We start from the raw sequence: 72089 nt of genomic DNA, 5'->3' as shown, positions 1-72089 counted from the left end.
CGGAAGTGCGAGTATGTAAATTCCAGCCACTGGAGTCAAGTGAGTTGTAAGGACACTTGTCAGTTTGGGATTGGTGTTCCACTGACTACAGGGGCGAGGCTTTGCATACTAAAGGAAACGTGCTGCTGTGTTCGGGGTTGGTCCTAAAAAGCATAGGCGGGGTGAATGGGCAGGAGGGAGAGAGGAAGCATTGGCTGGTGGTAGTTTTTGTGTTTGCTATCACAGGGCGGAAAATTCATTAACCTTTTCTTTTTTCTGTTTTACCCCTTTAAGTCCAGGGATTTTGTGAAGAGGAATAAGGAGTTTCCGTACCCTTCGTTTTATCGTTATTCCAGCACCCCCCTCCCTCACGCCATTCTTTGTTTTTTTTTATTTTTTTTTTTAATCGTGTAACAAATATTAAAAATGTATTTTGGTTGCACGTAAATTACTGCCTGGACAATCCATTATTACTCACACGCCTCACAAGGAGGCAGTGGATATGAAGAGCTTTTTAGTGTTTACATTTGTCACACAGACACATATATACATATACATCCCCATTTTGACTGTGTGACTCCCCCCCTGCACACCACGCGGCCGTGCCTTTACCAGGGGGACCCTCAAGGACCCCTGTGCTCCCCTGACTGTGACTCCCCCCTGCACACCACGCGGCCGTGCCTTTACCAGGGGACCCTCAAGGACCCCTGTGCTCCCCTGACTGTGTGACTCCCCCCTGCACACTACGCGGCCATGCCTTTACCAGGGGAGACCCTCGGGGACCCCTGTGCTCCCCTGACTGTGGGACTACCCCCTGCACACTACGTGGCCGTGCCTTTACCAGGGGAGACCCTCGGGGACCCCTACGCTATCCTGACTGTGTGACTCCCCCCTGCACACCAAACAGCCGTGTGTGGTGGAATTTTCTGCATACAACCGAGAAGGCACCGGTCCCGTACCGAGAGAACGATTGAGACAGAGACAAGTCGGAGCAACTTCACACTTTATTAGTCTGCAGACTGGAGCACTCAACAAAGTAACACAGACTCTGCAAGCAACCGCAAAGAAAGCTCAAAATACACTAAGTCAAACAGTTCCTTATATAATCAGTTTTTGCACAGAGTTCATGACTTGTGGTAATTCTTATCTCCCTTAGTCAGCTCAAACCAACCTTGTGGTATTCTTGATACTGTTGCCTACCGACTTTTCTGATTGGTTGATTTTTCTAGTTGCCAGGGAGAGAGAGTGTCTGTCAGGTCCCACAAAGTTGATTCCCCTAATACAAGAATATTAGTTAAGTGACTGGGGAGAAAAGAGGAATTATCGCGGTCTCAAAATATTATCATTTGAGACAGTGTCCTATTCTCATGTCGCTGACTCATGCACTTCTCTGAAAACAGGGCTGCTGACCCTTGGCCACATTCCAGTGTGTTAGTTCAGCATTGTAAATCTAATACTTTGTTAACATCAAACTTCATATAATATCATTATTCAGGTTACACAAATCACAGAGATCACCCAAACATATTAGATTAGAACTCTTCGTGCGATTATTCTATCATTCTTCTATCACACGTGCCTTTACCAGGGGAGACCCTCGGTGAACTGTTTATGTAAACCATTGGTACGAAAAGTTGCACTGCCATGGTCCTGAAAAAATAGGTCAGCATTAAAAAAAAAAAAAAAGTATAGCATAGCTGGAAAACTTAATATGGTGCAATTATAGATATTGAATGACAAGCTTATTGTGTCGGCCCCCTGTGAATGAAGAGACCAGGACAGGAGGGAAGTGGATGACCAGCTCACCTCAGACACTCCCAGGTTTCTGCAGGCGTCGATGAAAATTCTGCACATTCCGTCTGCTTTTGGCAGCGCTGATCTTCGGCTGAAGGACAAGCAAACAAGCGAATGAATTCCAGTACAGACGCAGTGGTGTCGTGGAGCCGGCACGCAGCTCCTCTGGTTTTCTGTAGGCAGCTCGGACATCCTCGCTCTGCCACCTGACTGACACACTGACCCGTAAAGTAAAGGCATTCTGACAAGAGGGAGAAAGACACAGAGGAAACACTCACCACGGCGGGGGAGGGCACGTGGATGATGGCCTCATGTGGTTGGCCAGCTGGCAGAGGGTGGCTCTGTTTGAGAGATCCTCGCCCAGATCTTCAGGCAACGAGTGCCGTAACCTTAACATGAGGGTCTGAGAGAGAGAGAGAGAGAAGAGAGAGAGAAGAAAGAAAGGGAGAGGGAGCGAGAGAGAGCGAAGGAAAGAAAGAAACAGGAGAGAGAGTGAGACAGACAGAAAGAGAGACAGAGACGGAAAAACTTAATAAAAGACATTGAGACACAGGGGTATTCCGTTACTGGACCACTGCAAAGCCACACAGAGCTGACAATTTTTCCAGCCTATCACATCCATTGCCATCAATTTGTAGATCTCACATTTTCAAATGTGATTATTTATGGCAATACACAGCTGTGGCTCAAAGTTTCGCACCACCTAGAATTTTAGGATTGAGACAATTAAAAAAAAAACCACACATACAAAACTATATGAATATACTTTAGATCTTTCATTTAACATCATGTAATCAAAAGAAACTACATAATGATATTGCAAAAAAAGTCTACCGGAATCCATATTAGTAGTACAGTAGCATTTCATCTTAGATTTCGAAATGTCATCTTTTTTAATTTGTCAATTCTTTCCGTTAAGTATACAGAAAACTAAAAAGCGGTGTGTGATTCAATAAGTTAACGTAACATTATTCAGCAGGTTTCATTCCACTTTATGAAGGAAAATGAGTTATTTCTATAGAGGATGCGCAGTGGCAGAGGAATAGGCGGTACAACTGCACAGGAGCCCACTGACTCAGAGAGGGAAAAAATGAACAGTGACACTATCCCTCGCATAAATATCTGCAGATGTTACAATCTTCATATTCGTGTCATTGCCTCAACGATCCTGAAAGTACAGCATGACTTACTACGGGGAAAACTCTCCTGAAGTGGAGTCCAGAACTCCTACAACGCAGAGAACTAAATATTGTTAAAATACTAAAACACCTGACTTGGCATGTTTAACAACTTTCTCTTCCTCCGCCACTGCTGGGGCAATGTTTTGTTTTTTTTGTTTTTTTTTAAATAATCGCGCTGCGATGCGGGACACAGCAAAGGGAACATCATGAGATTCTACTGAACCCCGCAAAAGGAGTTCAGAAGACTTTTTTATTATTATTTTTGACAGCAATCGTGTTAATATAAATCCAGTAAACAGCTTCAATAAACTCAAGACTGTCCTCCACCTTTCTGAGCTGCGCTATTAACTCCTTCTCTTCTGGTAGGTGCTCCCACTAGCTCTGTGATCGGAGTCCTGACTTTGAATCAGAGATCTCCGTGTCCACCAAGGAAGTCACTGAACCTGGATTAATATAAAAAACAGACGAGGTATGACACAGGCCCAGTTTTTGCGATGGAACCGCATAACAGTCTCGCGTTTTGATTGGTCCATGTCTGTCACATGAATATGTCGTCACACGAATGGAAAAGCTTGCAGGGTTTTTAACATTGTGATCAGAGCGAGAGAGTGATCTGCTTTCCACAACCTTACCATTAAAATATAATGTGGTATTACGCTGTACTGATATAACAAACTATGGGTAATTACTTTATATGAATTATCATGTTATGCACAAATGTAAGAATTGGCTTTCTGTAATGGCGTACTTTTTAACATATAATTGTTTACGCGATATATTTTAATATCAAATATAGTGTAGCGATCCATGTATTGCGTTTGTGTACTGTATTCCCTCTTGTTTCTACTCTGTTAATGCCACTGTATTGTGTTCCTTGCCCCCCCCCCCCCCCGGTCTGTATTACCGGTAGCTGCGGGCTCGCTCTGTCTCTGGCTGTGTGAGCTGTCCCTGTCATTGGCTGTTTGTTGTGTGTGCCCATTGGTCCTGGTGTGCAGCTGGGGACCAATGGGATAGCTGTTCACTCTGGCACCCGATTAGAATAAAGGGGCGGGGCTAAGGTATAAAAGGGGGCGTTGCAGCGCATTGTGGTCGGTGCAGAGCAAGTGGCTAGAGCGGTGGGCTCTGAAAGAGATTCATATATAAAGCGTTGAACTTGGAAACGGCGTGTTGTCTCTTTCTATCCTGCCCACTGCGTGGAAACGCTGCAATATGTCTTCTAAACTAATACATCCTCTAACAAAACTGTAATAGTGTGGATCTAATGTAATCACAGTTGTACATATAGACTGCCCATGTTTTCATTCACGTCCCAAATTCTGGCCCGCTTTGCTTTTCAGATAACGTCCCAAATTCTGGGCCGATTTGGTTTGCAGATAATGTCCCAAATTCTGGGTTGCTTTGGTTTTTAGATAACGTCCCAAATTCTGGGCCGCTCTGATAACATCCCAATTTCTGGGCTGCTCTGGTTTTTAGATAACGTCCCAAATTCGGCATTTTCGAATTCAGGCCAGTTTTTGAGATATTCTGCTTAGCTGACAGCTGAGTTTCTAAGTCATGCATGCACAGTTTACCATAAACTGGACCGTTAATTCATTTAAGAGTAACCCTTAGTACATGAATCAAAGTTAATGTATTTTTTACTCTCCCAGAAAACATTTAGGAACATGGTATACCAAAAAAAAAAAAAAAAAAGGACATCTCATTTGCTTATGTAATGTCCATCAATATATAGTGAGGCGTAGGGGTTTATCAGAACTTCTGGGTTTAAGAGACCAGTGCCCTTCTATCTGGAGGTTTCAGCTCGAGTACCCCTTTACAATTTTCGCTCAACTGAACGGTACCTCAGTTACAATAAAATGGAGAATAATCTGATGACCCCCTCCCCCCCCCCCCCCCCCGTTTATTTAATAAATTTGGGTGACAGACTGCTGGTTTAGGACAGAACAAACAGTAGGCTTAATTCTTAAAACTTTTAACTAGAAGTATTTGGATGCACAGAATTAAAAAGACAAGTATTGGGTTAGGAGCACACCTGTTTTTGTAACTGATGGCCTTTTTTAAATTTTGACAGCCTTTTGTAAAAGTGAAGGCCTTTTGATACCCAGCATACACTGATATACTGATAGCACAGCAATTGAAGTTTGAAGTTTGTAATTGTTTGTGTTCCTCAAATACACAATAAAAAATCATATTTATAGGGTATACAGTTATACAGCGATACAGTGGTTTCGGACATCTAAGAACAGGTACTGCGAGCATCTGGATTCATACCCAGAGGTTCTCTGTAGCCTCCTGGGACATTCACAGCTTGTTTGACACCCTCTTGTAGTTGCCCGTTTCTGCATATAAAGCAAAATGCTGTTTGTCAATCTCTTTTTTTCTTATAAATCATTATTTGCAAGAATCATTCCAAAAACACCTGAATCAGTTAGGGACTACCAGTCTGACACTACAGGCCTTTAAATTGCAGTACCAATTTGGTACCAGTACCAGTTGCTAAGTGGTTGCGTTCCTCAAATTTGCACTGCAAAGTGATATTTTAAAGAATAGGGTATATAGTGCTTTTTTTCGCCTCTGCTCTCTTTTGCTCCGATACACTCAAGCTGATACTGTGATCACAAAACACTTGGAATGGACTTAAATTGGGCTTCTGTTGCATAAATACACTACAAAATGTGCACATTTCAGGTCTTGTATATAATACATTCTTTGTATGTATTTTGCTATAGGAAATCGCGGTCGGGGGGGGGGGGGGGGGTCCTCCTGTCGTACCCCATGAGTCCACAAATCCTGGGCCAACAAACTCGCTAGTACTCTTTAGATGCACAACAGTCTTAGCTAAAGAAAATTGGCTTCGAGTTCGTACGACCCACGACCGCCATTGGCCGAGCCTTACCCCAATGTTTTTTTTATAATGGGATTTGCCATAGGGAAGGGGGTGGTCTCTTATCGTACCCATATCTCCACGACCCCTGGGCCAACGAACTCAGAAGGGGACTCTGTGTGCACAAGAGTCTTAGCTAAAGAAACACATTGGCCACGGGTTTATACACCACCCCACCGCCAGATGGTGGCCGTTGCCCCAAAGGGGTTTTATAATGGGATTTCCCATAAACATTTTTCAGGGTGCTATATCTCCGGTTCCGGGGGTCCCCGAGACTTGAAAATCGGTACGGAGGTCCACCTCGGGGCCCATGTCGATTTCTCCAAGCGACATGTCCCCAGCTAGAAAGGACACCAGTAGACTTTTTTTTGCCAACCTGGAGCTCAAAAGAGATTGGAAATGCAACCTTGACATGCCATCATGCTGAAAATGTACCATTTGAAAATGGGTGGCTGCCTGTGAAAGAGGGCCCCCATACATGACCCTAGGAAGTTCAACCCGGTTTCTAGGCCCCAGGGTCATGGAGATATGACCCCGAAAAGGGTAGTTTGGACATTTTTGACAGGGTGTATCTCAGGTTCTGTGGGGGTTAGGAACTTGATTTTATTTTTTTGCAGCGCGGCCCCATGGGGTCCCACACAAGGAGTCACCATTTTCATGGTTCAGATGCCAGGACGGCTTGGCAAAGTGAATTTTTTCATCATGACATGAGTTTTTGGGTGAACCACTACACCGTTTTAGGGGGTGGTTTGGGGTGCTCCCCTGAGTCTATATCACTTTGAATGGTGGTTCTACGTGCTCGGGTTCGAGAGATATGCCTGAAATGTGTTTTTCAACCCTGCTATAGACATGAATGAGGCTGAACACCCTGAAAATATTTTTTGCAAATAATTGCTATGAAACTGGGCATATTACATTCAGGCTGGTCTAGAACCCTTCGAATGGTGGTTATAGGTGCTCTGGTTCGAGAGATATGACTGAAAATGTGTTTAACACTGCCATAGACATGAATGGGGCTGAATACCCGAAAATATATTTTGCAAAGAATTGCTACGGTGGGTGTGTGCGTGCCGGGGTTGCATGGTGGTGTGTGCGTGCCGGGGTTGCATGGTGGTGTGTGCGTGCCGGGGTTGCATGGTGGTGTGTGCGTGCCGGGGTTGCATGGTGGTGTGTGCGTGCCGGGGTTGCATGGTGGGTGTATGTGTGCAGGGATTGCATGGTGGTGTGTGCGTGCCGGGGTTGCATGGTGGTACACGTGTGTGGAGGGGAATTGGAGTTCAGGTTTTGCGCAAAAGAGGGGCGGGGAAAAGACTGGGAAGGGTAGGGTAAAAGAAATATTACTACAATCATTTATTTTCACCTTTGACTCCCAGTCTCCTTTCCCTCACTTTATGATTTTATTTTGTGATTATTTAATTATTGTCAAAATAAACAGCCTACATCTACTCACAGTTGCAGTCTCATTTCTGTCCAAAAAGAACTTGAAACACTACAATATATTGATGGACTTTACATAAGAAAATGAGATGTCCTTTTTTCGGAATACCATGTTCCTTCCCAAAAATGTGTTTTAATATTAGCCTTTAATAAAAGGAAAACGACTGCTTTAATTAATTTTCATGTATCTATTTCAGTGTAGTTTTTTCACATAATAAGAAATACGTTTTTTTTTTTAACATTTACATTTTATTTCTGTTTTTTCAAAAAAAAAAAAAAAAGTTTTCTGGGGAGAGTATAAAATACATTAACTTTGATTCATGTACTAAGGGTTACTCTAATGAATTTACAATCCAGTTTATGGTAAACTGTGCATGGATGACTTAGAAACTCGTCAACTGAGTCCCCAAAACAGGGCTGAATTCGAAAATGCAAAGCGGCCCAGAATTTGGCACGTTATCTAAACCAAAGCGGCTCAGAATTTGCGACAAATGAAAACAGGGGCAGTCTATATGTACAACTGTGATTACATTAGAGATAAACCAATGTATCCTGTAACAAAACTGCAATAGAGTATACATTTTATATTAAAATATATAGCAAAAACGATTATAGATATATGCTACTTGAAAGAAAAAAGTACACCACCACAGAAAGCCAATTCTTACTTTCGTGCATAACATGATAATTCATATAAAGTAATTACCCATAGTTTGTTATATCAGTACAGCGTAATACCACGTTATATTTTAATGGTAAGGTTGTGGAAAGCAGATCACTCTCTCGCTCTCTCTGATCACAATGTTAAAAATCCCTGCAAGCTTTTCCACAAGTGTGACGACATATTCATGTGACAGACATGGACAAATCAAAACGCGAGACTGTTATGCGGTTCCATCCCAAAAACCAGGCCTGTGTCATACCTCATCTGCAGTGTTCGCGCTAGGCCGCGCCATTGTGCCAAGGCCCCCCTGAAATAAAAAAGGCCCACTGAAATTCTCTTAACGCGCTCTTGTGTCCCTCTTCCCAGACCAGACGCAATACCAATACGCAGTATATTAATGCATTTTGTATTACAATGACATGTCTGACGACATGCTAATCTTTACTTGTTTGTTTACACTTGCGTTTTCATAATTAAACTCCTGTGTTTTTATTCTCCAGTCCATTAAGATGCGCTCACACCCTCCCTGGTTACAGTCAGTTTCACAGTAAAGCCTGGACGACAACATCAGGCTTGTTAACAACATGGCCCAGCGCAAATATAACCTTGTATCCCTGTTACACCCGACCATTACTTCTGGAAGAATAAGTAATAAGCTTTGACAGTAACTGTTGAAATATAGGTTATTATAGTTGCTTAAAAATACTGTGTGCAGAAGATTTGTGAAACGAAAACGCATCATTAGCTAAAAAAAAAAAAAAAAAAAAAAAGCCTACGGTAACGTTATAAAATATGTGAAATGTGTCTTTTCTATGACCAAAAATGCTAAAATTCACGGCCAAAATGATTCAGTATGTGTTAAGCACCAACTGACTCTTGACCATTTTGCCAGTAGGCCTATAACGAGCATGATAAAATTATATACAGACAGTGTATGTGGTTTTATACGGCACTGTATATATGCCTACAATACATCTTGCATTGAGAAAACACCACTGGAATCGGAATAAAGGAAATTATTATGTAATACAGTTCACGTGCAGCATGGTTTTGGTAAGTAGCATTTTCTAAACTATATAATTATGTGCAGTATTAAAATAAGTTAAAAACATAGCAAATCCACAAAACCAACGAAAAACACAGTGTATATTTGACATTTTATTTGTAGTGTTCTGTGTAACACGGGCCATCGTTTAACCTGAAGCAGATATACGCGTTTATCATATTATCAACAACACCAACGTGTGTTGTAAAAATAGAGCAACAATTGTTTTGAAAACTGTCCAAATATTTACTTGGTGGCTAAGAATGAAAAATGTCAAGATAAAAATGCCATTATTATATGGAAAGTGTCAAAATAAAAGGGGAAGCTGGAAGAATTTACCAGTCAGGACAACGGCTTTTAAATACTACTACTATTAAACTGTATCTGTTGGTAATGTGGTTTCTTCTAGCGGTTTTCAAACTGGGGTACTCGAGAAAAATTCTGAACTGGCAGACAACGCATTTTATTCAGTACCACTTGCCTATCTATTGCAAACTTTTGTCATATAATCAACATTTAATCGCTAACACCAGACTGATGTGCTGTGACAGAGCGTTCAGCGCACACACAACTAATTTACATATTAAATATGTACATTTTAAATAAGCCCTGTTGTTTAAATGTAATATAAACAGTTGGGCGGTTACTGCAGTCTGTCTGGGATACAAAAAAAGACATTTTAAAAAACTAAAAGCCTAGTCTTTAACTCGTTTTATTTCCTGTGTGCGTTCATGCCTGCAAGTCGATATTTATTTGTTTCAATGACCCGATTAAAGTTTATTGTAACTTAAGTACTATTGGTTCATTTCAAAATACAGAATGTATGGCCAGTCAGAAACCGCAGTATTGCCATGCGGTCTAGTATTGCCAAGCCGTTACTTCTGGTGTGAGAGTAGTAAGAGTTTTTAGCTTCCAATCCAGTGAAAAAATGTGGATTGTTTGCTCATTACAAGTACATTACTAGCAAAGGGCAATCAAGACGAAATACCATCAAAGATTAAAAACGCCAAAAATGTCTTGTGACTGAAGCTCTCTCCAATTTCCCTGCCATCATCAGTGATTTGCGTGGTAACAAGCAGGGACATCCATCACACTGGTACTTGGTAAGCGTTTTATTATTATTTTTTAATTAGCATCAGTACTGTAGGTTTTAATCACCAATAATTTAAAAATGCCACACTGTAAACCCCGATAAGGTCTACTAACTCAAAAATTGAGGCAACTGATTGCCTTTGATTTTTTGAGTAATGAAACTTAAAATGAAAATGTATACAGTACTTACTATTCTTAGTTAATATAATTTTCAAGTTTAATTAAACTATACTTTAAAATAGTATGATGATGAACTCAGTTATTTTGCTAATTAAAACTCAATACATTGAATTAACAACAACTTCCCATTTGAAGTGCACTTAATGTATACATATTATGTCGCCATAACTTAATGTGTTTGTGTTCTGCTTACTGATTTATTTTCTTACACTTATTCTTATTTTCTTTACTTAACATTTTTAAGTTGTGGTAACTTCAATGTAAATTAAAAAATATAACAGTGGAATCAAAAGGCAATTGTACGGTTAATCCATTTTTTTTAGGCAACCGATTACCTGAGGTTAATTGAGTAGCACTAACTCAAACTAAATACATGCAATATATAAAGTTAACCCAAATAAAAAAAAAAACATGTTCAAATGCATAATTAAAACAAGAATGTTTTATCGTAACGATAACAATTTGAAAATTGTGTTTAACAAAAGGTGCAATAATGGTGTCATAACCACATAAAGTATTTGAGAGGTCTGTTACTTTACACAGTGCAACTTTGCTTTGTAGTGTGAAAAGAGGTTAAATGATCCTGTCTCTGAATCCCAAATCATCGCCAAGCCCCTACTCTATAGATACTCCCATAGAGATGCTAGGAGAAGTGTAAACATGGTAAAATAAAAAAAAATCCGTCCAGCCTGTCAGAAGTCAGGGTGGGGTTGTTACTCAGATCTACATAGGAGCTAGGGGTCTATTTGGGATTCAGAAAATGACTGACCATTTTGAGGTAGCCTCTGCTTCCAGATGTTGATAGTCTGAGAAAAAATAAAAAAACATTTACCGTGAGCTTAGTGCTTTTCAACAATAGAAATTCTCTAGAGAAAGCTCACCAGAAGCATGTTGGCAGAGTATGTGAGCAACCTAAAAATTAATATTAAGTAGAATTAACTGCATCAAATGATTATCAACAAACTAAAGCTGGGCTCATAGGTGCTGCCCACAACTGTATTACAACAATTCTGTTACGTCACCTTCACCTTCCACTCACCTGCCTTAGGCCATATGACTAAAGTAAAACCCTTCTGTGGCCTTTCCCTGTTAGAAAACAAAAACTCGATTTGTTCTGTATTCCAGCTACCATAACAGCTCTTTCAGTATCCTAACTAAGATCACAAGAAAATAAGAGAAATGAAACTCATACACTGGCTGCAAACTCAAAATGTCTTCCACAGTATAAAAATAATGCATCCACCAGAACCCAGGCGGATCGTGTCTTTGGTCAATCACTACACATGTATCAGCAAGTCATTCTTCAAAGCCTGCAGTCTTCGCTTAAGTGTCCCATCTTCTAGACCCAGCAGGATTTTCTGAACGAACTCAAAAGTGTTGGCCAGTTCTTTTGGATAACTCAGATGTAGAGCATAGATCAGACCGAACATTACCAGGAAAGCGTCAGCCAGTCTGGGTAGGTTGGTCACCATGACTTCACTCTCCAGGACAATGGAAATCTTGATTGGGTTGAAGTGGACCGGCTTTTCAGCGTCATCACTGACCACTGCAAGGATGGCGACTGGTGCATCACCAACATCTGGCTCATCAGAATCCTCCACCTGAAATGCACAAATGACAGGAAAAGTAGCATTTAGAAGACCAAGGTTAAGACTTCAGTGACTGAAATAGCTTTAAAAACTTACTGTATAACAACCACAGATTGATATAATGTTGAATTTGAAATGCGCACAATCAACACACACACACACACACCAGAGGGGCAAAAAACTAACCCTGCATGTCTTAAAATCCTGAGACCTTCTTGCGCAGCAACACAGGAAGGGCATGGAGCACAGTGGTACGCCTTGTGTGGACATCATGTTGGTCCTGAAGAGGTAATAATCCCAAATCCATTTTGAGACATAGATCTGATCTCAACATCAAGCCCAAGCCCTCACGCCCTATGCACTCTGGAGATCTGACAAGATTTGGCAGGTGACAGCAATATGCCATACATTCCAACTAGCCTATCAGAGGTCTCTATGGAGCTGCTAGCATATTGCCTACACCTGTCACATCTTTTCAGATCTCCAAAGTGCACAGGGCAGGAGGGCTTAGGGTTGACCTTCATATTGGATCATACTTGTCTACCTGGCACACAAATCTTGTGAATAGTTAGAATGGATACATCATGCATCACACAAGCACCAGTACATGAACCCTCAGATCACTAAAGTGATAACAATGTAACAAAGTATTCCAACCAGACCCGAGTCAAATAGATTATGCTTGATTTACTTTGAACCAGGTCTGATTCCCATCTTTAGATATGCAGTGACCTAATGACATATGCATTGACCATCTTACCTGTAGATCATGAATCCTCAGAATGTCAGCCAAAGCATCAGATGTCTTTCCTGTCTCTGATGCCCTCTGTCGGTATAAGGTCATCAAGCGAAGAGTGTGGCGGTCAAGCTCTTCATAAAAGATGTTCGGCAAGTTCTGGTTTGTGATCCGTTGGAACTCTGCATACACCTACACACAGAAACGACAGACAAGTGACAGTATTCAAGACAAGTTATTTAATTAAAATTATATGGAAAAACAAAATATTGCTGAAAAAACAAAGCTGTGCAATTTTACCTGCGACTCCAAATGTAGAGCCGGCTATCGCTCAAGGATATCTCACAGGTGGTCTGTTGGTGACTACCTCCTGCCGCCGCAGGACAAATGTCGTCTGCATCATCCTATCGATGAGGGGTAGGGTTTTCTCAGTCTTCTGAACTGCTTGGATTATCTCCAGCCTCTGTCTTTCAAGACTTGCCATGTCCTGTCCTTTGGGGAAGTCAGGCAAAAAGTTCACTTCAGCACGCTTGGGTCTCTGAGTGCGATGGTTCAATCTCTGGATTACTTCTGCTTCTTTTTCCTGCGTTTATACTGACCTCTTGACATCCTGGTCTCCTCAACTTGGTTCTGTAGTTACCCAATTTGTATTTTATGCTGTTCTTCCGTCCATACCAGCCAGTCTCAGATCCAAGCTCTTTCAGGCAGGGGTGTTTGGAAACAAGTGCTTCAGCTGCTTTGAAACTAAATAGTAGCTGCAAGTTTCTCTAGGATGTCATGCTTTTGATCTCTAGATAACTGAAGACACTTTCTGTTTCTTTCAAAGACAGTGTTACCTTCTCTGAGCTTCAATTCTACCTCATAAGCAAACGTGGGCATGGGGAAAAATACCTGGCAGCCATCTACTAAGTCGCTCTGGAGAGGACACATCTGACAGCAACTCTGTGTCTGTAGAACTGTTTCCACCTCTGCCATGAAAAGTTTCAGTGTAGCTTTCTGTGGCAACTCGTCAATGTCCACTAGGGAGATAAGTGTACCATCAAAATCAGGGTCTTCGTACTGCAAGCTAAAGTCTGCATCCAACTTGAGCTTGTCCTTCAAAATGCTTTTCAGGTCATCAACAGACTCGGGGAGGGTGTCAAGTTTAATCTTCCTTATACTGTCAGCTTCAACAATGACACGAAGTTTCAAGGCTTGAGAGGATACGGCTGCCATATTTCTGTGGTAGGATAAACAGTTTCAACAGTTTGCATACCCAATATCAAAACATAACCTTATCAATGAGGCAATAATAAGGTAGTTACATAATGAGCTCAAACCAAAGTAATTTTACAATTACACCGACTTGTAAAAGACAATGTGTCAGCAAAAGTACAAGAACAACTCCTTCACTTTAGAAACACAGCTGATCTAGGCACAAGTATCACCTTAGGGAAAAAATATGTTTTTAAAAAAAGTTGTATCACTAATGAACCAACAGATTACTCACTTCAAGATTAACTCAGCACTCGCTCAGTAAAATGTATCTCTTGGGGGTCAACAGCAGCCGGCCATCAACGGTGCAAGCAGCAAACGTGACAGTGTCGTTGAGTTCAGATAGCAGGTGGACAGACAGGCTCCCTTGTGTAAGTGACAGCTCGTAGGAATGCAGATGTTCAACATACCATGACTCAAAGTGACTACAGAGAAAGGAAACATTGTAATTCACAAGATAGATCTGAGCAATGTTGCAGAATTGAGGCAGACTGCCATTCACTCCAACAGATAGAAACATTCCAGTAGCACAGTGAGTGCTATTAACAGTGACTTTAGATGTACTGTAGATTGTGTTACTAGCGTGCACAGTGTGGTATCATGATAGATGAGTTTTGAGTCCATTGAATGAATGAAATGTACAAACACAATCATTGTAGAGACACGGAAGTGGACTGACTCTTGAATAGTGACTATGTTGCAGGCGATAGTGTTTTAGCAACTCTGTCCTGGAGTGAAGTATGGCCGCACACAACTTACAATTCCAAGCCATTCCATTCCATCAGCAACCCAGAAGCATAACAAATGTTGTTACCCTACATGGTAAAGATAAACATGTTTATCACAAATGTAATCCAATGTGTTTTTGCAAAGTGTACCTTTCACTTCTGGGATATAGTATAGGGCCTAGGCTAGCTAGATGAGAACCAGCATCCTTCAGGTCAAGCCTGTAGAGAGAAATAGAGATCTCATTAGCAAAAATGAATTGATGTCTTAATTCCTCATTTTGAAACATGACAAATAATTTGAAACCTTAAGTACTTGGTCAACTATGCATTTTTATTCAAAGCCAATTTAATCAGAGCTCAATGGCTAAATTGACCTGCAATAGATTGTAACATTGACACTCAGAGTAATTGAGATTAAAAAATGTCAAAGAAACATGGCAAAATATCAATGTCACCGCCTTACCTCTGTCCCTCCCCAACAGTTTCAAAACAAAAAACAAAATACCTTTACTTGATAATTATCATGGAGCAAAATACTCAGCTACACCATGTTAAAGGCTGCTAACGTTAGACCTATCTTGTCATAGCCACCTGGTCTACTATAACCCACCATTTTGTGCACCTGGTGCCACCATGCGATTTCATCAAAAACGTGCATGGCCATCCGACATTACAAGTTTCTTCTGGCTTTTTCCAGGCTAGCTAGCTACTAAAGTTAACAGGCTAGCAGGAATGGCTTCCATAGCTACATGCAACCTATTTGAAATGAATGGAAGCTTGAATTATTTTGCTAGCTACCCAGGTTGATAAGTAAACGACAGGGCCGCCGAGAGCCGTCATGGGCCCCGGGGAAGGACTGGTATGTCTCGCTACCGCGTGTATAATAGTCATTAATCTGAAGCTTACTTAACATCAAATAACATACGTTTTTAGCATAAACTACATTAATAAAAGATGCAGTGTTGTCAGACCTCGAACAATGCAAAGAAAATAAGTTCATATTCATTTTTAAACACCACAATACTAATGTTTTAACTTAGGAAGAGTTCAGAAATCAATATTTGGTGGAATAACCCTGATTTTCAAGCACAGCTTTCATGCGTCTTGGCATGCTCTCCACCAGTCTTTCACATTGATGTTGGGTGACTTTGCCACTCCTGGCGCAAAAATTCAAGCAGCTCGACTTTGTTTGATGGCTTGTGACCATCCCTCTTCCTCTTGATCACATTCCAGAGGTTTTCAATGGGGTTCAGGTCTGGAGATTGGGCTGGCCATGACAGGGTCTTGATCTGGTGTCCTCCATCCACACCTTGATTGACCTGGCTGTGTGGCATGGAGCATTGTCCTGCTGGAAAAACCAATCCTCAGAGTTGGGGAACATTGTCAGAGCAGAAGGAAGCAAGTTTTCTTCCAGGACAACCTTGTACTTGGCTTGATTCATGCATCCTTCACAAAGACAAATCTGCCCGATTCCAGCCTTGCTGAAGCACCCCCAGATGAGTCCAATTTTCAGCTTTGCCCAACACCTGGTCGTCTAATGGTTAGACGGAGACCTGGAGAGGCCTACAAGCCACAGTGTCTCGCACCCACTGTGAAATGTGGTGGAGGATCGGTGATGATCTGGGGGTGCTTCAGCAAGGCTGGAATCCGGCGTTGGGCCCCGGGGAAAATTTCCCTCTCGGTGGGCCTGGTAAACGTTACATAGTCCAAAGCTGAAGACATGTTAGAAAGCTGCCAGTTAGTTGCGTTAGATAGCTAGACATTTAACGTGTTAGCATAGGTATGCACAGAATTCAGATCGTGATAGATACTGCTCTTGACAAAGCTGAAGGCATCTAAAACATAGCAAATATATGTAAACAGTGCTTACATCATTGAATCATTAGTCGGTTGAGAAGCTAATGCAATCAACATTCGTACTCACCGAGACCTTATCCGGGGGTACACTGCTCGTCAAGTGTGGAAAACAAGTGTCCAGGATTGCAGTGAGACACAGGCAAACCAGCCAATCGCACCGATGCGTTTGTCCAACGTCATGCAAAAAATACACTCAATTGGCTAGCCTGCATTTGAAAATTGCCTTTCGTAAATTTCAAACAGATTAGTTTAAAATAAAAACTGAAATATTTTAGATTTTTAGCATCTGCATCACAACACAACTATCCTGGTACTTATTCAATTCATTCTCAACTCAACTGTGATAGCTAACTAGCTTTCCGGCTAGTAAGCTGATTTAGCGGGCTGACAGCTGAGCAGAAATGAACTGTTAAATTTGTAAAATTATAACAAACGATACAGACTTGATAGTGATTCGAAAGTTTACCGTATACAATTTCTCCACCGCCGCAGACAGAAGAGATTAAACGTTTAGTTAACCTACAATATTAGTCGAACTCCAGGAAGACCAGCCATGTTTTAGATGATTTTTCTCGACCGTGCCAATGACGTTTGTGACGTCACACGTTAATAAACTCAAACTGAAAAGATTTGTGTGTCAGCAAATCTAATATCAGAAGTTCTCTTTACATAAAATCCCACATATAGTTAATTTGAATCAAAAACATAATTGCTACAAAATCAAAACTGAGTTGCAAGTTAAGGGAACCCAAAACGTTTGTGTCAGTACTACTATTTTATACCTTTTGTGTTTCCAATACTTAATTTATTCAATGAGTTTAACTATTCGGGTTTACAGTGCAGTAATATGTTTTCATATTGAGGTGAGCTGTAGAGATGCGTGGATAGTGAACTTTTCTTTGCCTTCTTTTCTATAACTATCATCAATATAAATACATGATCGCAGTAAACTTGTGCGCGCGAATTAAACAAAACTGTTGGCCAATACTGTAAAATGTCGCAGAAGAAAATCCACTCGTTTTTTCAGCGCGGCCACAGCAAGAGTGAAATAGAACAAACAGAACAACAAGTTGTAGAAAATGAAGACTTGAATTTGGAACACCAGAAAAAAAAAAAAAGTACAAACAAAGCTCACAAGCGTCAGAAAAAAGAAAAAGAAAACAAGCAGCAAAGTTTCAGCCTTATTGCAGAACTCTGTTTCCATGGGTTGTATACAATATTCTAGCACTTTTTTCTTTATTGTAAAAAGACATATATGTTATAAGTAATTCATAATGCATTCTGTGTCTGTATGTAGCTTTTCAGGGCAAATAAATCTGGTTCTTGAGTTTTAATATTCTAAAACTTTACAACTGTAAATTACCAATGTATTTAAACTGTAGAGCATTATTAAAATGGTTTAATTAAATAATTGTTTTGGTCAATACAGTGATTTAAGGTATAAAATAAAAACAGGATTCATAACACCCTTGAAGACTTGAGCTGTGCGCCAGTAGTGACTACTGAATATCTGGAGTGACTAATGTTTTTAGAAAGTATTAGTCACTAGTGAAACCCAGGGGAAACCCTGATCACAATCCCCTAACTAACCTACTCATGAGCCGGTATTCATACAATGACTCCTGCTGCTTCATACGGCCTTGGCTGGGAATTGCCTTCACAAGCACCGCTTGCAGTCTCAAGGTTGCGTAGCTGTCGTTCCTGCAGAGCGGACCCTCTCCTCCCGAGTATACGCCGCGCCCCTCTGGCAAGGCGTTACAGTCGCCTCGAACCATATCCCGCGGATGTTTTTGAACTGATGGGCACTCTGTCAAGACCCGCCCACCTGCCGATTGAGGTCCAGCACAGCCAATCACTTGCTGCCCTTCCCCTCAACCAAGCCTAGCAGGCAGCAAGTCTAAATCGAGCGCCCGTCTGTAAACAATAAATGTAATAAAACAAATCAACTCCAAAACACACAATAAACCCATTTCCCCATAAAAATTATACCAACACTAAACACACGTGCAGGGCAATCACCCTGCTACAGACACAGTAAACACAGATCTCTGCTTTGCATTGGAAAGGTTAAGTGGAACAGTTGAAAAAGAGCTGGATAAATTTGGGGACATCTACGCATATGGAAGCGAGAGGTTTGGAGTTGAAAAAAGGAAGGAAAAAAGTACAAACTATTCCTGGAAAGTCTAGACGGCAGCAGGAGATTGAACGCTTAGAAAAAGGAAACAGCTGAGGAAGCAATGGAAAAAAGCAGAACAAAGTCAGAAGGAGGGACTCAATCTTTAAAAGGGTCATAAAAGATAAGCTTGCAACATTGCGCAGAGCTGAGCGCCTACGGAAACGCTACTAAAAGGAGCGTACGAGAACTAACTTTTATAAAAGACCCATTCAAATTTGTAAAGTTATTCACCAGTGAGAAGAATGGCACACTAAAAGCATCTAAGGTTGAGCTGGAGAGATATTTGGAGGAAACACATACAGATTCAAAAAGGCAGGAGCCTATGTCAATTCCTTCAGCCATCCCACCTATCATTCCACCAGAATACCAAATGGAGGACTGTGCACCTAAGTGGAAAGAAGTAGAGCAAGCTGTGAAAAAAGCAAGGGCTTCATCACCACCAGTTTCACCCTATTTTCCTATTAAATGCAGAAGGCAAGATTTTCTTCAGCATTATTGCTCAGAAATTGTCAACTTACCTATTAAAGAACTGCTTCATTGGCACTTCAATACAAAAGCGGGCATTCCATGGTTTCACAGGATGCTTAGAATACATCAATGTGATCTGGCAACAAATTCAATCAGCTAAAAAGGAGAGGAAGGAGCTCCATGTGACATTCCAGGATTTGGCTAATGCATATGACTCAGTGCCACATGAACTTCTTTGGGCAGCATTTGATTTTTTCAGCGTACCAAAGACAATAACAAATTTAGTGAAAGCCTACTTGAGATTTGCAATTTAGTTTATCAACTTCAGAATTCAGCACTACATGGCAATGCCTAGAAGTTGGAATAATGGCAGGATGCACCATGTCTCCACTGGCTTTTACCATGGCAATAGAAGTAATCATTAGGGCATCAAAATGGGTAGTGGGAGGAGAGCGCTTGGCTTCTGGAATGCGACTACTGCCAATTCGAGCATACATGGATGACATGACAACTATGACTACAACAGTAGCCTGCACTAATCGGTTATTGGGAAAATTTACCAATAACATTGAATGGGCACGAATGCAATTCAAGCCCACTAAATGAAGGAGCATCTCTATAATTAAAGGTAAAGTAGTAGACGTTCTTCATTAACGGTGAGGCAATACCAACAGTGTCTGAGGAGCCAGTGAAGAGTCTTGGGAGATGGTACGAAGGGGATCTAAAGGACACAGTTCATGTGGGAGAAGTTAGACAACAAGCAGTGGAAGGGTTGAAGATCATAGACAGCAGCGCTTTACCAAACTAAAACTCTGGTGCTTTCAGTTTGGTCTACTGCCGAGGTTGCTGTGGCCACTGACTGTGTACGAGATTTCTTTGACAACAGTAGAGAAGCTGGAAGCCTTAATCAGTTCATACATCAGGAAATGGTTGGGAGTTCCACGCTGCCTCGGTAAAGTGGGACTTTATGGTAAAGGAATACTGCAGCTACCAGCATCCACTCTAACCGAGGAGTTTAAGTGCGCCAAGGTCAGACTGGAAATGACATTAGTAGAGTCACGTGACAAATGCGTAAGGGAGGCAGCACCTGTGCTGAAAACTGGAAGAAAGTGGGTGGCAAAGAAAGCTGTGGAGGATGCAAAGGCTGCCCTTCGAATTGGTGATATCATGGGGCAAATTCAGCATGGAAGAGGGGGTCTTGGTCTCAGTTCAGCTCCTCCTACACGGCACAAGGCAGCCCCAGCTCAATGGAGGAAGATGGTAGTAAACGAGGTGCAAAAGCAGGAGGAGAGGGTAAGTTGTATAAAGGCCATTTCCCAGGATAAGCAGGGAGAATGGATGAGATGGGAGAGTGTGGAACAATGCAAGATTGGCTGGCAAGACCTATGGTCAACGGAACAGAGCAAGATCAGTTTCCTCATCAGGTCAACATATGATGTTCTCCCATCACCACAGAACCTAAACCTCTAGGTAGGAGAGGATCCCTCATGTCCTTTGTGTTCATCACCTGCAACATTAAGGCACATTTTGACACGATGTAAGGTGGCTCTTAGCCAACGGCGGTTTACTTGGCGCCATGACCAGGTGCTGCGATGTTTGGCCTTAGCATTGGAAGACAAGTGTAACATGACCAATAAGTTGACACCTGTTCCATCAAAACATTACACACAAAAGACAATATTCCTCCGCCCAGGAGAGCAACCACCAAGAAAAGGTGTTAAAACCAATCCTCGCTCAGGACAACTGGAAGCTGCTAGAGACTGGAAAATGCTGCCAGATGTTGGTCAACGACTTATTCTTCTACCTGAGTTTGCCACCACTAACCTTTGACCAGATATTGTCTTGTGGTCTGGATCAGCACGCCTTGTTCACCTGGTAGAGTTAACAGTGCCATGGGAGGATGCTGTAGATGAGGCGTATGACAGGAAGAAACTGCGGTATGCTCAACTAGCCACTGAAGCGGAACAGCGAGGATGGAGAGTCCGGGTTTACCCAGTGGAAGTGGGTTATCAAGGATTTGTGGCACACTCTACAACCCGGTTTCTCAGAGACGTCGGATTCAGTGGCCAAGAGTTGCGTCGCACAGTGAAGAACTTATCTGAAGCAGCAGAGAGGAGCAGCAACTGGCTGTGGTTGAGACGGAAAGATTCTGGCTGGGGATCTCAAGCACAATAGAAAGAAAGAAACGCTGATGTACGGGTAAGTAAACTGGGCCGAGTTGAGTGGGGGACGGAGGGGGGTGATGCTGGGACACCAGAATCACCGTCGAGCCCTCTTGAGGTGTCGTGGGCTAGTTGATGAAACAGAGGATGGAAGGTGCCCACTTGAAGACCCCAGAGATGTACCCTACTTAGCTCAATCCTGATGGTTGTCATGCTGATGTGCTGGGGAGACCGCACTGGGGTTGATCCCTGGAGCCAGCATCGCGGCTGTTGTGTTTGCTGATGCGCCAGGGAGGCAAATAAGCTGATCCCTGGTGCCAGCATTACACTTCAGCCATCAACACCAGACAGAAGGATATCTACATCATTATATGGAAGGAAGCGCAAATGGATGGTGACACACATGGATCACATTAGTTTACTGTAAAGCTATGTCTTAGTTGGTGCTTATCTTGGCGAGAGCCGAGTTCAAATCAACATGAAGTTTTAACATCTACTCTCGTGTAATGGAAATCATTATAGTATTACTAAGGGATAAGATTTGTACTATGTTAAAAAAGGACCCTGTCAAATCCTCTTGATAGGACAAATACAGAAATGAAAAACGTATGCCATGGTAGATATGATTGCTCGTTATGACTTACATGGTTGTTGCACTACAGGAATGTACCATTTTTAAAATCATGCTGCTCTACAGTAGCCTACATATACTGTATGATCTCTCTCTCTTACAATAGCTATCTTGGCTGGTATTGAACTACACGTATTTACCACGGTTTAGCAAAGACGTTAACTCTTTAGTTTTTAACCAATTAATGTACTGTTTCTTCCCAAACTTGTAATTGAAACACATGCATGATGAGAACCAGTCTCCTGTTCGTTTTCTGTCCTAATTATACAAAGTACTGTATGTAAAAATAAATGAAACAAAGCACATAATACTAATAATACTGTATAAGCAACACTTTCCAAGTACATCATGTGATTGATGTGAACCATCGCAGCAGGGAGCTCAATTTTTTCCATGACTGAAACTTTAACATTTGGAAAATCGCTCGTATACCTGCTGTCCATACAGTAGTGCTTCCCAAAACAAGAACACCTCCTGAAATGCAAAATAATGTTAAATATGTAACATTTTTAAATTACGTATTTGTCATACGTGCCAACAGTCCCTATATGGTCGGGACAATCCCGATTTCCTAGCAAATGCGTCCCGATGCATAGGAAGAAAGTCCTGATATTTGATACTGATCACTAACTTATATAAAAGGTAAGAACGCTTCATTAGGTCTATTTTTACTGTCATGATGGTCGTGTCGTGTTGAGTTAGTGGGAGGGGATAATATTTGTTAAACAATCTCCAAACATTCAAATGCACATTTGGAAGCACTCTTTTGAAGCAAGGTATTTAAAACAATATCGTCCAATTTTTCCATTGATCTGCAGTTTCAAATGTCCATGACACGTTTGGCTGTTCCAAGGAATAAATTGTGCATTGGGTCAACTATATGCATTTTTACTATGTCTATATAAGGAAGTTCTAACAATGCTTAATATCTCACACCATACTGTCTTTCCAAAAATTCTTCATCTGCCACAATTGTTGCATTCAATATTTCTTCAACCCACTTCATGTGAGTGCTGTGTCCTTTCAGGCCATTCATCTTTAGTAAAACCACTGTAGTCTTTCTTACCAGTCTGTCCAGAAAAACTTTCCAGCATTTGGAACATCCACGGTTTGCTCCATGACCCAGAAACCCACACAAGTTTTGGCAAGTTGAAATATCACAAGCTATCAGCAACAGTGCAAGGTGAAATGTTGTGACAGACACCAATTTGTTTGACTTCAGATGAAATCCTGGCATCCATCCTTCCTGCAATTCTTCTATCATAGCAGCAATACATGTATTTGTCAGATGCTTTTATCCAAGATGACTTGCAGGGTTTATCAAATATTAAAATATTAATACTAACAGGGCGGCACGGTGGCGTAGTGGTTAGCGATTGATTCCCAGTCAGGGAACACTTCTGTTTTTAATTTTGCTTGTATTCTGCTGGAGGGTTTTCTGTACGGGGCGGCACGGTGGTTAGTGCTGCTGCCTCACAGTGCCAGGGTCCTAGGTTCAAATCTTGTCTAGGGGGTCTGTGTGGAGTTTGCATGTTCTCCCCATGTTTGTGTGTGTTTTCTCTCACAGTTTAAAGCCATGCTGTTCAGGTTGATTGGTCACTTTAAATTGCCGAGTGAGTGAGGTGGCCTGCAATGGACTGGCGTCCTGTCCAGGGTGTAGTCCTGCCTTGTGCCCTGTGTCTGCTGGGTTAGGCTCCATCTCACCGCAACCCTGTAAAGGATTAAGCGGTTAATGATAATGGATGGATGGATTAATTCTAATAATAAGCTAATACTGCTTCTGCTTTTGAATTTTGTTTCTCTCAGAATCTTGTACATGGAGCTTATAATCACTATACCACAGATAATGAATGTCTGGATCCCTGGAACACAATGAAGAGTGTTTTTTACAGAAATTTTAGCAGTATTTTAAAATAATATTTAAGCGTTATCATTGTGATCACCTGACACTAGGATTTATTTTTTTTCTCATAACTAACATGTACAGCATCTGGATTTCCAAATGTAAGTGATCTATATTTCTGCACATTTTGGACAGTGATGCAGATTTGTTCTTAACAGTTGTAAACCATACTTACTATATAAGCATTGCTAAGAGATTTATTTTTCTTTCACTATGCATACAGTTGCAAACATAAGAACATAAGAACATAAGAAAGGAGGAGGCCATACAGCCCATCTTGTTCGTTTGGTTGTTAGTAGCTTATTGATCCCAGAATCTCATCAAGCAGTTTCTTGAAGGATCCCATGGTGTCAGCTTCAACAACATTATATTCTCTGTGTAAAAAAAGTGCCTCCTATTTTCTGTTCTGAATGCCCCTTTATCTAATCTCCATTTGTGACCCCTGGTCCTTGTTTCTTTTTTCAGGTCAAAAAAGTCCCCTGGGTCTACTATACCTTTTAGGATTTTGAATGTTTGAATCAGATCACCGCGTAGTCTTCTTTGTTCAAACGTATGTGTTGGCACCCCTTATCTGAATTAATGTTATTCCATAATTTATTAAGTGTAATACAAATTGATTTTTCTTTTGAATTAACTATACAGGGTGCCAATACCTATGTCTGCAAATATATTGTATACTTTGATTTGTATTGAATCTGAAATAAAATGATTGTTGTGAAATTGCAGAATCACAAGCACACTAGCCAATTTACATTGCGCTTCACTGTTCAATTCAGTAGGTCTAAAATTATGTTTTTTTTTTTTTTTTTTTTTTTTTAAAAAGTATTTTAGGTCAAAAGAATATAAACCTCACTCAGAAAATCAGGGATTATGAAATTAATGGTAACTGTTTAGTAACGTTTTGTCATATTAGTTTAGTGAGGTAACATTTTTTATAGTTAATCCAAAATTAAGTGCTCTTAATGAGCGTTGTACTAATTATTAAGGCAACGTGTTGCTTTTCCTTAATGCTTTCGCTTTTTATTGTAATCAAAATTCCTGGACTGGAACCCCCATAATGCCCTTTTGAGTCCACTGAAGGTATTGTTAAATGTGATCATTAATAACAGGGCTCACTCCACCTTTTTCCACTTATACCCCATTTTCCTTTTTGTTATTCAACATGTTGAAACATAATCTGATGTTTTTTTTAAAACTTAGTCGGTTAAAACTTAATAAAAATGATTAAGTTCAACAGTAACACAGAGGCATCATTGTGGAATTGCATAATTGTCAATACATGTAGATTAAATTTACTGTCTACATATGTTTTGAAAAATACTAAATGCATATGTAAATATACATTGTAAATATACATTCCTACTTTCTATCTGCAATGAAAACCTACTGGAAGTCCATAAAGAGAAGGCAAAACAAAGCAAGCATTTGGAGCAGAAGACAGCTTGAGGCACGGAGGTGAAAGGGAAAAAGAGATGCAAGTGGTGTACCATATATAGCTGCAATGAAGAAAATGTGTTAGTGAAACTGTGATTGACTTTTGAAAAGATAAGAATATAGTTTTATTTGTCTGATTTTAATTCAAACAGTTTAGTCAAATTATGAGGTAAAATGTTATGAAGTAAACAAATTAGATTTATAGTTGTAAAATTGTTGATGTAGATCTTTAAAGTTTTGCTGAATGTATCAAGGACTATTCCTAATATTCCACATAGTGTGAGACAAATTGTATTAATTTGCCGGATCAATAGTTGAAATGCTTTGATTAAGTTTGTCTGGAGAAGAGGATGACCCCTTTGGTCCTGGAGAGAAGATTCCTGTTAAGGTCATAAGGCCAAGGCGATGGGAGTCTAACGCATTCAAAGAGGCTAAGAAACTTCTTGATAAAGAATACTGCACAAAGCTAAAAAGACACAAACAAATGCCCAGAAAAATTGGGTCATATTCGGTAACAGTGCCCAGAACTTCCTCCTGAATTTAACTGGATCATAGCTCACACCTGAAATGTGTCATTTGGGATTGAGGGTGGATCAAAGTTTTGATTTGGTTTAAGCCTTAATTTGATTTCATTGTTATCTTGTTCTCACCCATTTATTATGCTGTGAATCTTTTCATTCTTCAGCATTCAGCATTTGAGTACTTACATTTATTAGGCTTCCAAGCCAGAATGTCTGGTAAGCATCATCTTGGGACAGTAGAATTCAAATGGCAAAATGGTCTGTAAAACAAAATGGTCACTTGACATACATTTTAATTTAAAACTGCATTTGTTGAAAAACTATTTCTATGTTTAACTCCAAACTTGACAAGCATCATCCCTGTGTCAGTGCAGTTCAGTTTTTTGTTTTTTTTTATAAATGGTGTTTCTTCATTCATCAAGATAGCTTTCTGACCTTTATAACTGCTTCTCTTAAAAAATGGTTTAGGTGAATACTTGACAGGCATCATCCCTGTGACAATAGATTTTAAACACTGAAAAATATTCTTCCTCCTTTAACCAATTGACTGCCTGACAAGTTTAAAAAAAACCTGTTGCTGTGTGCTCCGTTCCTTGCTCATTGTATTGCTGGCTTGGAAGCTGTAAAACAACTTTACAGTTTTACTTTCTTTACTTACACATTGTATTTTAATAACATGGTTTTTTTTAGTAAAAGGAATACATTTATGTTGCAATTAGGGCAGCTGTGTGGAGTAGTGGTTAGGGCTCTTGACCGGAGGGTCGTGGGTTCAATCCCAGGTGAGGGACACTGCTGCTGTACCCTTGAGCAAGGTACTTTACCTAGATTGCACCAGGAAAAACCCAACTGTATAAATGGGTGATTGTATGTAAAAAAAGAGAACTTGATACAGTTGTAAGTTGCTCTGGATAAGGGTGTCTGCTAAGAAATTAATTAATAAGAATTACGTTTTTATTCATTTTGAAAACATTAAAATAAAATTTACTGCTCAATCAGTTTGTCTTCATTTTTCTGCAAAACTAATTAAATTAATTCAGTGACAACAAAAAGGAACTGTGTAGTTATGTTTGTATGACAGAATATTAGCTTGCAACCCACTTCTACCACTTCAGGTCCCCTATGGTTTGCAGAAAACGTATACACACCAGATAAAAATATTAGTTTACATTTCCTGGCCAACCATTATGAACACTAGGGGCTTGATTTTCCATCATACATTTACTATGGCATGGGCAATTTGCCTGCAATTTGCACACAGTGGAAAATATAGGCCTAGATGTTTAGAATGTAAAGATTGATATGGAAATCCTAGTAAACTTTCAGTTTGCCAGTAACTACAGGTGGTTAGAACTGTGGTTACTTGAAGTTTACATACTACACTGCTGTGCAAACTGTACAAAACCTAAAGTTCACAATTTGTAAACCTGATGACCTACAATGTTTGTGCAATTCATTAACTTGTGCAAACTTAATGTTTACATTATGTTGCACACACAGTTTACTGAATAATGTAATAATGCATAATGTAATCATGAATAATGTAATGTGTAAGCTTCTGGTTCACAAACGTATACATCACCTTTGTGAGAGTGGGAGAGGGGAGGGTTAAGCCATGCACACCACATAGACACAATGTAATGTTAATACAAGTCATATTTTGTTACCAAAAAAGCGCTTTATGGGTCAGCAGGAAGATTCGACACTTTGAAGCAGCAGGATCGATGAGCCATGCGCCCCGCAGGACATCGCTGTCATTCCATGGTGTAAAGGTTAGCACTCTGGACTCTGAATCCAGTGATTCAAGTTCAAATCTCGGTGGAACCATGCTTTTAAGCTATCAATTTGTCCATAGGTGTTCTTTAAAACAACAAATGCTTTTAATTCCTACAGCAGCCCCAAAACATGATTCCGGTGGGACTCGAACCCACAACCTTTGAATCCCCTCTCAGTGTCTGACTAGAAGTCCAATGTGCTATCCATTGCGCCACAGAGCCTCACGTGTGAAAGTATCACCCTAGTGCTGACTGGTCCTGCAAACTGACTAGTCGTTTCACGTGACAGCTAACATGCATTTCTAGCGTGACGCGCAGGGCCCCTCTTAACTTCCCTGGTGGTCTAGTGGTTAGGATTTGGCCCTGTTTGACACATTTGGAATTGGATAATTATAATTGTTTTATACATATTTGGATTGTAATGGTCAAACAAGTTATACACTGAAAAGACCTGAGAGGAATACACGGTCTGAAATATCATGTTTGCAAAGGACGCAAACTTCTGAAAAATGGTTCAAGTGCATTTATGATTGAAAGATAGTTGAATCTTGAAGATTTTTTACTACCTTTTAAGTGATGTTGAACCACATGACAAGACAATAACAAGTGGCTATGTGCCAGAAATAAGCAAAGTGACCTCGGAACAGGTCAGGGATCGGAATGTGTTCATTGTATTGATCAGATAAATCCTAATATGGTAAAACAGATATTTAGAGATCTATTTAGAAAGGACAACAGCTGATGTGAAATCTATTTCAAATCGAGTATTCTGAACATATTTGGTGATCGTGATTGCTTGGGAGTGGTTTGGGAATGGTACTGTATATAACACAAGGTGGAAACCTTGGTTCTTTGGTCAATCCACAGGGTTGATTCACTGCGTTGATGGGTCCAGTTCAGTCAGGGAAATGAATGTACTATATTATATCAGCTTAACAAAATGGTCAATCTACAGGGTTGATTCACTGCGTTGATTCTGGGTCTAGTTCAGTCGGGGAAATGGTTGGACTATATTATATCAGCTTAGCAAAATGACTAATCTGCAGGGATGAGTCTAACTCGACAGAGGACTCATTGCAATTCTTTGAAGAACAACTGAATGTATTAGATTTAAAGCATTGCTAGATTTAACATTTAAGATCAACTCTATCGATTATCTGATGTAATTTTATTGAATCGCTATTTTTTGTTATGTTTTGTTTTTTTGTCTTCTCTGGTGTTGAGCCTAACCAGGGGTTATGTTCATTAGAATAAATCTTCATACTTGCAACAGAAGTTTTTCTCTTGTCCTTCCATATCTAACAATATACATATAATATATATGTATGTTTCTTTTTTTTTTTTTTACAACAGGCCCGGGTCCGATTCCTGGTCAGGGAACACTTCTGTTTTGAATTCTGTTGGATGGTGTTCTGTACGCTTTGCTTTCTCCACTCTGGCTGCAAATGCCTACACTGTGACGTATCAGTATTGCGTAAGTATACACTTTCTTATTGATTTATATCTTTTCAATTGCGTTTGTAAAGACAATTAAAACACCACATTGAGCTGCTTATGTTTAACAGAAGCAAGCGGGCCAGGGTTTTCCTGCTGTCTAGCACGCGCATAGGTTTTCTTTTTTCAACACACTGAAATCCAGACACGCTGAAGAACATAATAGACTGACCGCGACGTGATTTGAACACAGCCTTCTGACCTAGAGGCAGATGCACTACCGTTGTGCCACGAGGTCCAACCATTGCAAGTTAGCGATATTCTGTAATAAAATGTAGAGTGTAGTGCAGGCACCCGATATGAAGAGAAAGCACAAATCGAGAACTTGCAGGGCTCAGTTGTTGGCAGGTATGCTGAATGAGTCCTTCATCAGCAAAGGTGGTATAGAAAGAGCTCACATTAAAAATGAAGCAAAAGTTTGCACCCAAGATGGGGCTCGAACCCACGAGATTAAGAGTCTCATGCTCTACCGACTGAGCTAGCCGGGCTGTGGGTAAACAACCTTTAAATCACTTCTCAGTATTTAACTAGAAGTCTAACACGATATCCATTGCACCATAGCCTCTTGGACAGCTTGGGGGGCTATAGCTACCTTAACATTTTTCTTAGCACCCCTGTAGCCACGCCTCCCAGTGCAAAGGTTAAACTTTTGTATTTGATTGCATGAAATTGATTAAGTTCCATCTTTTTTTTTTTAACCAAAAATAATAATAATACTATATATAATGAAGTCAAAGTTGCGCTATGTGCACCTTCATATAACATCGTATAAATGCAGGGTTTTATTACAGCACCGCCAGATTGATGAGCTACGAGAATCAACTGCTGCTCCAGAGGAGGGTTCATTTTGAGTTTCAGTGTTTTAAAATAAAATAACAAACAGAACGAAATTTCAATGTACCATTTGTAATTCAGTAATATGAGAGAATTGGTCAGGGGTCTGAATACTTTTGCAAGGCACTGTATATATATATATATATACATATATATATAGTAAAAGACTGGACCCACTTGGGTTCGTTGCCCCTTTAAAAATAGACCCAACACGTCAGAAATGGAGTTTTTTTTTTAAACGCGGTTGCGCTATATTTTAAAAAACACAAAAATAAACAAAATACAAAACAAAACCTAACTCCGTTTGGAGCGCTTACTAAACAGGTATTTCCCTGGCTAACTTGCAGGACGGCTAAGCCTGACACCGAACACAAAAACCACACGGGTTCAACACCGCACTTACTTCGCCGGACTGCTCGGAAGCAGAGCACCTCACTTCTGCCTCCTTCTACTCAGCAGCCCCGTGCAGCCTGGCTACACGTCTTAAATACCCTGCACCCGGTTCTCATTTTTAATCACCCCCGGGTGCAGGGGATAACATAATAAAACAATTACCAAAAAATTAAATTAAACAATAACACAATTAACAAATTAAATGAAACAATACAGCAAACAAACAAACAAAGGTACATTCTCTCGCAGGGAGGTTTTAACACTCCCTCCCTGCTGTCTCACCCAACCCGCTATCTTACTATATATATTATATATATATATATATATATAATGTGATGTACTTTGTTCTTTCCAACAGGTGTTTGTCACTTTAATTATACACGAAACAAGGGTAGTGCTCTTTAAACGCCGTGGCGTACGTTTATTTAGCAAACTGTTCAAACAAAAACACACAAAACAAAACCTAGCCTTTCTTCAGGCGCCAACTAAACTGAGAAACAGAAAGGCTAACTAATGCAGGGCAGGGTAAGCCTGTTCCCCTGTTTAAACTAATTCCCAGAATCACCTCAGCCAAATCACCGTCCAGAACTTCGTTGTCAAGGATAGCCGTACCTTTATTTTGTTACCCGCAAAACCTTTTGTCCAACACGCTTATTTCACCACTTCAACCCTCTTTTTCGAACACACAAACTAAACCCATTTTTAACCCCGACCTGATCACTTCCACCTGATCAGCATTTGCCGATTAATTATACAATTAAACACTTGTTACATTTGTTTCAACACAGTGTGTGGCTACCCCCCATGGTCCTAAAGCCTCCAAATTACTGTCTGGTACATACACATCATCATATATTATATTTATATTTATATATATATATTTATATATATATTTATATATATATATTTATATTTATATATTTATATATATATATTTATATTTATATTTATATATATATATATATATATATATATATATATATATATATATATATATATATATATATATATATATATATATATATATATATTAGTAAGACAGCAGGGAGGGGGTTAAAGCCTCCCTGAAGAAAAAACATGTGCGGAATGCACATTTGTTTAATTTAATTGTATTTGGTTTATTGTTTGATTGTATTACCTTATTGTTTAATTTAATTTGTTAATTGTTTTATCCCCTGCACCTGGTGCTTATTAAATTAGAACCAGGTGCAGGGTATAAAAAGGGAGCAGGTGTTGGCTGCTTGGAAGAAGGAAGCAGGAAGGTGTGTGCCCTGTTCCTGAAGCAGTCAAGTCCGGTGTGTCGTAAGTCCTCAAAGTTAGTGTGTGAAACCTTTGCTAAACTGTGTTTGTTTTTCAGCCGGTAAACAGCCTAGCTGTCCGGTGCTAGTTTAGAATTCCTGTTTTATTTAGTGCTCGCTGAGGAGCTAGGTGTTTATTTTGTGTTTTTTGTTTTTGTTTGTTTTAAGTCCGCGTAAGCGCTGAACCTCCAATTTCTGTGTGTTGGGTCGTGATTTTAAAGGGACTAGAACCGTGAGTGGTGCGAGTCAGTTTACAATATTATGTTACAATTATATTTTATAATTTAAAAATGATCAGACTGATTATCACATGTGGCAGCTCTCTAATGATGTCACAAGGGACACAACACTACAACAAATGACGAAGCAGCATTGCTGTTGACTACAATGGAGAAAGGTATTGCCATTGACAACAATACAGAAAGGTATGCCATTGAATACAATACAGAAATGGAGAGTAAAATAAGTAAGAAATAACCCACGACAGGGTGTGCGGTAAGACCATTATTGCTGCACTCCTTGGGTGCATTCTGAGGCACAAGGACGCAGGCCGAGTGACTTCAACCACCCAAGAAGTGCAGTAATAATTGTCTTACCATACACTCTGGAGTGTGGTATTTCATTTATAAAATGGCTACACTTTTTAAAAATAATTTTACAAACCAACTTTTTGAAGTAAAAAAAAAAAATGTATTGTGTATCCTTCCACTGAGAAGAAAATAGTCCAACGACTTTGATTTTAATATATATATATATATATATATATATATATATATATATATATATATATATATATATATATATATATATATATATATATATATATATATATATATATATATATAATGTTTAACTTGGATTTGCCATAAACATTACATTCAACATTGCCATGTATAGTAAACATTTTGAGATGACATGGCATTTGGGAATTAAAAGCACATTGATTTCCCACATCTGAGTGAGGATTCACTGAACAGCCAAGCGCTGCACTGGCACTTGGGACCGATGTTGAGGGCAGGGCTTCCTCGCATGAAACCATGTGTGGAGACTTTGTTAGAAGGGATCCTACTCCAGGTTTTGCGGTCTTTCAGAGAAGCTGACCAATAATTTCTGAGGCCATTTTCACACCAATGGCCAGTAACTGACATAATTTCCAGAGACTGTAAACCAGCATTGGATAGTATGTGGACAACAGAGCTGCCGACTGAGTGGTTCGTATTGTAACAAACTTACCTAGTGTGCAATAACCAAACACCTAGGCCATAAGTGTATACTAGCACCGAGCATAAAACATTCAATACTACAGTCCCAGCAGGTAAATCAGTACAGCAAAAAACAAGGATTTCACGAGAACCAAGGGAGTAAATTTTAAACAGGATAGGTGGCTGTTCATTCTATGGCCCACACAGTTGCAATACTTGTATCCAAGTGTATGAGTACTTAAAAGTTTCAGTCCCGGGCTTGAAATTAAAACGCACCCAGAAAGTAACAAAACAAACAAACAAAAACAAACCAATAAAGTTCTAGAAAAAGAACAACAATCCAGCAATCCCAAAAGAACGCTCTCCAAACAAAAACCCGAATGGCCATTCAAAAAATATTTGTAATCCAAACTGCAGCAAAAAATAGAAAAGGATCGATCTCACCCGGTTATGATGAATCCGTGTGCAAGTCCTCCAGTTCATACAATGTTGGGAGTCGCCATTTGATTGAATATCTTCTCTCGTTCCGTTGTCCCGTAAAAGCAGTAAAGTATCAAAGTAAAGATATAAATCAAACCAACTGGAAGAAAAATAGGACCCAACACGGAAGTATTGCCCAACGAGCACTGAGCAGCGTGTGATAATAGCTATTGCACTAGTATTAGTCGAACCCGCTATAGAAACTGGTAAAAACCAAAACACGGTTGTTTGACATAACACCGACTAGCAGCATGATATACACAGATACCTCGTTTTTTCTGTCGTTTGAACAGGTTGCCTGTAAGTTCTCTCTCTCTCTCTCTCTCTCTCTCTCTCTCTCTCTCTCTCTCTCTCTCTCTCTCTCTCTCTCTCTCTCTCTCTCTCTCTCTCTCTCTCTCTCTCTCTCTCTCTCTCTCTCTCTCTCTCTCTCCTCTCTCTCTCTCTCTCTCTCTCATAACTCCGTATTTTTCTCTCTCAAACAGACTTTCAAAACCCTTTTTTATACCCTATTGGTGTAGAGCTTTTAAGCAAAGGAAGCTCCGCCCCCAATTACGGAAAACAGTAATGGCCAAAATACCTAAAAGGAATTAGTCTAGGACCATAGCGTTTTAACCCAAATATAAACAAATGTACCCAGCACACGAACTAAAACAATAATTGCCCCAAGAGTTTATTTTTAAACCAGGCAAGGGTATAGATTATATATACACGTATGTATGGCGAAATATTAAGGAGCTAATTAAAAACGCTGTCATGGAATAACTAGATTGCCTGGCCAGGCATACTGGCATTCACTTAAGAATGCGCAGGTGCTACGCTTCTTGCAGCACATTGTGTGGCGGTTGCCACAGTAACGCACTGAAACTGAAGCCCAACTTTCTCTGAAATGCGAGACACCATGGTTCCAAGGTAATTAACACAAGTCATTTCGTGGGAATATCAAATTGATTTGTATTCTGGATTTTTTCTGAGGTAGAATGATTTGGCATCTAATGTACACTTGATTAAATATTTTTTAAAACTGTTGACAAGGCACATATAATCACTGGGCTGCACAAACATATAACCACGAGAACTTTCAAGGTCAATCTTATTGATGTATTTATGGTTTTTTGGTTTGCTCGTTTAATGACAGGGTCACAAATTTCAGACCATTTTCATCTGAATTGATGGTAAAGGACTTCCGTGACAGGCTGCGCAGCCCTTCCCAACCACGGCAAGATAAACAGAACATACAGCTATAAGGAAATGTGATAGTCCATATTAATACATTGTTTGTATAGTACTTTCAATGGAGAGATATTGAGCAGAGTTTAGGTGGGGTATTTTGGAATGCAGAGTCTGTCTCAATACAATTTGACTAGATGTGATCATTTATGGGCATTTGTGGAAAGGGTCTCTGTTCTGCTTTCTTCAAATACTTCTATTCGTGTTTTACACCAATAAAAATATTTTTGACTTTCACTAATATTGTTTTTCAGTTTTAATCATCTTTTCCTTACAGCTGGTGGCTCGTCCGGGATATCGAGAACGAAACAGAAAGCTGCGGGCAGGCTAGAGATTCCTCATCTGATGAGAGGGGGGGGGGGGGGGTGGGTCATGGAGTGTCATGTGGTCAGGAGAGATTCCATCAGTCCAGTCATTTTCTACTTCTGAAAAATACTATTAATGGTGAGTGTTTAAAAGTGTTTTTCTGGCTTACAAAGGGAGAGAAATTGGGATGGTCCCGTATTAAGCAAACAAATTCACATGTTTACGTCGATTGTAAGACGGGGGGGGGGGGGGGGGGGGGGGGTCAGTCGTACTTGCTTAGGTTTTGGGGAAAAAGAGTATGAAGTTTTTGCCATTCCTGAACCAAATGTAAAGTATAACATGTTTGCTATAGGTAGGAAATAGCGTTGGTTTTCATCAACCCGTGATTTAAATGCAGGGCAAAACACAGAATATATTGCAGGTATAATATTTGGCTTCTAAAAGTGCAGAGTTAAAACAATGTTTCATTTTTAAGGGGTCTGTTTATTAATGATTGTTTATTTTGTGTTGAATTTAAACAGGGAGATTACATTCTCTTTGAATGGAAAACACTTTAATAAAGCACCGATGTTATCAGTATTAACAGGGTTTATTCTGATGTTGCATAGTTTTGCTAGAGTACACTACCATATGTAACAGGTTTAATACTGAGTTTAATTCTACCAGTTTTAATTTCATCAAAAGTCAATTGTGATAATGAGGTTAGCTGTTCTGACACCTTGGTGAGACAAAGTGAGTGGACAATGCCCTTTTAAATAGTTCCGGTTTCGGGTTACCTCTTCCCAGTCACTGCTTGAATGGAAAGAGGGTAAGCATCATGACGCTTCCTCCAATCATAATCTTCAGTTTTATCGAGATAAAAGTACTCCAATAGTTTTGTAATTTTAACAAACTGAAAATACCTTCTACCTGTATCGTTTTATTCCCATATAAGTGTGCTATATGTTTTTAATACATATATTTTTGTTGCAGTTGTGATTACTGTAGTTACACGTGGTTGCTATGTATACTGTGCGCTGTCCCCCAGGGTTTTGACCTAAGCTGAATTGCATATCGGGTGAATCTATTTTATTTTGTTTTAGGGATTTAAGGAAACGTACATTGCTGCCTGAAACTGAAATCTGTTTTTATTTTAACAGGTATGTTGTCCTCCCTTTTATCAGTTGTACATAATTGTTTTGAATGTTTTTATTTTAGGGTTTAACGGTAGGATCTAGTAGACTACACAGCGATAGCATGTAAGCGGGGTTTTGTTCAATTTTGTTTTTCTGCAAATGCATGTTATAATTATACTGTCTACTGTGCCCAGTCACTGCTTGAATGGAAAGAGGGGATTTAAGGAAACGTACATTGCTGCCTGAAACTGAAATCTGTTTTTATTTTAACAGCAATAACCACAATAAACTGCCTGCCGTGCCTGAATTGTGTCGTCCGTGTATGATAAGGATAGGGGGACAGAGTAGCAGAAGCGAGAATAATAAATTAAACACAACGCAGAGACATTCACATTACCGGAGCAAAAGTGAACCGGTTACAGTGATGCTGTGACTTTTTGGATCAACCGATCAACTCTCGTGTGATCGCCGGGAGATTGCAACGCTGTCTGCTGCCTGTTTCCATGACAGTAAGGTACTCTGGTCACGTGACGGGTAAAAAACTGAAATATCTTGCTTGCATAAGTATTCAACCCCCACACATTAATATTTGGTAGAGCCACCTTTCGGACGACGCTTGTGGAATGCAGTTTTCAAATAGTGCCACAGATTCTCAATGGGATTGAGATCAGGACTTTGACTGGGCCACTGTAGGACATTCACCTTTTTGTTCTTGAGCCACTCCAATGTTGCTTTGGCCTTGTGCTTGGGATCGTTGTCCTGCTGAAAGGTGAATTTCCTCCCAAGCTTCAGTTTTTTAGTGGACTGAAGCAGGTTCTCTTGCAGTATTTCCCTGTATCCATTCTTCCTTCAATTTTAACAAGATGCCCAGTCCCTGCTGATGAGAAGCATTCCCACAGCATGATGCTGCCACCACCATACTTCACTGTAAGGATGGTGTGTCTTGAGGCATGGGCAGTGTTAGGTTTGCACCACACATTGTGCTTTGAGTTTTGGCCAAAAAGCTCTATCTTGGTCTCATCTGACCACAAAACCTTTTCCCACATCACAGCTGGGTCACTCTCATGCTTTATGGCAAACTCCACACGTGCTTTCAGATGTTACTTTTTGAGTAACGGCTTCTTTCTTGCCACCCTCCCATACAGGCCAGTGTTATGCAGAGCTCTTGATATGGTTGACTGGTGCACCATTACTCCACTCCCAGCCACTGAGCTCTGTAGATCCTTCAAAGTGATTGTTGGCCTCTCTGTGGCTTCTCTCACAAGTCTCCTTCTTGTTTGAGCGCTGAGTTTTGAGGGACGGCGTTTTCTTGACAGTGCCTGGGTGGTGTGATGCAGCTTCCACTTCCTGATTATTGATCCAACTGTGAACACTTGGATATTATTTTGTACCCTTTCCCTAATCTATGCATTTGTATTACTTTATCTCTAACTTCTGTAGAATGCTCTTTGGTCTTCATTTTCCTTCAGATTCACAGCCTGACCAATGATCCTTCAACAGTGGGGTTTTTATCCAGAAAATGTGACAGCAACTTTAATGGTTCACAGGTGGAGGCCAATGGTAAGGTAATTGTGTCCTCATTAGGGCAATTTCTTTCATCGGTGTAAACTGGGAGCTTCCACAGCACAGGGGTTGAATACTTATGCAAGCAAGATATTTCATTTTTTTATTTCTTAAAAATATTTCCCAACATAAAACCAATGTCACCATACAATAATTGATTTTGAGTTTCAGTGTTTTAAAATAAAATATCAAACAGAACGAAATTTCAATGTACCATTTGTAATTCAGGAATATGAGATAATTGGTCAGGGGTCTGAACACTTTTGCAAGGCACTGTATATACCTTTTTTTTTTAAATCATTTATTAAAAAAAAAAAATCCCTAAAGGTCTTCTTTATAGATACTGCATTTGATTTACAATGGCTTCAGGACATGACTCAGATTGTGGGTTTTCTGTTGGAGTCGGCGGTTCTGTATCTCATAGGAAACAATGTGACATTGGTAGGGGTAAATTCCTTGCAAATAATGATTCAGATGTACACAGCTCCCCAGGGTTGATTCAAATAATGATTCAGATGTACACAGCTCCCCAGGGTTGATTCAAATAATGATTCAGATGTACACAGCCCCCCAGGGTTGTTTCAAATAATGATTCAGATGTACACAGCTCCCCAGGGTTGATTCAAATAATGATTCAGATGTACACAGCTCCCCAGGGTTGATTCAAATAATGATTCAGATGTACACAGCCCCCCAGGGTTGTTTCAAATAATGATTCAGATGTACACAGCCCCCCAGGGTTGTTTCAAATAATGATTCAGATGTACACAGCTCCCCAGGGTTGTTTACTTTTTGTTTAAATTGAGAGAACTGTTGTGTACCCCCCCCCCCCCCCCCCCCCCAATACCATCGCTGGTAAAGGGGTGGACTTATTTATGTTATTATTATTATTTTGTTGTTATTAAAACACGCAGAGTGTTTTGGGAGAAACATTGTTTTGGACCTGAGTTATTCACTGTACCACTGCACCTGACCACACCTACCCATGAGCAATATGAAGAGATATTAGGCAAGCTGATGAGCAAAGCTAAGGACATAGTTAAAGTTACCTTGCGTAGCAACCCAGCGCTGGACCCCAAGCAAGACCCATCAATTGTGTTTGACATTCTGAAACAAAACTTCAGTGCATTAACTTACTCCTGTATGCCATTGGCTGATTTCTACAACACGGTTCCCAGGACTGGCGAAGATGCAATGGATTTCTGGATTCGTTTGAACAAAGCAGTTGATGTGGCAGACGAATGTTCACGTCGGCAGGGGAGGAAGATTGAAAATCCCAGTTTGGAAGTGGTTATGATGTTTATAAAACATTGCCCAGACTCTGGCCTTGGGAGAGTATTTAAACTTAAATCTGCTGAGAAGTGGACAGCCAGTGAGGTTCAGGAGCATCTCGACGATTTTCAAAGAGATCAGAAAGCGAGAAGGAATGCAAATCAGCCTGTGTTTTTGATGTCTAGATCCGTTACTGCTTGCACACAGACATCTCACGAGTTGCAGGTAGCGTGTACTCAGGTTGATCAGCTTTCCCTAACACCATCACCTGCAAGTACACCACCTTTGGAGGAACCAAGCCTTCACAAAATGATAGGAATGCTGGACAGAGTTCTGTTACTGATCACGCAAACCACCACAAAGCCTGGTTCAAAATCCTTCTAGATCTCATGTTTACCATGGTGGAGCATGCAAGGTTTGTGGCTCTTCTACACACTCCACTCATGCTCACTGCATGTGAGAAAATTTGTGGATCCAATGCTTCACACATGGTCGCATCAAAAGGGACTGTGCTGCCCGTTCCAGGCCTGGGCCGCCTGGGACCCAGCCCCATACAAGTCATTTAAACTAGAGAGCCCATATAGCGAGAGGGGAAGTATTGGCATTGTACAACAAACCCTCAGTGTGGATAAAGACCTGGAAGCCATGTTCATGCAACATTGTGAAACGTTACAACAGGGTCAGAAAGCCATTTTTGTAGGATCACAGAGACTTGAAAAGTTTGGTGACCTGTTTTACACCTCTGTTACTGTTTGTGATCTTGTCGAGTTGAAGGCCATGCTTGATTCTGGTTCCACTGTGTGCACCTTGAGCGAAACAGGAGAGTTGAAATTACTATCGGCTGGTGTGCTTTCTCCGAAGCAAGCCGGACCTGACTGTCTGGTGCTAGTTGGCTGTGGAGGCCTGACAACTCAGACAAAATGTATCTATGATTTACAGCTTGAGGTTTATGGTCTAAAAATGGTGATTCCTACCTTTGTTGTACACCGCCAGCTCTCTACTTTCCTGTCCAGCCACTCTCTGCTCGACCCTCTCCAATCTGGCTTCCGCTCTGCTCACTCTACTGAAACCGCCCTCCTGTCTGTCACCAACTCACTTAAGTCTGCCCGAGCTGCCTCTCTCTCCTCTGTCCTAATTCTCCTCGACCTCTCTGCTGCCTTTGACACTGTTGATCACTCTATTCTACTATCATCTCTCGCTGACCTGGGGATCTCTGGCACTGCTCTGGCCTGGCTCTCCTCCTACTTCTCAAACCGCACTTACCAGGTAACCTGGCATGGAGCAACCTCCACACCTCACCCTCTCTTAACAGGAGTCCCCCAAGGGTCAGTCTTGGGTCCTCTCCTGTTCTCTCTCTACACCCGCTCCCTGGGCCCCCTCATCGCATCCTATGGTTTCTCATACCATCTCTATGCTGATGATGCTCAGATTTTCCTCTCCTTCCCCACCTCTGACACCACCATCTCCTCCCGTATCTCAAACTGTCTGTCTGCTATTTCCTCCTGGATGCACTCGCATCACCTCAAACTCAGCCTCTCTAAATCTGACCTCCTTTTCTTTCCCTCCTCCTCCCCCTCCTCTGATCTCGCTATCTCTGTTCCTCTGGAATCTACCACACTCTCTCCCTGGCTGGCCTCCCTGCGTCCGCCACCTGTCCGCTCCAGCTCATCCAGAACTCCGCTGCCCGCCTGGTGTTCTCTCTGCCTCGCTTCTCCCATGCAACTTCACTACTCCGCTCACTCCACTGGCTACCGATCACCGCTCGCATCCAGTTCAAGACTTGTACTAGCCTACAAATGCCTTGACCAGACTGCACCCAGCTATCTCCAGACACTCATCTCTCCCTACACCCCCACTCGACCTCTCCGCTCCGCCTGCACTAGAAGACTGGCTCTACCTCCTCTACACTCCCCTGCCTCCAGAGCCCGCTCCTTCTCCACCCTCGCTCCGCAGTGGTGGAATGACCTTCCTACAGATGTCAGGACCGCCCAGTCCCTGACCACATTGCGGCGCCTCCTTAAGACTCACCTCTTCAGACAGCACCTGTAGAACTCCTCTGTTTTTCCCCTGGGACACTATCACCCTTCCTTAAATGCACTTTATTTGCCCTTATCTGCCCCCTATTTTACTGCATTTAATCCTGTACTTCAGAGTACTGTAATCTGCCAAGTGTTTAATCTGTAGTATTTTGTATTTAATCATATATTGATGTAACTATCACTGTCACTGTTATCTGCTGTATTATTGAATTGTATTTTGTCACACTTGTACTTGCTTGAACCAAAGTCATTGTATTTATCTTGCTCTTATTGTATTGCTTGTATTGTAACACTTGAAATGTATTTGCTTACGATTGTAAGTCGCCCTGGATAAGGGCGTCTGCTAAGAAATAAATAATAATAATAATAATAATAATTGTAGGTTCTAATGTTATCAAGCACATATTACAAGCTATGAGGTCTACAGACAGTTACTGGGAGCTGATTTCTTCAAAGAGCAACAGCTCTGATGGTGAACATTTCCTAGAGATGTTATCAAGCGTTCAGTGGAAAGGCGATGGTGTATCTGTGAAGATTGGAACAGTCAAACTAAATGAGGCAGTCACTCTGTTACCAAAGCGTGAATATCTGGTGTGGGGGAAGTTGCCTAGTTCTGCTTGTGTGACTCCAGGGAGCACGTGATTGTCAAGCCGACCACATCTAAAACTTCGCCGAAAAACATTCTAGTTGGAAGAGTGGTCACACCCATGTGGGGAGACCGATGGGTTCCAATGAAGATTATCAACCCTCCCTTAAAAGCTATAACTTTAAAGCACAACCGTAAACTGGCGGACAGTTTCCCTGTCTTGCTGTTGAAGACCTGAACATTGATCAAGGAGTTAGTCAATATGTGTGCCTCTCAAGCTTCTGAAAACCATACAGTACGCTCTGCAGCTACTGATCATGTGACAATTTTACAAGACGCAGGATTAGGTGATATCGACATTGAAGCTTGTCAGACCTCATCCGTCTGGAAGAATAAATTGGCACACTTATTAGTGGAGTACCAAGACATTTTTTCGAGAGGAAAACTAGACTGTGGTGAGGCTAAAGGCTTTGTGCACAGGATCCACTTATCTGATGAGCGTCCACTTCGACTTCCTTACCGTAGAATCTCGGCTGCACATTACCAGGAGTTACGAAAGGTCCTGACAGAAATGGAGGAGAAGGGGATTATCAGCAAGTCTGTTAGTGAATATGCCTTTCCTTTAGTCATGGTTTGGAAGAAAAATGGGGATCTTAGGATTTGCACAAATTTTAGATGGCTGAACGCCAGGACCATCAAGGACGCACACCCCCTACCTCATCAAGCCGATTGTCTTGCAGCATTGGGAGGAAACGTTTTCTTTAGCACAATGGACCCGACGTCGGGATTTTATAACATTCCTCTCCATCAGGCAGACAGAAAATTTACTGCATTCACTACTCCACTGGGGCTGCACGAGTATAATCGCTTACCCCAAGGGTTATGTAACAGCCCTGCATCTTTTATGCACATGATGTTGAGTATTTCTGGTGACTTAAATTTTTCTAGTCTCCTTTGTTATCTTGACGATTTGCTTGTGTTTGCACCATCTGAAGAGGAGGCTCTGAAACGCCTTGAGATAGTGTTCAGTCGTCTCCGAGCTAACAACTTGAAAGTGCCATTGTCACCTTTTGCGCAGGACTGTCAAGTTTTTAGGTCATCTCATTGACCACAACGGTGTTGGGGTTGATCAAGACAAGATAAAGGCCATTTCGGACATAAGGAAAGAGGATCTTATGAATGATGACGGCTGTACACCATCTCAAAAGAAGGTCCGGTTGTTCCTCGGCATGGTCCTGTATTATCAGCACTTCGTACCAGGCTTTTCTTCTATTGGCAAGCCTCTCTTCAGTCTCACTGCAGGTCAGAAGCAGAAATGCAAGACGGCTAAAGGCCCGGGAAAGCCTGGTGCTTTTCAAAAACTGTTCCCACAGGATTGGACCACCTTTTGTGACGCTGCCTTTGCGAAATTGAAGGATGCTCTTCTAAACAGTGCTATTTTAGTACACCCTGACTTTGACATACCATTCGTCCTGTCAATCGATGCCTTACTCAATGGTCTTGGAGCTGTGCTGTCACAAATCCCAGTCGGAGAGGACAAAGCAAGACCAGTTGCTTTTGCAAGCAAATCATTGAGCCGCAGTCAAGCTTGATACCCAGCCCACAGACTTGAATTTCTCGCATTGAAATGGTCAGTCTGTGACAAATTTAGTCATTGGCTTAAAGGCCACAGATTTACTGTGTGGACTGATAATAATCCGCTGACTTTTATATTATGACCAAGCCAAAATTAGATGCGTGTGAACAGCGTTGGGTCGCTAAACTTGCCCCTTATACTTTCGATATTAAGCACATTCCAGGCAGGTTGAACATCGTGGCAGACGCCTTGAGTAGGGAGCCTTTTGTGAAGCCTCTCGATCAGAGATTGCTGTCTGTGCCTTATGCTAAGTTGATGGAGGAAGCTCAAGAAGTCACTGTCAATGGAAGAAGTGTGCAGTTCGAGATATGCATGTGGAATGGGACGTTGCTTCCAAGCTCAGAGCTGTCGGCCTTGCACAACATGTTCAGCAGCTGGTGCCTTCAGGTCAAGATACTCTACCCACTTTCTCCCTGCATGACCTACAAATTCACCAAAGACAGGACGCTACTATCTCTAGGATTATCACGTATGTGGAGAGGAGAAGACGGCCTTCCAGGAGAGAGCGGTTTGGAATACCAAACCATGCCCTGAAACTTGTTAAACAGTGGGAGAAACTTGTGCTGCAGAATGGCATCTTATATAGGGTTTCCAAGGACCCACTCACAAAGAAGAAAAGGTTCCAATACATCCTCCCTGAGGTATTGCGAAATGAGGCTTTAACTGGAGTACATGACCTGGCAGGTCATCAGGGGCAAGCTCGAACATTATATCTCACTTGTCAGCGATTCTTCTGGCCTGGCATGGAGAAAGACATTTGAGAACATGTGTGATGCTGTCACAGATGCGTCTTTGCCAAGATCCCTGAACCTGCTGCAAGAGCCCCCTTTGAAAACATTAGGACCACTGTTGCACTTGAGCTCATATTTATCGACTTCTGAAGACAATGAAAACAAGTCAGTCAACGTTCTTGTGGTAACAGACCACTTCACAAAGCTGGCTCATGCCTTTCCTTGCAAGGACCAGACTGCCAAGCAAGTTGCAAAGAAACTATGGGACAATTTATTTTGTGTATAAGGCTTTCCTGAGCGGATTCACTCCGATCAAGGAGTGAATTTCGAAAGAAACTTAATAGCCGAACTGCTTGAGTTAGCTGGAGTTAACAAATCCCACACCACCGCATACCATCCAATGGGTAATGGCGGTACTGAAAGATTCAATAGAATGTTGGGGAACATGCTCAGATTGTTGCCACCTAAAGCAAAGCACCAATGGCCTCAACTGATCCAGTAAATGACATTTGTATATAATTGCACGGCCCATGAGACAACTGGATTTGCACCTTTCTTTCTCATGTTTGGTAGGGTACCCAGGTTGCCAGTCGATTTGATGTTCAAAAATGTCTTGAATGACAGTGCAGTGTGTGATTACAATTCTTATGTCCTGTCTCTCATCAGTGATCTCAAGAAAGCCATGTCTCTAGCTCAGCAACACTCTGCTAAAGAGCAGACCCATCAAGCCAAAGAGTATAACAAGAAATTAAAAGATTCGCCTCTCTCCGTGGGAGACAGAGTCCTCTTAGCCAATAAAGGGGAACGAGGCAAACGAAAACTGGCAGATAAATGGGAACCAACAGTGTACACTGTGTTAGACACGAATCCTTCAGTCCACATTTATAAGATCCAGGATCAGTCTGGGAACACCAGAGCAGTGCACAGAAATCTGCTGCTCCAAGCCAACTTCTTGCCTCTCCATATGCCTGACGATAACCCTTCCACAGATTTCCTTAGTGAGATGGAAGACAGTTCATTACAAGATTCGCTGCCTTCAGAGTCTGTTGCCCTTGTCGAGGAAGCAAGTGCTGATGATCGCATCTGCTCCTGGGTTTTTGACAACTTGACTTGCAACAATACTGGCAGATCTCAAACATTACAAGACTTGGATTCTAATTCTGTTTCTGCCTTAACTACTGAGAACCTGGCACAATCCAGGCACTGATGTCTCATCTGCTCCTCCCACTTTCCCTCACAGCACTAGCTCCCCCACTTGTCACACTAATATTCAGGGCTCTGTCTCTGGCCGTGAACCTGTCCGAACTAGATTTGGTAGAATTGTTCGATCAGTGAATAGGTTAATTGAGCACATGACTTTGCAACACGATCAGAATCTGCTCCCTAGTGTGTAATCCTTCACTTCGTTTTAATGACTGACGGGGGATGTTGGTAATGTTCTTGTATCAGATGTATCTATATTATCTATACATGTTTTGTTCTTTACCACCCTGATGTTAAGCTTAGATGATATGGAATTCATGTTTTATTTACTGCATGTCTATTTGCCTAGGTGTTTGTGGTGTACTAGGCATCACATTAGTCTAGGAGAGATTTGAGACTTGATCAACCTCAATTTTTTTTCTCTAAGCCTTCTGTTAGGTAGCAAAATGCTGACTTAAGATGTATATGTATTTTCATGTGTGTCTGACTTGGGCCTGATGATTCTTGAGTGTTTGAATTTCAATGGGTGGCTATTTTTTTTCTCCTTACAATGTCGTATATTGATTTTGGTGTAATTTAAGGGGGTTGAGTGTAACAGGTTTAATACAGAGTTTAATTCTACCAGTTTAATTTCATCAAAAGTCAATTGTGATAATGAGGTTAACTGTTCTGACACCTTGGTGAGACAAAGTGAGTGGACAATGCCCTTTTAAATAGTTCCGGTTTCGGGTTACCTCTTCCCAGTCACTGCTTGAATGGAAAGAGGGTAAGCATCATGACGCTTCCTCCAATCATAATCTTCAGTTTTATCGAGATAAAAGTACTCCAATAGTTTTGTAATTTTAACAAACTGAAATAGCTTCTACCTGTATCGTTTTATTCCCATATAAGTGTCCTGTATGTTTTTAATACATATATTTTTGTTGCATTTGTGATTACTGTAGTTACACGTGGTTGCTATGTATACTGTGCGCTGTCCCCCAGGGTTTTGACCTAAGCTGAATTGCATATCGGGTGAATCTATTTTTATTTTGTTTTAGGGATTTAAGGAAACGTACATTGCTGCCTGAAACTGAAATCTGTTTTTATTTTAACAGGTATGTTGCCCTCCCTTTTATCAGCTGTACATAATTGTTTTGAATGTTTTTATATTAGGGTTTAACGGTAGGATCTAGTAGACTACACAGCGATAGCATGTAAGCGGGGTTTTGTTCAATTTTGTTTTTCTGCAAATGCATGTTATAATTATACTGTCTACTGTGCCCAGTCACTGCTTGAATGGAAAGAGGGGATTTAAGGAAACGTACATTGCTGCCTGAAACTGAAATCTGTTTTTATTTTAACAGCAATAACCACAATAAACTGCCTGCCGTGCCTGAATTGTGTCGTCCGTGTATGATAAGGATAGGGGGACAGAGTAGCAGAAGCGAGAATAATAAATTAAACACAACGCAGAGACATTCACATTACCGGAGCAAAAATGAACCAGTTACACATACACGAGTAGAAAAAAGTTGAATTGTTAGAGAGCATAAATGTGAAAATACAATTAAAATGGGAAAAAGAGGTCACACAATCGATATCAGAGTTATCTACAGGGATTTCAACTCTGCTGAGGCATCAGAATCCAGTGACGCAGGAAAGACAAAAGCAGTGTCACTCAGAGCTACGCGAGTGATGTGAAATGGAATGTTTGCACACATGTTTACGATGGTTTATGTTGGTTGCAATTAATATTTTATGGAGCTTCTTGCAGGAGAGGTGATGATAACTAGATTAATGTGACACCTGAAACATGAATAAGTCATGAGTGACATGAGATTATTGATGGTGCAATGGTGAAATGCAGGTAGTGCAACTGTTTGTGTGAATAGGGTACGGATACTTTATTGTGGGAGATTAGTGTATAATGGAGTGGACTAAAATATTTCTAAACATTGTACAAAAAGGTTTTTGTGTGTTGTGTAGTGTGCAGATTTCTGTACAGGGGCTGGCCACATTTGGACTAAAAGCAGCACATGGGAAAACAGCACATGGAAAAACAAGGTGGTGTGTTCTCATATTGAGAGGAACTTGTTTGAAACTACCGAGTCTCTATATAGCTCAAAGAGTTTAGCTGTTTTTACCATGTTGCAGCGGCAAAACTAAATCACTTAGAATTACCATCTGTACCAATATCAAAAGTCTGAAACTTTCTTATATCAAATGTGAAAAAAAACATACATAGAAAACAATGTCTAACTAAGGTAAAATTGTTATTCTCCTTCTTCTTCCTCTTCCGTCTACTTTTTAAGGGTGTGTAGCGACTATTCAAACAGAAAAGCTAAATAACTGGACATCTACCAATCATGTGATTCCACATGTTGGTCAACATCAAAACATACCAGGGAATGCAAGCAGTTTGATATCCACACCATTTATATTAAACTAATTATTTATGTTTTAAAACAGCACATATCGCAGGAAAAAAAAAAAAAAAAAAAAAAAAAAAATACAGTGGTTTGAACTCGAAATATGACGTTCTTGATGAGCACACGACCTTAGCCCTCTGCACCACTGCGCAGTTGTTGAAATGAGTTTGTTTATTAAGCTTACATCTAAGCCTGACCAGCTTCGATTTCCTGTGAAAATTTCTATTTCCTGTTTGTTTGGTAGATACCACAGAATGGAATTGCACACAAGAGTGGCATATAGCTTCCTTGTCTAAATCCACAGCAATTGACATTTATATACCTATATAAAAAGTACAAGTTTCATGTAAAAAATAAATAAATAAATAAATAAAATAAAATAAAAAAGATATATATATATATATTGCAAGTTGCCTAAAATTAATAGCGCATCAAAGAGTCACCGAGGTTGAAACATTTAGCTACCAACACACACAAACGCACTCACACACACACACACGCACACGCACGCACGCACACATACGCGTGCACACACACACTCTCACACACGCGTGCACACTCACACACGCACACATGCACATAAACGCGCACACACACTCACACACAATCAAGTCCTTTCGTACATATAATGTGAACGTGAGCAGATTCAAATAAAAACACTTTCACTCTAGTATTCATTTGGTCTGTGTGTGTTTAATATGCAACCGCTCTGCACTAGAAATAGCCGTCATGGTCACTGGACCATACTGTCAATTTGTATGTTTTAAACACAGCAAACATCAGTTATTTTCGCAGCGGTAAACAGCTTATCTCCCCAAAACACATTTTAGGCTTACAATCCTTCGAATAATAACTGTGCATGAAATGTCCCGTGAACTATTTTGCATAAACCTGCCCAACCTAATTATAGGCGATGTCAATTTGCTACTGAGAAAAATTTAGTGTGGCTAGCTGCTAGTCAAGAAATGGATCAACAACATTACATGAGTGGCTCTACAAAAAGGAAATTGGAGAAGGAGGCCAAAGCAACTTTGCTTTTACAAAACATCACGTCGATAAATAGGAACCTACTGTGTCACTTGATGAAAGCCAAAAATTTTGAGTAGAGACTTTCAATGTGATAATCGACAGGTTACTGTCTTATCTCAATCACCGACTGGGTGCCTATAGGGAGCTGAACGGTCGCTTTGGGGTTCTCTTTGAAAACGGCGTGTCTGACCTCAGTGACACACGCAAATGGCCAGCAGAGCTTGCTGCTGTTTACTCAAATGACCTTGGCCTCAACTTCGCTGATGAACTTATCCACTTCAAATTTTTCATTCAAGAAGAGCCAAACAAATATCCTACACAACTGCTTCTAATTCTGCGGCAAACAGACTCCATTCAACATTTCCCAATGTGTTCATTGCAGACTTTTTCTGACCTTGCCCGTTACTAACTGTGAGGGGGAACGCACATTTTCATTGATGACAAGAGTGAAAAATGAGCTGAGATCAACAATATGTCAAAGGCGGCTTAATGCGTTATTGCTGATGGCGATCGAGTCGGAACTGTTAAAAATAATGGACTTTGAGGACATCTAACAGAGTTCACCAAGAGGAAATCGAGGAGGAAGGTGTTGGCCTAAAAGGTAAGGCAGTGGTACTTTTTCCTCATTTGCTGTTGATGCGCAACTATAAAAACAATATCTGAAACAACTTGAATGCAATGCACAATGGACGACTATTGTGGTGTGATTCATGTCTTAGAGTTTGGGTTGTGCAGGTTATATGCGTGAACTTGAGCTAACCCTATGAACATGTCTTGTTGCCATAATTTCTGTTATGAAATTAAAATTTCGCATTGAACACGTGCTCTTGAGTGGCATTGTGTTGTTTTATAGCTAACAGTGCACCGTCATCACTTTTGGGTGATATCGCTGCTTGTTGCAAACTCTGGGTTGGTGTGTAGACAGACAGTATGTTGTGTTTTCATGTGGTTACGTACTCTGTGTGAGTGTTTGTGATTGTTGCATTTCGTGCTGAGGTGTGTGTGTGTGTTGTTATTGCTTAGCAGATGTAGGGCCCTATGAAATATATGTTATTATTTTGCATTTTTCCTGATTTCCATTTTAATCATTTCGGATTTCCCCATACAATTAAACACACACTAAATACCCGATACATAATCAAAACAAGATGCCTAATATGTGGAAAAGTTACACAAGGAGGCAAGGGGGCTTCATGAATGGGACGGTGGGTGGGTGACGGTGGGCCCCTTCAGAAGTGATTGTTACTTCGACGGGAGACTGCCTGTCAATACCAGGTACTTTAAACTTTTCTTTGAAGTTTTGCTTTACAATAACAAATAGTAGATTAAACTGCAAAAATTAGTTGATTTACTTTTAATGTATCGATGCCAGCTCGATGCCCTCATTTTAAATAATTCCCACCTCGCTTTGCTCGCCTTAAAGATTCCTGGGTCGCTGGGCTCAGCCAGCTACTCACTACTATTCTCTCCTAGCAGAACTTTTCATCTCTCATTCCATTACAGGCAAGTTATAAATATATTTATTTCACTCCTCCACACGCTGTTTTAATTGCATATGGATCATTCCAGACACCACCTGATACGTGAGCGCAAAAATAACATAAATGTTCGTGAATGGGGGGGGGGGTCAGACTGTCATGAAGGGGGGATACGTGATATGAAACATACCGTTACAGCAAAGAATACATTTACATTTTTAATGACGGGGGGGGGGGGTTCAGGACCCCAAGGACACCCCCCCTCCCCCCCCTTACTGGATCCGTCCCTGCACCTGCAATGCATGGATTGTTTTGTTGGAATTGGTATGAAAACAAAAGTTGTTAATCATCCAAAACTATGTTGTGGAAAAAAACTAAGCTGAGAGCTTCGTTGGCTTGAAATAAAGTACAATTCATGAATTATATTGAAACTGTGGAGATTCTGGAAGACTTCAGGGACTAATTTTATGTCAGGCAGTAACACACAGTAAGTTCAAATATTTCTCACTATTTACTGTGTTCGATTCTATTCTGACATTGCTAGGTTATATTGCTGTAAAACAAGACAATTTTACCAGCAAAGTATTTTGCTAATTTTGCATTTATTATAAGTCTGCATTATTAATGTGCCATATATTTATTGTCAATTTGTGATAGTGTAATCTAGCACTGCAGAAGCGCAAATATTTGTTGACGGAAAAATGTACAATTTTCAGTCGTTTTCCATGTTTTACTGCAACGGTGCCAATAAGCACAGCTGGGACATTATCAGATGTTATTCATTTAAAGTACAATTACAGGCATTATGCTGCTTTTCTTTCAGTTTACAGTGTGCACAATTCTACAAACTGACACATGCGCTTTTAGGCATTAATATACTGTATACGTATTTTATTTAGTTCCAATCCATATATTGTATTAAAACAAAATGATGAAAATACTATTAATATATCAATGCAACTGCCTTATCGATGTGCAGCAGTGTGGAATAGTACGAGAGCTATGTGGAGTAGTGGTTAGGGCTCTGCACTCTTGACCGGAGGGTCGTGGTTTCAATCCCAGGTGGGGGACACTGCTCCAGTAAAAACCTCTGTATAAATGGGGAATTGTATGTTAAAAAAAATAATAAAGTGATATCATTATCATAGGAATCAGTGTGATCCAGTGGTTAAAGAAAACGGCTTGTAACCAGGAGTTCCCCGGTTCAAATCCCACCTCAGCCACTGACTCATTGTGTGACCTTGTGCAAGTCACTTAACCTCCTTGTGCTCTGTCTTTCGGGTGAGACGTAATTGTAAGTCACTCTGCAGCTGATGCATTGTTCACACACCCTAGTCTCTGTAAGTCACTTTGGATAAAGACGTCTGCTAAATAAACAAATAATAATGTGAGATAATGTATAATGTGATATCTTGTAACAATTGTAAGTTGCCCTGGTAAGGGCGTCTGCTAAGAAATAAATAATAATTGATGTAAACCATTTAAACATGTTTAAACAGGAAAGCATGCATAAAAGTTGCAGTTATTTTATCACAGTATTGATCATTAATAATAAAATAGTCACAACATTCATTATATTCGGCCTGGGACATTTCAATTTCAGTGACATTAAATTTGACTATATTATGGCTACCTCTGTCTTTTCATACAGTTGCACTGTAAAACCACAGACTTGTGAAATGTTTGTATGTAAATGGCATGTGTGTATAGTAAAAAAAAATACAAATAGAAGAGCTCTATTCCTAAACAGCAGTGTTCATACGTCATTAGGTGTAACACTGGTGTTTAGTCATTTGGAACTCTAAATAATTGTTAAACGTGATGTGTTTAATCTGTGCCATTTTTGTTTAGATTTTAAACACCAGCCCTGTTATAAATGTGTATAAATGTTTAAAAAGTGTTACAAATCATAAACACGTGCAAGAGTTTATAAAACACCACACGGTGTTTAAATCCTAAACACATTTCAAATCATAAACCCAATGATGTGTTTTAAAAGTGTGACAAGTGTTTTTCAGTGTAGCTTTTATACTTGTTCTATTATTTCACAAACACAACATTTTAAACAAATGTATGAAGGTCAGACACCGGGTTTTGCTTATTACACACTCTTATCTTAGCCACTGTACTATATGTGTTTAAACATTTTTTCTGTTTTCTTGAATTATCTGAAGTAGTTTTTTCTTTATATCAGTTTCCCCTAGAAAATGTCTCCAAAACCATTACTTTGGTTTAAATCGACACATTACTTTGTATCTAGACTCAGGACCAGCAGTGTGGAGTAGTGGTTAGTGCTCTGGACTCTTGACCAGAGGGTTGTGGGTTCAATCCCAGGTGCGGGATACTGCTGTTGTACCCTTGAGCAAGGTATTTTACCTAGATTCAGTATAAACAACTGGATAAATAGGTAATTGTATGTGAACAGAATGTGCTATAATTGTGACAATTGTAAGTCAGCCTGAAACACTGGAACCATCATGCCTTTCACCATGAAACGACAAAGAAAACAACAACATAAATACTACAGGATAAGGATCAACAAATGGCAGCCCACTCACAACAACTACAATAACACATCAGAAACCAGAGACACAGACACATCCACAATTTCAGCAAACTCCAGACCGATCACAGCACGTTGAGAGTTACTATCGTGCAACTGTCCATGTAGCATCTCCTGGCCAACCACAGCCCGTTGAGTTATTGTTAATGTAAAATATTCCGAACGACATCCACCCATTGAGGAATACTGTTGTGCAACTGCCCAAGTGACATCTCCAGACCAAACACAGCACACTGAACAATACCGTCGTGCAACTGTCCAAGTGACATCTCCAGACCGAACACAGCACATTGAACAATACCGTCATGCATTTCTATATTTACATGAGAACATTTACTATTAAACAAAAGTATTGTATTCTCTATACATTAGTATTTACGTGTGTTACCGTTTTATTTTCTAAATAGATTCGAGAACAATAATAACAAATAAAGACTAAAAACAAACCTTTCCCACCACATATCACAGTATACAAACACAATAATAACAATATATACAAAAAGTAAACCAATTTATATAATAATAATAATAATAATAGTAATAATAATAATAATAATAATAATAATAATTTCCAGACAGATACGGGAGCGACGTGGAAAGACAACCTACCTACGCCAGGTACATTACAAACTGGGCAGTAGGTAATTGCAGTGACAGCGGTTTCTTAGAGATGGACTGACCCAAGTTTCAATTATTAAAACAGTTCCCTGTAGGGCCATTGAATCGATAAGGATAAAATATATACGACTGGAAGTCTATAAGCACTAATTCAGATAATATTCTGATTCTAGAAACACGATGTTTTGGATATTTTTCACATTTGAATATTACGTTCTCCCTATGACTTATTTTGGATCAGTCCATCCGCATTCCAACTAACACTTGCCTTTCCACTTGCTGATCACACGAGGTCGCTCTAATATATACAGGCTTATTACAATGGATACGCTGGTGAAACTACAACCCTGCTACACTATGTACAAGGTTAAAACAGACACAGATTAAAATCAACATGATAAAACCTGTGCTGCTTTAAAAGTGACTGGAAAAAAAAAGAACCATCTATAAAAAACAGTGTATGTGAGGGCCGGGGAGTGTTCTCTTAAAACGTTCAAAAACAGTGAACATAAAACAGTACTGACAATAAACTTAAACTATACAACATAAGTAAAGAGACAGTGTATAAAACTGTGTGTTAAAACTCCAAAATTCTAAAACACTTAAAATTTAACTTTTACTAGTATACATTACAAATCTTTTAAAGATGCATAAAGATAAAACAAATCAAAATCAAATAAAACATTCAAAATAAATCAAAAACAAAAGTCAATAAAACGGAAACAAAAAAGACGATATAAAACCGGGGCAGCGTTCAGAAACGGTCATGCCAAATTTAATCTAAGGCGGATTTTGACGTAAATACAGTATTTATCAAAGCTTGATATTGAGTTTATATAGAACGAAGATGTTGCTGATTTACACTCCCATCTGCGATAAATGCGTTACAATGAAAATTTTGTAGAATAAAATAAATATAAACTTTCATGATATTTTATTCATATGTTATAGGCTACATGAAATTAAAATATTTTACAATTACAAGTCGTAATCAAAATACTCGCCTGTGTAAGTTTAACATGATTCCCTAATATGTAAAAATACAAACTGAACTGTTAGTGAGATTTATGATGCAGATCATGTGTTTTGTAAGTAATTTTTTGTTTTAATTCATCGCAAGGTGAATTTCACAAATATACACTTGCAAAGCAGCAAAGGAAAACAAAAGAAGCATAGGCCTAATTGAATCCGTCTTGCTCAATGCATCTACAGTGCATGTACAATTCAGAGAAAGTTTTAATTAATACATTTATTTTGTTTTCAATTCTATTAACAGCTGCACCTTCCTACAAAACAACTGATAGACTGTTATTAAAAAGAAGAAACCTTAAGAGTAGGCAGTGGTACATTATACAGGTATTTGTTATTCTGAAATGTAATCATGTTATTTGTTGTTATTCATTTTTTATATTCATTTTGAAATGTTTAGTCATATGTATATTGTTACCTCCTGCCCGTCCATCTCGTTCGGCTTACTCACTGGCTTACCCCGGGCAGGTCGCTGCGCGAGTCTCGCAGATCGTTGAAGGGTGGATGGAGACCAAAGGCTTGCTTTATCCGGCGGCAGAAAATAAGGCACTGACTCAGCCAGTTTAACTGAAACCAACCGTTTATTAAGAAAACAATGTAACAGTACAGAGGTTGTATTCAGCACTGCAAGGCCCTCCGTGTAGTACACTCATACCGCAGCACAGTCCCGCAGTACAGTACCTCACCCTAACGCAGCTGGGAATCAGAGCGCGCCAATACTCCCGCTCCGAGTTTATATAACAAGGCTCCTTCCCGCCACACAAATGTAACAATTTCAGAGACAGAGGAGGGAGTGCTTGGGGGTTTCAATACATAAAACACAACCAATACATACAGTTGACAATACAAACACAGGAGATATTCACATACACTAGACCCCACTAGTATAACAATATTAAATAATTATATATGCATGTGTCAAATTAGGCCGAATTTAAGTACTGTGCAATGTTTTTAAAGTGTGTAACGAAACTTACATTTCCGGGAAATTTAAAATAAATATAGAAAGTGAAGGCAACCTGTTTGATGTGCAGATATATACAGTACTGTGCAAAAGTTTTAGGCAAGTGTGAAAAAATGCTGTAAAGTAAGAATGCTTTCAACAATAGACATTTTTATATTTATCAATTAACTAAATGCAAAGTGAGTGAACAGAAGAAAAATCTAAATCAAATCCATATTTGGTGTGACCACCCTTTGCCTTCAAAACAGCATCAATTCTTCTAGGTACACTTGCACAAAGTCAGGGATTTTGTAGGCATATAGTCAGGTGTATGATTAAACAATTATACAAAACAGGTACTAATGATCATCAATTCAATATGTAGGTTGAAACACTGTGTAGGAGGAATAAAACTGGGTGAGGAACAGCTAAACTCAGCTAACAAGGTGAGGTTGCTGAAGACAGTTTACTGTCAAAAGTCATACACCATGGCAAGACTGAGCACAGCAACAAGACACAAGGTAGTTATACTGCATCAGCAAGGTCTCTCCCAGGCAGAAATTTCAAGGCAGACAGGGGTTTCCAGATGTGCTGTCCAAGCTCTTTTGAAGAAGCACAAAGAAACAGGCAACGTTGAGGACCGTAGACGCAATGGTCGGCCAAGGAAACTTACTGTAGCAGATGAAAGACACATCATGCTTACTTCCCTTCGCAATCGGAAGATGTCCAGCAGTGCCATCAGCTCAGAATTGGCAGAAAACAGTGGGACCCTGGTACACCCATCTACTGTCCAGAGAAGTCTGGTCAGAAGTGGCCTTCATGGAAGACTTGCGTCCAAAAAGCCATACCTCCGACGTGGAAACAAGGCCAAGCGACTCAACTATGCATGAAAACACAGGAACTGGGGTGCAGAAAAATGGCAGCAGGTGCTCTGGACTGATGAGTCAAAATTTGAAATATTTGGCTGTAGCAGAAGGCAGTTTGTTCGCCGAAGTGCTGGAGAGTGGTACACAAATGAGTGTCTGCAGGCAACAGTGAAGCATGGTGGAGGTTCCTTGCAAGTTTGGGGCTGCATTTCTGCAAATGGAGTTGGGGATTTGGTCAGAATTAATGGTCTCCTCAATGCTGAAGTACAGGCAGATACTTATCCATCATGCAATACCATCAGGGAGGCATCTGATTGGCCCCAAATTTATTCTGCATCATGACAACGACCCCAAACATACAGTGAAAGTCATTAAGAACTATCTTCAGCGTAAAGAAGAACAAGGAGTCCTGGAAGTGATGGTATGGCCCCCACAGAGCCCTGATCTCAACATCATCGAGTCTGTCTGGGATTACACGAAGAGAGAGAAGCAACTGAGGCTGCCTAAATCCACAGAAGAACTGTGGTTAGTTCTCCAAGATGTTTGGGCCAACCTACCTGCCGAGTTCCTTCAAAAACTGTGTGCAAGTGTACCTAGAAGAATTGATGTTGTTTTGAAGGCAAAGGGTGGTCACACCAAATATTGATTTGATGTAGATTTTTCTTCTTTTCACTCACTTTGCATTTTGTTAATTGATAAATATAAACTATTAACATGTCTATTTTTTAAAGCATTCTTACTTTACAGAATTTTTTCACACCTGCCTAAAACTTTTGCACAGTACTGTACATCTCAGCCTTCCTGCTGGCTGTTCTGAGAGCGACGTGTACAACGAAGATGCGGAAGAGAGAGAAAATAAAGAAATATTTTGCTCAAACACTAACCGAGTAAAAGGGATTCAATTTGCTTGCAATGATCTAATATACATATGTACACTATACAAAATAAATATTGGTGTTTAAATTCATCATATTATTATTATTTATTTATTTCTTAGCAGACGCCCTTATCCAGGGCGACTTACAATCGTAAGACATGTTTATCATTCCAGCTTTCTATCCTGATTTTGTGGCTGCTTACAATTTATTATTATTATTATTATTATTATTATTATTATTATTATTATTATTATTATTATTATTATTATTATTATATTATTAATTTCTTAGCTGACGCCCTTATCCAGGGCGACTTGTTACAAGATATCACATTATTTTTACATACAGTTACCCATTTAAAGAGTTGTGTTTTTACTGGAGCAATCTAGGTATACTTTGCTCAAGGGTACAGCCTATTTATTGGCCGGTAAAAACTGCGCCGGCCGCCTATTGGCAGCCGGTGCACCAGCTGCCTAATGGCAGCCGGTGAAAAAATACAGTATGGCGCCCCCTAATCAAAAGGGGGTGCCAACAAAAAACTGTAAATTAAATTTTCAAAACAAAGGGGGGGGGTGGCGCAGAGCACGCCACCCAGAGCCCACTGGTCGACAAAAGACGCCATGTCGCCAGTGGACTCCGCGTCGGCGTGCTCCAACGCCACCCGGGAACGGAGGAGGGCCCTGAACATGGCCCCACAGTCAAAGAGACCCTCCCCGGTGATCTTACGCTTCCTGGTCTTGTAGATGGTAAGTTTGCCAAGAGCCAGGAGCAGATTCACCAGGAGGTCTCTCTTCCTGGTGGAGCCACGAACAGGGTGCCCGAAAATAAAAAGGGTGGGGGAAAAATGCAGCCAGAACTGCAGCAGGAGGTTCTTCAAGAACAAAAAGAACGGCTGCAGCCTGGCGCAAAGAAAATAAATGTGAAACACCGACTCGGACTCGCCGCAGAATGGGCATGCGGGGTCCGAGTCGGTGAAGTGACGCAGGACCTCTCCTGACGCGAGCGCTCCGTGTAGCACCCTCCAGCCCAGGTCCCCAGCGCCTCTGGGGACCAGCGGGGAGTACAAGGCCTCCCACTGGGGCCTCTCGCCCTCCGGGGGTTGGAGGGGCTCCCGCCAAGCGGTGTCTCGGCGGGAGACGAGGGCGAGGAAGTGGAGGGTGTGGAGCGCCATCGCGTACAGGGTCCCCCTCGACACGGAACGAAGGGGGGTCGAGGAGAACTGCGAGGTCCTGCTCAGGTGATTCTCGAGGGGAGGCTGAGGGGGAGCCCGATCCTTTGGTCTGATCAGCAGGGCCGGAGAGCCGGGGGTAGGGAGGGACGATGGCTCCCCGGTCCTGAGGACCCCCTCGAGATACCCGACAGAGTCTGGGTGCAAAGCTGCCTTGCACTCCCGGATCGCTCGGCGGGCTGTTCTGAGGGTCCCCCGAGTCGCCCTGGCGACCAGCGACCCGGGAGTCAGCCACGCCGAGCGTTGGTGATCCAGGAGATCCCAGACTCTGGTCACCTTGGCCGAGATCAACAGGCTCCGCACCGCGGGGGATTCCAACGCCTGCGCACCTAGATGGGGGTTGTGCAGCAGGGGCTCCAGAAGGAATTCCTCCCCCTCGGTCGGAACCGCGTCTCGGCCGATGTCAAACATGCTCCGGGTCCTGAGCAGGTCCTGGTAAAAGACCGGCAGCTCGGGGAGACGGATTCCCCGGAGATCGATCCAAAAGAGCTGCCGGTCGTAGCCCAGGTCGTGCAGCTGGCGCAAGAGGAGGGACGCCAGCGTGCACCACTGCGGGGCCGGGTCCGCGTACAGGAATCTCTGCAGGGTCTGGAGGCGGAAGGTGTGCACCTGGCTCTTGATGCACACCAACCCTTGCCCTCCCTCGGCCAGAGGGAGGCTCAGCACCCCCGCAGAGACCCAGTGCTTTCCGGCCCAGAAGAAGTCCGTCAGCTTCCTCTGGACCCTGGCCACAAACTCAGGGGGCGGGCTCAGGACGGTGAGTCGATGCCAAAGCATCGACGCCACCAGTTGGATTATCACTAAAGCCCGTCCCCTGAAGGAAAGCAGTTTCAGCAAACCCGACCACGACCTCAGCCTCGCAGCCACCTTGTCCTCCAACTCCACCCAGTTGGCTGCGACCGAGGTCTCCGCGGGGCTCAGGTGGACTCCCAGATATTTAAAACTGTCCGCGCTCCACTGGAACTGTTGGAGCGTGGCAGGGAGGGAGTCCACCCGCCAGGGACCTACTAGTAACCCGGAGCACTTGTCCCAGTTGATCCTGGCAGAGGAAGCGGCAGAGTATACACTCTGGCAGCTCCGCATCCTCTCCAGGTCAACCGGGTCGGAGGCCACCAGGAGCACGTCGTCGGCGTAGGCCGACAGGACCACCCTCGTGTCCGGCGCGCCGAGCACCAACCCCGTGAGCCTCCTGCGAAGGAGGCAGAGGAAGGGCTCGATGCACAGCGCGTACAGTTGTCCGGACAGAGGGCAGCCCTGACGTACTCCTCTCCCGAACGCGAGGGGCGCGGTCAGGGACCAGTTGACCTTCAACAGGCACTCGGCAGAGGCGTAGAGCATCCGGAACAGGCCGACGAAACGCGGCCCGAATCCGAACGCTCGCAGGGTTCCGAAGAGATACTCGTGATCCACCCGGTCGAACGCCTTCTCCTGATCCAGCGACAGGAAGGCGACCGACCGACCGGTCCTCCTGCAGTAGTGCAGGAGGTCCCGAACCAGGAAGATGTTATCGAAAATCGTCCGGTTCGGGACCGTGTAGGACTGGTCGGGGTGGATCACGTCTGCCAGCACGGACTTGAGCCTCAAGGAGGCGGCCTTGGCCACGATTTTATAGTCCGTGCATAGCAGCGAGACCGGGCGCCAGTTCTTAAGGCAGCGGAGATAATAAAAGATGACATAATTGGTCCCCTGAAAGGGGACCACAAAGTTTCCCTCCACGGCGTCCCTCCCCGCCAGGTGGATGGTCACCTGGCGTCGGAAGGACAGCACGTGGCGGAGGGGTTGGTCCTTGCACCCTAGGGGGATGGGGTGGATGCCCGTTTTTAACTCCCCTAGGGCCTGAAGATGGGGCTTCAGGAGGTCATCCTTCAAAAAAGGTGGGACGTTAGAAAGGATGACCCTGCTGCCCAACCCCTCCAAGGGTTCAATGGGGACGTATATCCCCCCGACCGCGAGACCCCTCTCGATAGCGGTGTGCGTGGCCCGACCACCTTGGCCATGGCTTTCACCATGGCCTCTATCGAGAGGGTATCTCGGAGGAGGCACCTGACCCCGTGCCTCCTGGTCATATTTTTAAAGGGGGCTGCAGCCTCCCCTGCAGCCACCTGTGCCCACTTTTTTGGGGCCTGTGGAGCTTGCCCACTCATTTTAATTTTTATTTGTTTATAAAACAAACAAACAAACAATAAATCAAAATAAAACAAACACAATTGCACACCCCTGCACTCCAATAGTGCAGGGGCACACAGAACACAAAGGTTTTTTTTTTTTTAATAATTAAATAAACAAAAAAAGAGTAAAACAAACAAACAAAAAATTATTTATTTAGTTTTAAAACAACAAAAATAAAAATTCACACACACACAAAAATAAAAATAAAACAAAAAGCACAAAGGTTTTTTTTTTTTTTTTAATACAAACAAACGTATTTATCTATTTTTAAATAAATAAATAAATACAAATTGACACAAATTGACACACCCCTGCACTTCAATAGTGCAGGGGTAAAAGAAAAATTCAAAAATAAATCAAAGTTTAAAACTAAAAAATAGTTTTAAACTTAAAAGAAAATCAAAACCAAACTAAGGGCAAACAAAGGAGCACACGGCCTGTGCTCCTTGCCTGCCCTTCCCCCACTCTGCACAAGGCAGAAGCAGGGGATTAAAACAAAAGGATTTTTAAAACAAAAACTAAAACAGTGCAGTGATTTTAAATGATTTTAAAATAAACTTAAGAAAGTGCTCTTTAATACAAAATTAAAAAGCAAAGAAAAGAAACTAGTTAAAATGAAATAAAAATTAAAAGAACAATACAAACAAAGGAAAAAAACAAGCCAAAATGGCTGCCCTCCTACACTTGCAAACAAGCAAGTGTAGGAGAACAAAAGAAAAATAGAAATAAAATGTGTTTTTAAAACACTAAATAAAAGTTTTTAATTAACAAAAAAGGTGCTCTGCTGCTTTAGAAATAATATAAAATAAAAAGATTGTGAAAATAAAAAGTTGAAAACACTGTTTTTTAAACTTTTATCAGGAGCTCTCCTTACACATGTCTGCTCTCGCTCAAGGGTACAGCAGCAGCGTCCCCCACCTGGGATTGAACCCATGATCCTCTGGTCAAGAGTCCAGAGCCCTAACCACTACTCCACACTGCTGCCCATGCTGGCCTTCAACAAATAACTAGTTTTCTGTTCACGGACCAGATAATTATTGTGTGTGTGTGCACACAACACACTAGACGGATAAAAAGTCACATACAATTTCTTCTTGTTTTTCCTGTTCTTGTTCAGATTATTTTGTATAGGCTGATTCGCTCAAGTAGCATGATATGATGTGGTTTAAAACATCCTATATATTTAGTGTGTGTAAAGAAAAACACAAAGTTTCGGTTTTGTCACTTGCAGTGTCCCCCCACTTGGGCTTGAACCGACGACCCTCCACACTGCTGCCTGCAATTTGCCGATCCGTTCTCAATAGACCTCGTCTTTTTATTGAGATTTTACAAATTTTTGATAAGTACATTAACATCATACATCTGCTTAACACAGTGGCACTGTGGGTAAAATGTGTTTTGAAAATTAAACAAAAACAAAGAAAAACACAGTTCAAAAATAGTGTTCCTCATTGTCTATGAAAATATTTCTAGAGCCCTTTAAATGTATTTTAAAAATTAAATAACTGTATAAGATTAAAAAGAACAAATCATAATTCTAAACAATCAAAGAAAAGCAAAAAACCTACACACTACCTAAAACACAAACTCCTAAAAAAAACCCACAGTAATACAAAAAGGCAATAGTTATACAAAGGTGCTTCTAAAACTACAGTGACCTACAATAAATATACTAAGATAATACGTCTACATAATACAGTGATAGTTCTAAAAAAACAGACAGTGCTAAAATAAACCACACAATGAAGCAGAACAGCGAGGATGGAGAGTCTGGGTTTACCCAGTGGAAGTGGGTTGTCAAGGATTTGTGACACACTCTACAACCCGGTTTCTCAGAGACATCGGATTCAGTGGCCAAGAGTTGCGTCGCACAGTGAAGAACTTATCTGAAGCAGCAGAGAGGAGCAGCAACTGGCTGTGGTTGAGACGGAAAGATTCTGGCTGGGGATCTCAAGCACAATAGAAAGAAAGAAACGCTGATGTTCAGGTAAGTAAGCTAGGCTGAGATGAGTGGGGGACGGAGGGGGGTGATGCTGGGACGCCAGAATCACCGTCGAGCCCTCTTGAGGTGTCGTGGGCTAGTCGACGAAACACTGAGGATGGAAGGTGCCCACGGAGCCAGCATCGCAGCTATTGTGTTTGCTGATGCGCCAGGGAGGCAAAATAAGCTGATCCCTGGAGCCAGCATTACACTTCAGCCATCAACACCACACAGAAGGATATCTACATCATCATATGGAAGGAAACGCAAATGGACAGAGACACAGATGGATCACATTAGTTTACTGTAAAGCTACGTCTTAGTTGGTGCTTATCTTGGCGAGAGCCGAGTTCAAATCAGCATGAAGTTTTAACATCTACTCTTGTGTAATGGAAATCATAATTTATATTTTATTCTAAACAAAAACTACTATTGTTCTTTAAAACTATATTTCTAAAACCTATGTAAAATTATCTAAAACTATAAACAGTGACTTGCTTTAAAACTACATTACTAAAATGGCTCTCACTCTGGCTTCTCTTCATTTCGACAACGTTTTGGAAGACTAATGCTCCGTCTGGTGTTAAGTTGAGTGTTGAGAGCAGATTTTCTTTTTCAGTCTTTGCAGATGTCCCCAGAGTCCCAGAGAAGGAAGACTTACCATCCAGACGACCTTTGATGACCCTAGACGACCTCATCTCTAGCCCTTGATCCCGAGGCAATCACCTCCTCATGGACTAAGGTAATTAGTTCCTTCCAAACTGCTCAGATTTGCTGCATACGTTGACTCTTCTTGCAGAGAGACAACCCGGACGTCCAGAGGCTTCTCCCACCCCAACTGAAGGAGCCAGCTGAAGGATGGCATTCCGGTCAACCCAGGAGGCCAGGAGGCACAATGCGGTGCACTTTACCAGGCAGAAAGCAAAGAACCAAGACGAGATGGAACCTGGAATTCAGCCGGACAATTCTTCAGAGGGGTATGGGATTTTCTTGACTTGAATTGTTTGGTGAAATTGCTAGGGCCTAGGGAAGTGTTTGAGGTCAGCTTTAGGAACCCCTAAAGTTGCAAGAAATGTGGTCTTTTTGGGGGGAGAATAAACACCTTGCTCCATTTAAAGAGTTTTTAGTGGATGCACTGACAGACAGGGAAATGAAAGTTGTTACCGTCCAGTTTTTTAACAAGGCTGTTATTATTTGTTTATTTAGCAGACGCCTTTATCCAAGGCGACTTACAGAGACTAGGGTGTGTGAACTATGCATCAGCTGCAGAGTCACGTACAAATACGGCTCACCCGAAAGACGGAGCACAAGGAGGTTAAGTGACTTGCTCAGGGTCACACAGTGAATCAGTGGCTGAGGTGGGATTTGAACCGGGGACCTCCTGGTTACAAGCCCTTTTCTTTAACCACTGGACCACACTGCCTCCTAGTGACAATGACATCACAACGTGGCTTAACCGCTATGGGAGGGTGTCACCTGAAGGGAGGAAAATTACTGATGAGGATGGAGTTTGGACAGGAGCCAGAAAGTGGCTGGTATGCCTCAATGTAGATCCATCAGGCATTGGAGATGTCCCGAACTCCATAGTGTTAGGGTCCTTGTGGGGAACTAGGACACCTGGCAGCCATATGTACTATAGTAAAGTGCAGGAACTGCGGCGCCCCCCATGGGACCAGCCACTGCAGAGAAGAGAGGCAGTGCAATTTGTGTGGAAAGAAGGGGCACCTGTTCAAGGACTGCCCCTCTTCCTATGCCAACATGGCCAGATTCAGCAAGGCAAATACATCTAAGCCTAGGCCAGAGCAGGAAGAGGGATAAAAGAACACACAACAGTCCACAACACAACCACCAGTATCATGAACCCCGATTCCAGCATCACCATCATCAGCATCCCCCTCACCCCCCCTTCCCTGAGACATGTCCCGCTTCGTGAGGACCCCTTACGCCAGCCAAGAAAAAGTGGCTGTCAGCTCCTCTGACAGCTTGTCCAACAGCCACTCAACTAGCTCCTCCAGTAGCTCCTCTGAGTCAGAACACATGGCAGGGAGGTAGCACAGATCCAGTAAGGGCTACCCCCTGAGTAGGGCCCTCTCAACACCAGCATTCCTCCTCAGCTCTCGCTATGAAGCAATGATTGAGTCCAGGCGGAATGATTGAGTCCAGGGGGGAGGAAAGTGACACCGATAGCGAGAGTGAGAAAAAGGGGAGGGGAGATGACAATCAGCCGCGTGTGGGGAAAAGAAAGGGTAGAGAAGAGGGGGGAATAAGAAAGAAGATAAAGACAAAAGAGGCGAGTGGGCAGGTAGCAGCCAGCCAGGGCATCCCCAGCCAGCTCTCTAAGCTAAGTACACAGACCTTAGCACACCTCGCTGAAGAGGGGTTCACTAACGCACCGAGGGAAAGGTCAGGGTCAACACCTGCCCTGACCAGCAGCACCTCGGTAGCAAATACCCTCTTCAGACGAAGGGCCTCCCTTCAAAACATCTTTGATCCCCTCCCTTGCATCGGTAAAACCAGGGGTTCCCTAGAGGTCCTCCTGGATACAGCACTGGAGGACATGGGAATACCCCCGGAAGCAGTAAGCCACAAGTCGGCTAACAGCTCCAGTTCAGATGGTAAAAGCCAAAGCTTATTAACATCTACTAGGCTGTCTGTCAGCCCCCCCCCCCAAGACAAAGCTGACCCACACGTTCCAAGGGGCCCTGAGCAAGTTTCACCAAGCGTACCTTGTGGGGAGGTGTGTAGTTCAAACACCTCGACTAACTGTGAGTTTAAAGACGGTGCCTTCTTGGACGAGGCGGCGGTGAGTATTTTCTCAGGGGTGATGGGAGTTACTAATAAGCCCAAGCTCCCTCGAAGCAAGTGTAGAGCTAAGAGTGAGAAGAGTGTCCCGACCTCCCAATCATAGTCGCTATGGGGTGGACGCAGCGACTCCTTTTCTTGTTAGTTACCCTGATGGCCCTGACGTGTGTCTGTAAATGTCAGGAGCATCAGGGATACACAAAAAAGGTTTGATGTAATAAACTATCTATCTGACTTGAAAGCAGATGTCTTCTTTCTGCAGGAGTGTGGTATTCCGTCGAGCCCTGACTAAAGGGACCTGAAGGAGAGTTGGACCCTGGGGGACTCATTCTGGTCGGGCTCCAACATAGCCAGAGCCGACGGAGTAGGTATCCTGTTTAAAAACCCATTTATTACCTCCCGCAGCAGCAGGGAGGTAGAACCTGGTACAATCCTGAGCGTGGATGTGACATACAATAACACTCCCCTCAGACTGGTCAATGACTACACACCCACTAACCAAAGTGAAAGAGTTAAATTTTTTCCACAGCTGCGTCCACTCCTGCTTGGTAACGTGCCCGTCATCGTGTCAGGTGACTTCAATTGTGCTCTAAGGGACGTAGACTGGAGCAGGCCACGCAACAACCGCTCTAGTAAAGTTTTGTTCTCCTATAATATCTGTTTTCTCCCTGTGTGATGCAGGTCAGGACCTGGTGCCTCCCTTTACCTGGGTGAGTTCATTTGGGACCTCCTTCTCCCTCATAGATCTCGTCCTGCATACCAGCTCCCTTACGAAGATGGCAGTAGACACCCAGGCCATCTTATTCTCAGATCACAGGCTCATGCAGGTAACATTGCAGGTCCCTCAGGCCTCCCAGATGGGTCGGGGGGTTTGGAAATTAAACACTTCCTTACTCGATGACCCCTTCATAGCTGCAGCCTACAAGAGCAGGCTTGTTGAGTGGACCACTTTGCTTGACCTCTTCAACTCCCCTATAGAGTCGTGGGAGATGGTCAAAACAAGAACTAAGGGCAATTTCATAGCAGCAGGCAAGAGGAAAGCGAGATCAAGGAGGGCCAAATATCAACACCTAAATGATGCCTCCAGCGTCTGAGCCTGCTACAGCTTCGGTGCTTCCGTGTAAGCGACGAGATAGCCAGGACCAAGCTAGATCTTTCATCACTTTGTAGGGAGGAATAACGAAAGGTCATGCATAATGCAAAAGTGCAAAAAATGGAGGAAGACGAAAAGTGTACCCGCTTCTTCTTCCAGAAAACGAGGGAGAAGCGGCACTTGATGTCCTCCATGCTCGACAGCAGTGGGAGAACAGTTGAGGATAGTGAGGGAGTTATCAAAGTGGTAAGGAATTTCTATATGGACCTTTATAACATCAAACCTACAGATGACACCCTGATAGAGTGGTTCCTGAGGCAGTTGGAGCATGACTCAGAGCGGGACGAGGAGGAGGAAAAGAGGAACCCAGAACTCACGTTGGAGGCGCTCACCCATGTGGCAAAAACCATGAACACCAGGAAGACGCCAGGTCCAGATGACATCCCAGGTGAGTATTACCATCCTTTTTGGGACATGCTAAAAGTCCATCTAGAGGAGGTCTACAGAGCGGTCTACAGAGAGAAGCGGTTGGGCCCTTCTATGAGGGAGAGTGTAATCACTCTCCTTCATAAGAAAGTGGAAGTTAAAGAGCTAAAAAATTGGTGCCCAATCAGCCTCCTGTGCGTGGATTATAAGATACTTGCCAAAGCTGTAATGCTCCGGCTACAAGTACACCTCCCTTTGGTTATTAGCCCCGACCAGGCTTTTGATGTTCCAGGGAGGTCCATTACAGATATCTTAATGTTAACTAGGGACATTCTGGCTTACTCTAGAGAACAGAACCATCCCCTCTGCCTGTTCAATCTTGATCAGGAGAAGGCGTTCAACAGGGTAAGCCATGAATATATAAAGTAATGGACCAGATGAAATTCGCTCCTGTACTTAGGGAGTGGGTAAAAACTATGTACACGAACATTAGTACCCGAGTTCTGGTGAACAGGCACCTGACTGGTAACATTTCTATCCAGTTGGGTGTCAGACAGGGTTGCCCACTATCCCCACTGCTGTATGTCGTGTGCATTGAACCCCTCCTGCAGGCAGGACGTGAAGATTTAACACCACCAAAGACTGGAACCGCTAGCTCAGGAGCGGGACTACGGGGCACCGCTAAGCCTTTTATTTATTTTGTCATGCCAGCATTCCGCCTTTTTTAGTTGGCATGACCGTTTTTGAACGGTGCCCTGGTTTTATGTAGTCTTTTGTTTCAGTTTTATTGATTTTTGTTTTATTATGATTTAGTGTTTATGTTTATGTAGGAGGCTGTGTGGTCCAGTGGTTAAAGAAAAGGGCTTGTAACCAGGAGGTCCCCAGTTCAAATCCCACCTCAGCCACTGACTCATTGTGTGACCCTGAGCAAGTCACTTAACCTCCTTGTGCTCCGTCTTTCGGGTGAGACGTAATTGTAAGTGACTCTGCAGCTGATGCATAGTTCACACACCCTAGTCTCTGTAAGTCGCCTTGGATAAAGGCGTCTGCTAAATAAACTAATAATAATAATTTTATTTGTTTTTATTTATATTTAAAAGATTTTTAAAGTACATTATTAAAAGTTACCTTTTAAAGTGTTTTTAGAATTTTAGAATTTTAAATACACAGCATTGTACAATGTCCCTTTTGCCCCCATCCCTTAGTTTAGTTTAAGTTTGTTGTTCTTAGTCCTGTTTTATATTCACTGTTTTTGACCGTTTTAAGAGAGCACTCCCAGGCCCTCACAAGATTTTAATGTGTCTGTTTTAACTTTGTATATGCAGTGCCTATAGAAAGTCTACACCCCCTTGAACTTTTTTCACATTTTGCTGTGTCAGTGTCTCAGAGTGTCATGCATTTAAATGAGGACTTTTTTCCACATTTCTACACACCATACTCCACACTGTAAAAGTTTTTATTGAGCCTCTTGGTAACCTCTTTGATCAGTTTTCTTCTTGCTCGGTCACCCAGTTTGGAGGGACAGCCTGATCTAGGCAGGGTCTTGGTGGTGCCATACACCTTCCACTTCTTAATAATCGTCTTGACCGTGCTCCAAGGGATATGCAAGGCCTTTGATATTTTTATATACCCATTTGCTGATCTGTGCCTTTCAACAACTTTGTCCCAGAGTTCTTTTGAAAGTGCCTTGGTGCTCATGGTTGAGTCTTTGCTTTGAAATGCACTACCGAGCAGAGGGAACCTACAGGAACTGCTGAATTTATCCTAAAATCATGTGAATCACTACAGTTTAACACAGGTGGAGGCCACTTGGTGTGTGATTTTGAAGGTGATTGGTTACACCTGAGCTAATTTAGGATTGCTATTACAAGGGGGGTGGACACTTATCCAACCAAGCTATTTCAGTTTTTATTTTTAATACATTTTTTACAAATTTCTAGAATATTTTTTCACTTGGAAGCTGTTGGGTAGGATGTGTAGATAAATGAAAAAAAGAACAATTTTAATGCATTTTAATTCCAGGCTATAAGGCAACAAAAGTTGAACATTTTGAAAGGGGGTGTAGACTTTCTATAAGCACTGTAAAACACAACTGTCCTGGTGTTTTTAAAACAATGTATGTCTTGTAAATTGCCATCTTTTGAAGAAAATGTATTGTCGTGTTAAATGTAATGGGTGTACTGAAAAAAGACTGTAAAATCCAATAAAAGTCATCCACTTAGTGACGTTTATCTCAAGACAAGGTATATCTTGTTGCACAGAAAGAAAATCAGTATACACAAGGCTTAGCACACTTCAACATAAACAAACACTTAAAATTCTACCACATTGTAAAACAAATCATTACACTTTCAAATTCTCCACTTCTGGTTTAAACACATCTCCATTTTCATCTAATAGTTGGACAGATCCAAGTTTAACATCCTGATCGAAGTTTAAAAGTTCACTCAAAAGGTCCATCAGCTGAGGTATTGGTGTCACAATGGTAGGCAGGGGTTCATTAAGGTAATCCAGAACATTTGATTCTTCATTGGTGTCATCAATGGTCACTTGACCCAGGTTATGAGTCAGTTCAGAACAACTGATAGATTCAGGAGCGAACAGAGTTTGAAGGTCTAATGGTGTCCGATTCAGAAAATCAAAAGTATCATTCTCAGTTATGGAATAGGACAGTATGGGATAAAGATCAGTAGTCACAGCTCTAATTAACAAATCATTCAAATCTGTGTCACTCTCAGGACTCTGCAGTTCAATTGAAGGCTGAAGAGTGTCTGTACTGCCTTCATCTATCAAGGACCTGTTTCTTTTTGTGACATCGGCACTGCTCTCCCTGTATGCACACACGTCTGTTCTTGTTTTGTCTGGGTTCTCCCAAGCTATTATCTACAGGTGTTTCTATACTCTGCTCACCTCTCTCAATTAATCAATCTGGGTTGAATGAGCACAGCGTGGTCATACATGATCGACTGCTTTTTTTCAAAGATTTCCTGTTTTCCTTTAAAGGGTGTGCAGTGGTTTTGAACCTCCCTATTTCTTGCAAAAAACCCTAGATTTCATCGGCAGTTTCCACATTTAATGATCCTCTGGTCCCCTCCCTCCCTCACCAGTCCATTTCTCTCTCTCCACTCCCTTCCTTCCTCCCTCCCTCTCACCTCTACATTCCTCTGCCATGCACTCCACTTTCCCAGCCAAGAAATATGTGGCGCAGTCTTGCAGTTCCTAATGTACTGTTAGTTCTTTTGTGGTGTTAGGTTTTATTTCCAATACTTCATTCATACCAATTATTCCAATAATGCCAATTATTTTTCACCCCTGTTTTCTCCCACTTTAGAATATCCAATTGTTTTTAAGACCTCGTCTCAGCGCTGCTACTGCTGCAACTCCCGTATCGACTCTGGAGAGACAAAGACAAGCTAGCGCATCCTCTGAAACGTGCTTCAAACCGTCAGGCCACCCGCTTTCTTTCAAGCAAGCCAACAGGGAAGCCAACCAGACCTTTTCACATCGGAAGAAACGCAGTTCCAACCGACAACTCAGGCAACCTGCTGGCAGGTGCCCGGTCATCAAGGGAGTCGCTGGTGCACAGTGGTGAGATGAGATTTACCCTGCCAACTTAAACCCTGCACACCCGGGCGGCTCAATGTCAGCCAATTATGCACCGCCTCCTGGGAACTCTCGGCCACGGTCAGCAATGGCATAGCCTGGATATGAACAGCGATATCCGAGCTATAGGACGCACCCTGCACTTCCAGTGAAGTGACTTTACTGGATGCGCCTCTCTGGAGCCCCCAGGCTTCCTTTTTAAAAGCTTTATTTTGTGCAAAGCAAAACTGATTTTGTTCCTGGTGCATACTTTTGAAAATGGCAGCATCATGCAAATCATCAGCCACTCCCCTCATTATATTTGTACACGGTGCAGAATGGATTGTTGCGCAATTAAAAAATGGCAGGGGCTCCCGAGTGACGCATCCAGCTAAGGCACTTCACCAGAAGTGCAGGGTGCGCCCTATAGCCTGGAGATCACTGGTTCGAATCCAGGCTATGCTATTGCCGACTGTAGCCAGGAGCTTCGAGGAGGTGGTGCACAATTGGCCGAGCGCCACCCGGATTGGGAGGGCTTAGGTCGGCAGGGTAATCCTTGTCTCACCGCTGCGCTGCACCAGCAACTCCTGTGGCGGCCGGGCGCCTGCGAGTTGGCTGCGAGCTGCTGGCACAACTACGTTTCCTCTGACGCGACAGGTCCGGTAGGCTTCACTGTTGGCTTGCAGTGTGAAAAGAGGAGATCGGCTGACAGCATGTGTTTCGGAGGACGTGCGTGCTTGTCTTCATCTCTCCCGAGTCAATACGGGAGTTGCAGAGCTGAGACAAGGTCTTAAAAATAATTGGATATTCCAAATTGGGAGAAAAAACTGGGTAAAAATAATTGGCTATTCCAAATTTAAAAAAAGGCAAATTATGCGCATTCACATTATAATTTATTTTCATTTATTTCAGCTGAATACCAGTGTATTACATTAGACCCTAAAGTACTGCAATACAATAACTATGTAACTAAAGTAACTCACTTACTGTTGATAAACATTCCTTTCTTTCATTTCAGTTTAGTTTATTCTCCTGTGATTGGTGCGTTTGATTGGCAACATACATTTCAACTACACACAAAAAACAACAACTAGTGCAAAAATAATAATCTAATTCTAATCTATATTTAGTTTCAGTATTTGAAGTAGTTGATCTGCTAAACAGCAAACTTCTACAAACAGTGTGGAGTGCTGTGAAAAGAAAAAAAAAAGGAATTTTTAAACTGGGAGAAAATTGGGCACTCTGAGAGTCACTCCAACACTCTAACTCTTAAAAAAAATAAGAAACAAAAAAACAATGCCCATCACAACACACCATGCCCAGGATTTCTTTAAAGGGTATTCAATGGCTCTGTCTTTCTTTTGCTCTCTGGTTATCATTTTGAATCTCCTTCTTTGTTGCAAATGACCTCTGATGTCTTTCTGGATAGTTTTTAATGTATCCAGATTAATTGATCCACTGGTCATCACTGCCATGCACTCCACTTTCCCAGCCAACTCACTCAAATATGTGGTGCAGTCTTGTACTTTCTTCTGTAAGGCTGTTAGTTTTTTTATTGCCCTGCGTGTCATTTCCAGTTTCTCCTTTGTCTCACCAATGTCGTCTTGTTTCTGTCGTATTTCTTGTGAACAGGCTTCTATTCTCCTTTTATGATCAGAAATGGTCGTTTTGTGTTCTGAAACCATGTTTCTGGCTGCTTTTTTTTTATCTACAGCTTTGTCGTAGTCCAATGCATTCCATATTAATGCTATGCCACCTGCAAATCAATTTTGAAAGATAAAACATTTGCAACAAGTCTGATGGTTCATAGAAATAGTTATTAACCTGGTTAACTATATGTATGAGTTATTGAGGTTCAGAAAAAGATACTGAGGACAACTGGAAGCAGAAATTAGGTGGACAGACAGAGTGGCAAGAGGACCTGTCCGTGTTAATACTGAACCACTGGGGTCCTATAAAATTTGACAAATACCTAAACCAGACAACCATGAGGAACCAGACGAGCACTGTGTCCCAAACAGCCCTCTCTCATCTGTACATTTTCATATGTCATTATTACAAAATGAACAACTTCCCACATAGCCATTTTAAGACTATGACTGTCCACCTTTTTAGGATTCTTAATTG

At 41.6% G+C, this 72089-nt stretch overlaps 1 long non-coding RNA gene and 1 other non-coding gene across 7 annotated transcripts; both read right to left on the bottom strand.

Moving 5' to 3' along the window:
- Positions 1-12885: 12885 nt before the first annotated feature.
- LOC131737603 (uncharacterized) lies at positions 12886-54879 on the bottom strand. 6 transcript variants are annotated; one of them, XR_009329261.1, is made up of 6 exons: positions 32740-33535; positions 25902-25975; positions 16488-23568; positions 14714-15911; positions 14071-14260; positions 12886-13800 (listed from the first exon to the last, which is right to left on the bottom strand). It is a non-coding gene; the product is annotated as an uncharacterized LOC131737603 (long non-coding RNA). The 6 variants fall into 6 exon arrangements; XR_009329262.1 differs by having other exon boundaries at positions 18011-23568; XR_009329258.1 differs by lacking the exon at positions 32740-33535 and adding an exon at positions 54413-54879 and having other exon boundaries at positions 14714-23568.
- On the bottom strand, positions 27619-27709 carry trnar-ucu (transfer RNA arginine (anticodon UCU)). Its single transcript is given in 2 exon segments — positions 27619-27654; positions 27673-27709. It is a non-coding gene; the product is annotated as a tRNA-Arg (tRNA).
- Positions 54880-72089: the final 17210 nt, after the last annotated feature.

Source organism: Acipenser ruthenus, chromosome 7 (genome assembly GCF_902713425.1).
Source record: "Acipenser ruthenus chromosome 7, fAciRut3.2 maternal haplotype, whole genome shotgun sequence".
NCBI classification, from domain to species: Eukaryota; Metazoa; Chordata; class Actinopteri; order Acipenseriformes; family Acipenseridae; genus Acipenser; species Acipenser ruthenus.
Note: the sequence above shows the minus strand (reverse complement) of the source record. Positions and strands in the feature narration are given on the sequence as shown.